This window comes from Saccopteryx leptura, chromosome 3 (assembly GCF_036850995.1).
Source record: "Saccopteryx leptura isolate mSacLep1 chromosome 3, mSacLep1_pri_phased_curated, whole genome shotgun sequence".
NCBI lineage: Eukaryota > Metazoa > Chordata > Mammalia > Chiroptera > Emballonuridae > Saccopteryx > Saccopteryx leptura.
In genome coordinates, this window is record NC_089505.1 from 370,488,544 (window position 1) to 370,558,749 (window position 70,206).

A 70,206-nucleotide genomic window follows, 5' to 3' on the forward strand; every position below is an offset into this window, starting at 1 on the left:
ACATCTGGTCCCTCAGTCCCCTGCAGCCCGGGGCAGCGGAGCAGCTGCGGCAAGCTTCCAGATGTGAGGGGACGCTCTTCCTCAGCGCCCAGCTGGGCCCTTGTCATTCTCTCTGATTGCTGGTGCAGCGCCTTCCACGCTTGGTGATTCCCAACACGTCGTATCCTTTGTCTGCTTACAGGGGGTGGGAGGCGGTGCGGTGCGTGTGTGCCTGCGAGGACGTGCCCACGTCCTCCTCTCGCTGTGGTCGTCCCAACTCAGGCTGCAGGACATCGTGGACTCCACCCGAGGTGCATCTGCATGAGACCCCTCAGCCTTCCAGGCGGCTGTTGAAAGGCTGGCGGGACCTTGGGGGCTGGAGTGAGGGAGGCAGGGTTTCCCCGCGTGGAACCGCACGAGCAGGGGCCCAGTAGGACTGCCCACGGTGCAGGAGGGAGCCGTGGGGGCCGCATTCAGGTAGCAGGGGCTTCTGGGGGGCAGACAGGAGGGGGCTGGAGGGGCAGGGAGAGGCGAGGGCTTGCCAGGCTGACCGGAGTTGGGGTCCACGTCTCTATGCCCGTGAAGCCCGAGGGCAGAGCTGGGACGACGACTCCGGACAGCTTTCCCAGAGTCCTTTGCAGCACCCCACCCTGCGGAGGACGGAGGTGGGCAGGACTGTTGGGACTGTGAACGGGGCTGGGGGAGCCTGTCCATAGAGCCGGCGCCGGACGTAGCAAAGGCCGGACCGGGTCACCTCTCTCTCTTCTGAATGAAAGCAGCTCCTTTAGGGAAGGATGTCCCGACACTTTCCATGTCACCACACCTTAGGACATTGTGACAGTTCGTCCAGCACTCAGAGATAACCAGACAAGGCTGCTCCCTCTGGGGTCTCCCAGGGAGGGAGGGAGGTCTCCCCACACCAGGGACCCCTGGACACCTGGGGGGAGCCCTGCTTTAGGACAAGGACTGTGTCCCAGCTCTGTCCCCAGGACCTGGCATGGAACCAGCATCCACTCAGTGCTGGTCAAGGAAAGAGGGTAGCTTATATTCCCAGTGGGTTTTTCAGGAGTGGGGGAAGGAGACGGAAGTAGTCTCGTGAATTTAGAGACCAGCTGCTGGAAACCGCTGGCACCGTCCTGGTGAGATCTGAAGCCGAGTTTGTTCGGGGGAAGCACAGGACGCTGCTTTAGTTATTCTCAGCAACACCGGCGTGGCGTTACAGGTTCAGAGGAAGAACAAAAGGGGTCGGGGACTAGACTTGTGGGCTCTAAGTCCCCGGGGAAGCAGTGTCCTGGGGCCCAAGCCTCATCAGGGTGACAGGCAGGGGGTGGAGAGGAAGGTATAGCAGGAGCCTACAATAATGAGAGAAGTGGTTTCTGGTGACTCTTAAGAGCTGGTCGTCTAGGGAAGTTTCCACACTCCTGGCTCCAGGATCGTGTCCATCTTATTCTCAGAGGGTCCGCATGTTGGAGGATGGTGTGCTGGCTGTCGGTCTTTGCTTGCCCAATGTAAGATAAATTTTGGGGACTGCACCCCATCTAGTCTCAAGACTTCTATGTAAGCTTAAGCCCAAGGTCGCTGGCTTGAGCAAGGGGTCATTCGCTCTGCTGTAGCCCCCCAGTCAAGGCACATATGAAAAAGCAATCAATGAACAACTAAGGCGCTGCAACAAAGAATTGATGCTTATCTCTCTCCCTTCCTGTCTGTCTGTCCCTATCTGTCCATCTCTCTGTCTCTCTCTGACTCAGTCACAAAAACAAACAAACAAACAAACAAACAAACAAACAAACCCCTTTGCAAGCATGGCTTCCTCTCACCTGCCTTTGACTTGGACTTTTCTCAGGGTGCTTCCTCCATCACAGCCCCTCCTCCAAAGGAGAGCCCACTGAAGTCCTAACACGCTCAATAGTTAACCTATTTCCTGCAAAGCAGCCCTGGGTCCATCAGGGGCACGGCCCTCCTTCCAGACCCGCAGCTTGGGAGTCTGCTGTCTCCACCCACAGCCACTCGCTCTCCCAGAGGGAATAAAATCTGGGGTGAGCCTGGGAGAGAAGAGCTTGGACGGGCGGGGCGGGGGGAGCACTTGGATTGAACGAGTAAGTGACAAAGATCCTTTGTCTGCCCTGCTCATCACCGTCATGAGACACCTGGGGACAAACCCCCCTTTGTTCTCCTGCCGATCACACTCGGTTTTGGTCAAAGGAGTTCTGAGCGAGTGTGGAGAGTGGGTCGGAGGCGGAGAGCTTGACCCAGACCGTGTAGGACAAGTGGAGCTGGCAGTGCCCCCGGCACCTCCGAGGCTGCCACGCGGGGTGCTGTGCACGCAGCCCTTTTGTGATACCAACTGGTAAATAATGCATGAGTCTGCTGGCTCTTGGCAGAGAGAGCCATCCCCGGGAATAAGACAAGAAAGACGTCTCAGAGGCAGGGCCCCCGCCTCTGCCGTCACTCACACCCTGCCTGGCTCGGAGGCTCCGGAAAACGGGCATCTTCCGGGCAAGGGAAAACAGAGACGGAACAGAGACCCAGTCGCAGCTCGGAGCAAACTGTCTGGGTGGTCCCAGCCCCTTCAACGTCCGCCTCTGTAAGAGGGAGACAGACGGGCGCCCTCTCCCCAGGGGGTTGTGAAGGTGACACCAAGGTCAGACGCTGCCTCAGTCCATTTGGGTGGTGACCCCAGGGTACCACAGGCCGAGCAGCTTGTCAGTGTAGGAAACGTTTCTCACAGATTTAGAGGCTGGAGGCCAAGATCGAGGTGCCTGCAGACTCGGTGTCTGGTGCGGGCCTGCTACCTTGCTCACGGGCAGTGTCCTCTCTGTGTCCTCACGTGGAGAGAGGGCCAGCGGAGCTCTCCAGGGTCTCTTTCATAAGGGCAGGAAGCCCGACAGGAGGGCTCCACCCTCGGGACATAATCATCTTCCAAAGGCCCCACCCCTAAACGCCACCGTGCTGGGGTTATCCCTTCAACACCTGGATTTGAGGGAGACACGCCGTTCAGCCTACAGCAAACGTGTCCTAGAAACTGTCCTGTCACAAAATGCACGGTATTATTCTAACAACGTTGCAAGGGAGTGGTGTGACCTTTAGATTTGAACTTTGGTTATGAGCTCCTTCCTTCCTTCCTTCCTTCCTTCCTTCCTTCCTTCCTTCCTTCCTTCCTTCCTCCCTCCCTCCCTCCCTCCCTCCCTCCCTCCTTCCTTCCTTCCTTCCCTCCCTCCTTCCCTCCTTCCCTCCTTCCCTCCCTCCCTCCCTCCTTCCTTCCTTCCTTCCCTCCCTCCTTCCCTCCTTCCCTCCCTCCTTCCTTCCTTCCTTCCTTCCTTCCTTCCTTCCTTCCTTCCTTCCTTCCTTCTTCCCTCCCTCCCTCCCTCCTTCCCTCCCTCCCTTCCTCCCTCCCTCCCTCTCTCCTTCCTTCCTTCCTTCCTTCCTTCCTTCCTTCCTTCCTTCCTTCCTTCTTCCCTCCCTCCCTCCCTCCCTCCCTCCCTCCCTCCCTCCTTCCCTCCCTCCCTCCTTCCTTCCTTCTTCCCTCCCTTCTTCCTCCCTCCCTCCCTCCCTCCCTCCCTCCCTCCCTCCCTCCTTCCTTCTTTCCTTCCCTCCCTCCCTCCCTCCCTCCCTCCCTCCTTCCCTCCTTCCCTCCCTCCCTCCTTCCTTCCTTCTTCCCTCCCTTCTTCCTCCCTCCCTCCCTCCCTCCTTCCCTCCCTCCCTCCTCCCTTCCTCTCTTTCTCTCTTCCTTTGCATTTTTATGTGGATGATCCATTTCACCAGGTCCGTCGCTGCTTTAAAGGAAACCCTCGCAGTGAAGCTTGATCAGACCTCCTCTGCCTGCGAATCTCTGCAGGGAAGATGTCACCATGGGCTGCCCAGCCTGGGACCACTTTCCTATGTTCCCACCGGGCGTGGGCACTGCTTTACAATAGCAAAGCCAAGACAACCCAAACGTGGCCTCTCCCTGCTCCCCTGGATGATGAGGCAGGAGCAGGTAGCCTCAGACGCCCCACAGCAAGAGCAGGACGAACCCTTCCCTGCTGTGGCCCCACCACGTGGGCGCTAGGGTGACTGAGGGCCACACGGGGTGTCTGGCTGGGAGTGGCAGAGGCAGCTGGTGGTGGTTTGGCCTGGGGTCCTGGCTACACAGCTCCCCTGACTCCTGCCTCTTTCATTGCCCTCCTGGTTCCTCTGCTGTCCCCAAATCCGCACAGTGAACTTAGGTGTACAAGTCAGTGAGGCCGGGCAGGGCAAACTCTCGCCAGCAAAGCTTTGGATGGCATCTCATTGGATGGCACAGGCATCTCATTGGATGGCGCAAGTTCTGAGACTGTCCTCCAGGGGGCAGTGTCTAGAGCAGGGTGTCCCAGTCAACAGGCTCAGGACTGTGACCTCCAGGGTCAGGGACTCAGAGGATCCACCCCTGTAGCCTGTGCGCTGCGGCCAGGGGGTGTTGTGTCCATGCAGGAGAGCTGGACACTGAGGAGGGCAGCCCAGTGCCCTGGTCTCTGAGTCCCTCACCTATTCCACATGGTATTTTCCCTGCTGTCTGGTGTTCTTTGAGCTTCCTGGGGCTACTGTTTTGTGTCAGAAAATTTCTAGTCATTGTTATTTCTTCCCTTCTGTTCTTTCTTCTCTTTCTGGTGTTTCAATGACATACATGTTACATCTTTTCATATTGTCCCACAGTTCTTGGATGTCTCCTTTTTTTTTTTTTTTTAATTATGTTTCTCTTTAATTTCAGTTTGGAAAGTTCTTAAAGACCTGTCTTCAGGATCATCAATTCTTTCCTCGGCTGTGTCCAGTCCTCTGATGAGCCCATCAAAGGCATCCTTTGTCTCTGTGGCAAGGGTTTTCATTTCTAGCATTTTCTTCTGGTGCTTTCTTATTTCCACCTCCCTGCCTGCATTACCCATCTGTTCTTTTATGCTGTCTACTTTTTCTATTAGAGCACTTAACACATTAATCATAGTTATTTTAGATTCCCTGCCTGATAATTCTAACATCTGTGTCACGTCTGAGCCTGGCTGTGATAACTTCTTTGTTTATTCAGACTGTGTGTTTTCTTGCTTGGCTTTTTTTTTGGGGGGGGGAGGAGGGACACGCTTTGTAATTCTCTGTGAGAAGCTGGCCCGTCGTGTTGGGCACCAGAACTGAGGGTTTATGTTGATCTGGCAAGGAGCTGGGCTGTGCTTAACATTCAACATAGCTTGAAGTGCCAGAGGCTGGAAGGGTATCGATTTCTTTCCTAAGCCCCTTCGCCTGCTAGACCTCAATAAGAAAACAATATTCACTCAGCAAACGTTGACTGAGGCCAGGGGGTCCCCCAGGCTGGGACTGAGTAATGATAAGCAGCCTGTGGTCCTTCTCCATCCAAAGGGCTCACAGGCAAATCAATGAGAGGATGGCTAATTGTGCTCCACTGAACACATGTAAGCTGCAGGGTGGGGTGGGGGGGGAAGATGGGATGAGAAAGCAATGCACCTTCTTGGACGGGAGGAGGAGGCAGACACAAGGCTTTCAGCGGCAGTGACCCTGGAGGGAGTCACTGGAGGTTGTGTGGAAACTGTTTCGAAAGGGAAGGGAAAGGAAGGGCCTCTCAAGCGTTATATTTAAAGCAGTGAAACTTGAAAGGAAACTGTGAGGCGGCCGTGAGAACTGGCCCGTGGTGGAGCTCCGTGGGGTACAGGGAGGTGCTCCTGTGGCATCACCCACAGCACACCTGTCCCCCGTTGACTCAGGAGAACAAGCCTGTCCAGGTCCCTGCAGCATCCTTGGAGCCTGGCACGGGGCCGAGGCTAAATAAACTCACAGAAGGCATCGAAGTTCGACGGCATCGAAACGAATCAAAGTTACGGAGGCAGAAGAGAGGCTGTCCAGCCCGCGTCCCGTCCCCAGTGTGGGCCTCGGGCTCCCCAGTCTGCGTCCCGTCCCCAGTGTGGGCCTCGGGCTCCCGAAGACTCTCCCGGGGCAGCAGGACAACCAGGGGGTCCTGGACCCTCTGAAGGTCCACTCACACCGGCCTCGCCTGCCCTCAGTCCTTCCTTCTGGTCCTGTCCCACAGACGTTCACACCGGCCTCGCCTGCCCTCAGTCCTTCCTTCTGGTCCTGTCCCACAGACGTTCCTCTGGAGGGGAGAGAAATGCATACTGCGTACGACCTTCCTGCCAGGCAGGCGGGCATCATTGCATGACTCCTGTTATCAGAGATGCAGACCGGGCCCAGAGCGGGGCTAGGACTGGCCCGTCAGCACAGCGATGGCCTCGGGCAGGGCGTCCCGGGCACCCGCCTGTCGACACCGTCCTGCACCCCAGGAGCCTACCAGCAGGGGTGTCGGAAGTGTCCTTGATGCGGTGACCTTGGCCTCTTGCTTCCATGGGGTCAGGAGGCTTCTCCTCCTCCCTGCCTTAGCCCTCAGACCTGCGCAAAGCGCTTCCCCTCTCTAGCAATCCCTCATGGACACAAAAGCCCTTGGTGGCCAGTTAACCATCCGGGGACACCACCACCACCCAGTCCCTTCCTCCAGGACCGTCCTCTTGGGCAGAAAGAGAGGAGCTCCAACACTCCAGCTGGACCCTTCTCCCAGCGACCACTGAATATTTACCAAATCCGCTGGGGCGCGCGAGGGATGCGATCCGCTTAGCTGGGACCCGCGGGCGGCTGCGTGTTGAACGGCTCCTCCGAGGCGCCCGCCCGGCCTGCGGTTAGGCGCTCGGCCCCATTACCGATTCACGGAGCGTCTGCCGGAATTAGTAAATCCCTTTCATTTACTCACGTAGGAGAAAATGTTTAATAGCTGCCACATGAAATTTGCAAATTGTGCTGCATCTGAGGCTGATTAATAAAACACCGTGGAAAATACATCAGTCATTTCGCAATTTAAATTAGTACCGCATTCGACGTGAATCATCCTCTTCTGCAGAATGGATAGGGCCTCGCCTCTCCCCGCCTGCTCCTTCCCCTTCATCCTTATTTCCTCTCTCCCTCCCCGTCTCCCCCCGTTCAGGTGCTGCGCGAGGGAAGCCAAGTGGCAGAGCGAGGAAGGAGGCTGCTGGCCGAGGCCCCTTATCTGCGGCTGCGGACTGTGACAGGCCTTCATCTCCTCCCTGTCGTCCCCCAGAGCGCCAGCTGGCAGCGGGTGACCGAGAGTTGAAAGGAGAAATCAGGGACGTCTCTGCCGCAGGCGGCGGCGTGCCCTCCCTGGCTGGTGGTTATAGGCCCAGACATGCTGCTAGAGACTGTGAAACAAGGAAGCGTCCGGAGCGGCGTGGAGCAATCTGTCTACGTGGTTCTTTGCTGTCCCTTGTGATGATCACAGTCACCCCGGGGGGGTCCTTTATCCAGATGGGGAAGCCCAGGATTAAGGCTGATAAGCAGCCTTGCCCAAGGGTCCAGTGGGGAAGCGGGAATCGAACATTCCCACACGGCAGGCGCCCCTGGGGTCTTCCCGTCTCTCATGTACTTTACGGATGGGGGGACCGAGACACTCGGGAATCGAGGCTGCGCTCAGCCACACGCTGGGCTGGGGGCTGTGGGGCTGGGATCTGGGTCTCCCAGAGGCGGTCCGCGTGCTCCAAGCCGTGTGCCGGGGGTGCTGAAGTAAATACGAGGCACAGTCCCTGCCCTCAGCACATAAGCCAGCACCCCGGGAGCGACTCTGTGAGGGGGCGTAAGTGTCCTGCTCGGGGACGCTCAGGTCCCCCTTCCCAGGAACATCTCGGTGCAGAGAACAGTGACAAACTGTCAGTGCGGAGAAAATGAATTTTCTCCAGACCCCCTTATTCTGGCCAAGCTGCTGTCAACATCGGAAACGTCTGAACCTGTAAGAATTTTTATGAGATTATTTGAGCCAAACTGTCGACAACCGCCGGGAAGCAAAGTCTCAGCGGGTTGAGAAAGTGCTCCTGAGAACGGCGGTTTCACCACTTCCTGCCTACGTCGGAATCAAAGGGGCAGACGCCAGGGGGGTCGCAGGAGTGCCTCCCTAGGACACGGCTACCCACCACGGGCTGCTTTCAGTCAGAGAGTTTTCATTTCGGACCGTCCTGTGTGGTGACCTCAGGTCCCCGCGTCTGCAAGGCCCCCGTGCAGGCCTCCCCGGGGCTTGTCAGGTGCAGCGTGTGGCCCCTCTTTGGCCCACATCACCTTCTCTTCCCAAGCCTCAGTTGCGTCGTCCATGAAGTGGACACAATAATGCATGGCCTACCCATTCGAGAGGACATTGCGAGGGTCGGAGCTGGAAGAACTGCACACGAGGGACCCAGAGGCGAGTCCCGCCCCACATGTGGGCCACGGGCAGCGTACTCAGCCCTGCAGATGCCGATGGTCACCACCGCCTTCGGGGCAGCGTACTCAGCCCTGCAGATGCTGATGGTCACCACCGCCTTCGGGGCAGCGTACTCAGCCCTGCAGATGCTGGTGGTCACCACCGCCTTCGGGGCAGCAGCGCTGCAGGTCCTCCAGGCAGCACAGAGCCCAGCGGCAGCCCACCCTTGCGGCTGGTAGCACACTTGAAGTCCTAATTGTTAACAGGTTTTGCATTATCCCCCAGATTACACACCCATTAGCAGCAGAATCTAGTCGTGATGGAGGTGTTAAGGTGTGATGTTTCTGAAGTGGTGGGAATTAGAATTGGGTCCCTGAGGCAGTGGGGGGGGCTAATGAGTTAGGACACTCAGTGCCCCCTCATCTTACCTCCACCCCCAGCCAAGGTTTCTCCTTAGAATGTCATCACAGTAAGTGTAGGCGACCCTGGCTGGGTTACAGCCCCGTTAGAGCCACCCGTCATGAGGACGTGTCCAAGGGGCGCCCAGAAGTTCTCAGAGGATGACGAGCGTCCTCACAGACCAGAAGCGTGTGAGCGCTGCCTCCCTCCCTACACTGCAGCCCATGTCCCCCTCCCGGGGGGCTTCCCCCGTAAACTAGACTCGAGCCTCCTTATGCTAAGTGTCCACTATGTCCTTCCTCTCTCACGGGTCATGAGGACTCGTCGTCTGCGCGTTGGGGGTATTCTCTGTGAAAAGATGCCTGTGACTTGTTTACTCACTATTCCTGACACGGGGTTCAGGTCTTAGCAAGTGTTCAGTAAAGCTGGGTTGAATTACTGGGCGAATCTTACCTATTACCTAGGCTTTGCTGACACCAGAAACCTTGACTGTGTTCATGGCAAGACAGGACCAGACAGCAGGATGAGCCCCTCAGTGAGCCCTGCCCCCCATGGATAGACAGGACCAGACAGCAGGATGAGCCCCTCAGTGAGCCCTGCCCCCCATGGCAAGACAGGACCAGACAGCAGGATGAGCCCCTCAGTGAGCCCTGCCCCCCGTGGATAGAAACATGACAGGACCAGACAGCAGGATGAGCCCCTCAGTGAGCCCTGCCCCCCATGGATAGAAACATGACAGGACCAGACAGCAGGATGAGCCCCTCAGTGAGCCCTGCCCCCCCCATGGCAAGACAGGACCAGACAGCAGAATGAGCCCCTCAGTGAGCCCTGCCCCCCCATGGATAGAAACATGACAGTAGGATGAGCCCCTCAGTGAGCCCTGCCCCCCCATGGCAAGACAGGACCAGACAGCAGGATGAGCCCCTCAGTGAGCCCTGCCCCCCCATGGATAGAAACATGACAGCAGGATGAGCCCCTCAGTGAGCCCTGCCCCCCATGGCAAGACAGGACCAGACAGCAGGATGAGCCCCTCAGTGAGCCCTGCCCCCCATGGCAAGACAGGACCAGACAGCAGGATGAGCCCCTCAGTGAGCCCTGCCCCCCATGGCAAGACAGGACCAGACAGCAGGATGAGCCCCTCAGTGAGCCCTGCCCCCCATGGCAAGACAGGACCAGACAGCAGGATGAGCCCCTCAGTGAGCCCTGCCCCCCCATGGATAGAAACATGACAGTAGGATGAGCCCCTCAGTGAGCCCTGCCCCCCCATGGATAGAAACATGACAGCAGGATGAGCCCCTCAGTGAGCCCTGCCCCCCCCCATGGATAGAAACATGACAGCAGGATGAGCCCCTCAGTGAGCCCTGCCCCCCATGGCAAGACAGGACCAGACAGCAGGATGAGCCCCTCAGTGAGCCCTGCCCCCCATGGCAAGACAGGACCAGACAGCAGGATGAGCCCCTCAGTGAGCCCTGCCCCCCCATGGATAGAAACATGACAGTAGGATGAGCCCCTCAGTGAGCCCTGCCCCCCCCCCCCGTGGATAGAAACATGACAGAGAGGACAGGACCCACCATGAGAGGCAGCAGCCTCCATCCCACAAAGAACAGTCCCAACCCCGGGGGCCAGAACACTGGGGTACGTTTGATGGTTCCAATAGCTAGCGGTGCCTCTGAGGTTTGGAGCTTCTCTGATCTGCCTCCCAGATTCCAGGTTGCTGCAAGCATTCCAGAGGCCCTCCATTAACGATCGCAGCCCTCCACCATCATTCCATCTCTGCGAGCTCGTCTTCCTGATCCCAGGCTCCCATTTCACAAGCATTATCCCGGGAAGGTCTGCATCTCAGCGCTGGCAGGGGAGAGAGCGGTGGGCCAGCCGTAGTCCCTGCTCTGGAGGTGCTCGCAGTTTAGTCTTGAAGAAAGCAATGCACCTCACTAATTAGAGGAGAGTGTGATAAATGTGATCATTGAGGCGCACACAGAGCTGTGTGGAAGCCCAGGGCGGAGAGTCAAACCCTGCCTGTGGAACTGGTGTGGGCTCCAAAGAGGAGGTAGCATTTGGTGGCACATTTGGTTATGAGTCGGAGTTCACACCGTCAACCCAAGGCAGGGGCGGGAGGGGAGAGCATTCTAGGTGAGAAGCACAAGGTGTGCAGAGGCTCAGAGCCACAGGAGAGATTTCTGTGGAGCTATAACTAATTTCCTGAGACCAGGCACTAAGCTGCTTGAGACAGAGTGTCAGGCACGGTAGCTAGAGTGGTGGTTGGTGGTGGTGGGGTCAGACTTTGAAGGGCTTTGAACATCTTGCTGAGGCGATTTGACTTTATCCTGCATGCCATGGGGAGCCCCTTTCAGGGCTTTCAACAGGAGGAGTGACATGACAGAAATCTGTGTCGTAGAAAGATACCTCTCCGGCAGCCTCCCATTGTTCATGCAAGACTCCTCGCCGTAACAGCTTAGAGGGCGGCGAGTTCTAAAAGCAGCTTCCCCGCCAGCCCCATCTCTGCCCTCCCCTCATGTCAGCAGAGTGAGCACAGCGCCGAAGAGCAGAATTCTGATGCTGGTCCTGTCTCTGATTCCCCGAGTGCTGTGGACAAAACAGCGTGGAGCTCAGGTTCCTGGCCTCTCAAATCGATCCCAACTCTGCTCGCCTCCCGGAGCCGTTGTGAGGGTCTGAGGACAAGAAGGATGTGAAGAGTCGTCTCGGTTGTAATTGGCTTTGTAGCTGTAAGAGGTTATCGTCTTTGTTTGATGGAAAATGGAGCTCTCTGTGGCTCAAAGGCAAGCGGATATGTGAGCAGGGCTTAGTATTTTGGACAGGGATGGAGCTTGACAGTCATTCACTCCAAGCTCCCTCCACCTGCAGGACAGACAACCAACGTCCAGAAGACATGCCCCTCCCCCTGCACACACCCCAAACTTCTACCACCGCACAGTCCGTTGCACGGGAAGGTTGCCCACGAGAAGGACTCCGGTGCTTAGGTGCCCTGCAGGAGTAAGGGTCTGTCCAAGGTGCTGACACACGGTCCATACCCAGAGCCGGCATCCTCGGGGCTCTGTCCGTGGTCCTGCCCTCCTAATCGTGTTCTTCCCCACACATTTAAAGGAGGGTTTGCAATGAGCTCAAATGGCAGGAATACTCCATTTACGAGCACATTAACGAGAGAGAGCATTACAACCGTCTGCTACTCTGAGCCCAATCTTCCCCAGTAGATTTACAACTCATAAACGCCGTCGTCAGAGCCAAGTGTACAGAGCGGGGGCACCCGGTGCACTCCAGCATTACCCGTGAACGAGCAGGAGGGCTTTGAGCCTCTTTATCCTCATTCCAACCCACTTATGAACTTGCCTTTCCGAGTGGCTCATTCATCAGACCCACCCCAGCGTCCCCCACGCTTTACTTCATTTTGGCTCTCACACAGGAAGGAAATGTGCACTAGTTCAGCGGCTGCAGCTGCTGCCCGGTATCTGTAAGCACCGCCCTCCATGGAAGAGGCCGGGCACTGGCTTTGGCTTTGACTATGTTATGGGGAGGTTTATGATCTTCATGGAGCAAGAACTGGGTGAAGACCAGAGAGTTCTTTCAATCGCTAAGATGCTCTGATTCTTCAACCCCCTCTTTTTTTTGCTGTACAGTAGTCACCCCCCCCCAAAAAAAAAAAACTGCTCCTGAACCCTGCCTACACCACACAAGACATCTGTGCTTCTGGAAACCGTTCTGGTTACACCTTCCTCTCACTAGGACTTTGCCTTCTTCTGTTCTGCATCTTAAGGACACATCCTTTCCTGAGATTTCTATCCCCAAACCATGCCTGGGATGAATTCCAACTTTGCAGATCAATAGTTTTGAAGTTGAGCAAGTCACTTTGACTTGCTGTGTGCCTCAGTCTCTCCTTTGGTCAGGTGAGGGCATTGCGACCCATCTCCTCGGTTATAGAGGAGATATTGTGCATCAACCATCTTCTCTTCTGCCGGGCTTGCCGTGGGTGCTCAAGAAATAGTCTCCTTTGTCGTCCTCTTCCAAGTCATTGAGTTCATTACACAGCTCCTGTTAATGTATTAACTTAGTAACACACAGTGGCGTGTTCCCCTTGGTCTTTTGTGTGTGTGGTTTTTTTTTTTCTTTAGAAAAATTAATTTCTTTAAAATAAAAGCCTGAATATGGGTGGCCTTTTCAAGTCCCAGAAATGACACAATGTGAGGGAGGAAATCACTGTTTGGCTGATGCGCAAAGCCATGGCAGGACACAGAGAACCTTGAAAATCATTCATTTTCTTCTGGCTCACGATTCCCTCCGTGCTGAGCGAATGTTTCTTCTAACTTCTCCAACTCTAGAGAGAATGTGAGGGTGAGAAAAGCCACCTTCTCCAGCTGGAATGGAACAGAACTGACTAATTTATAAGCCTGGGCTGTTGTCTGGGCTGGAGTTCCTGTCCTTTGAAGATGTCAAAAAGTAATGAAATAAGGCTTTCAGCACCCAACCAACACTAATCATCTCAGCGCGGCTGGGACACATTGAAATAGATAGTTGGTTCTTTGCCTAGCAATGAACAAATGAAAAGGTCTCTGATCAGCAGTCAGCTGGCAAAGGCTCATAATTTAGGTCTTGCTATCGTCCAAGGTTTGACCTTGAGCAAGTCACTTCTCTTTTGTGGACCACACTTTTCCTCTCCAGTCCCAACACCCCCATGATCTCTCCCACTGACACTCCAGATTGTACTCTCACCCGGTCCTGTGTCTTGCCTGGTACTTGTCTCTCAGTCTCTCCGGCCAACCTTTGTCTCTCACAACATGGCTACCGCCCAACCTCAGGCCTGGGCCATCACTTACCTGGACTGCTGAAAGTCTCCCGGCTGGCTTCCGTCTGTCTCCAATATCTCATCTCTGATTCCACGCCACACTACTTCCTGGGCAATCCTTTATACAACGCACTGCTTCAAATCTTCCCTGGCTCCTTGGCCTCTAAGAATAAACCACGGCTCTTGTTCTTGGGCTCGAGCGCCTTTACAGACTCTGCGTCTCCGGCTCATTTCCATGCTGTCCCCTGTGCCCTGTACTCTAGGGCCCTGTCACTTGTCTTTTTACACTAACCCTCCAAACCCTCTCTCAACACAACTCCTTCCCAGCATGGCCCCAAACTCATCCTCCCTCGTTGAGTCGAAGTGCTGCTACCTTCTCTTCAAAGCCTCTCTGGATATTTTTAGACCAGTCTTCACACTCGTTCCAGAGAAATTTTCCCAGAAATAGATGTCCCCGTACGGTCTCCAGAAGTCTGACCCAACGAACAAACCCTCCAGTGAGAACAGTCTGCTTGTGCCCTGCCACACCCACGGTGACCTGCCGTGCCCTGTACACCTGCGTCTTCTTGCACCTGGACCCACTATCACCGCTGAACAGGTAGGAAAGCCGTTCTTGTGAGTGCCAAAGCTGGAGGCAGAAATTAACTCCTTGGCAGCAAGTTGCCTTTAGCATATGGCGCTCAGGATGGTCAACTACATCCTGAAGTCTTCAGACACTTCTCCACAGCTGTGACCACTGACTAGTCTGCTGCTCTGAACAAATGGTCCTCTCTCACGAGGACGATTACCGCGTCCTCCTCGCCTGTCTCCCTGCCCTCTACCCCTGGACTTCCCATCCCCGGTTATCCTGGAAGAATAACACTTCCTAAAATCTAGACCCGTCCATGCCCCATTTCCCCGCACTCCCCGCAAATACCACCCGCACACACATTATGGAGAGAGAGGATAGAGTCCTAACTCCTCTGCTCATCCTGCAAACGTAGTGCGTCCTGTCCTGGTCGACCCTCCCTCCAGCCCCAGCCCGAGTCTCCTCTCCCCCTCCCGGGGACCTCCCAGTCCAGCCACGCCATCCTTCCCGGGTGCCCTCGCCAGCTAGCAGACCAGGCACGCCCACCACTCTGTGCCCCGACACGGGCTCTTTCGAGAGGAGGCAATACCTTTTTCTTGGTCTGAAAGACTGCTTATCCCTTGGACCAGGTGAAGTTTTATTCCATTTTAATGCTTTTCTCCAAGCCGAACTTTAATTTTATTCTTATCGAAAGCGTGCCTGCACACAGTTTTACAAAGCTTGAGATGAAAACAAGCGACTTACTCTAATCCTGACGACTCCCGGCCCTTGGTGGAGGGGATGTCTGCTCCCCCCTTGTCTGGTTTCCGAGAGAACGGTTCTCCCCAGGAACGCTCCTGGTCCTCACTCCACTCCGAGAAGATGAAATGAGATACCTGATTTGTGGCAAGAGCCATTGCTCTCTGTCTGCTGAACTGACTTAATCACTTCACTGAAGGTCTCAAGCATGAAGAATTCAGGCTTGCCCCTTCCTTCTCCTCCTGCCGAGTGGCTGGGGGTGGCCTGGAAAGGACTTTGTGGCCTCCAGCTCGCCTTTGACAGATTGTTCTGCAGCGTAGACTGTGGTCTGGGACGACGCCGCCGGCTCGCACGCCAAGCGACGCCCTCCTCCTTAGCCCGGGTTAGTAATGAAGGTGATTGATCCTCTGTCCGCCGGCTCCTTTGTCATCCTCTTCAGTTGGTTCAGAACTTGACCGAGGAAGGAGATTAGGGCGTCGTGGCCTCCCCTCGAAAGCCCCAACCGCGTCCATTATCCTCATGGATCCCTGTCTCTCTGGGACTGACCTCCACAGTTCTAAGTCACACACTACATCTTGCCCATTCTTTTATTTTAGAGCAAGTCTGCTGACCTCCAACAGCAGCAGGCAGGGGCGCCCCCTCTTGCCTCCTACCTCCCCGCACGGCCTCCCTTCTCCACCTTCCACAGCGGCCCATCGACGGTCCAGGCGTCAGCGGTCAGGACTGGGCAGCTGCTGAGCCCATGGATGGTCCAGGCTCCAGCGGTCAGGACTGGGCAGCTGCTGAGCCCATGGACGGTCCCAGCTCCAGCGGTCAGGACTGGGCAGCTGCTGAGCCCATGGACGGTCCCGGCTCCAGCGGTCAGGACTGGGCAGCTGCTGAGCCCATGGACGGTCCAGGCTCCAGCGGTCAGGACTGGGCAGCTGCTGAGCCCATGGACGGTCCCGGCTCCAGCGGTCAGGACTGGGCAGCTGCTGAGCCCATGGACGGTCCCGGCTCCAGCGGTCAGGACTGGGCAGCTGCTGAGCCCATGGACGGTCCAGGCTCCAGCGGTCAGGACTGGGCAGCTGCTGAGCCCATGGACGGTCCAGGCTCCAGCGGTCAGGACTGGGCAGCTGCTGAGCCCACCGACGGTCCCGGCTCCAGCGGTCAGGACTGGGCAGCTGCTGAGCCCACCGACGGTCCCGGCTCCAGCGGTCAGGACTGGGCAGCTGCTGAGCCCACGGACGGTCCCGGCTCCAGCGGTCAGGACTGGGCAGCTGCTGAGCCCACCGACGGTCCCGGCTCCAGCGGTCAGGACTGGGCAGCTGCTGAGCCCACGGACGGTCCCGGCTCCAGCGGTCAGGACTGGGCAGCTGCTGAGCCCACGGACGGTCCCGGCTCCAGCGGTCAGGACTGGGCAGCTGCTGAGCCCACGAATGGTCCCGGCTCCAGCGGTCAGGACTGGGCAGCTGCTGAGCCCACCGATGGTCCAGGCTCCAGCGGTCAGGACTGGGCAGCTGCTGAGCCCATGGACGGTCCAGGCTCCAGCGGTCAGGACTGGGCAGCTGCTGAGCCCATGGACGGTCCAGGCATCAGCGGTCAGGACTGGGCAGCTGCTGAGTCCATCGACAGCCCAGGCTCCAGCGGTCAGGACTGGGCAGCTGCTGAGCCCATCGACGGTCCAGGCTTCAGCAGTCAGGACTGGGCAGCTGCTGAGTCCATCGATGGTCCAGGTTCCAGCGGTCAGGACTGGGCAGCTGCTGAGTCCCCTCTGTTCTCACGCACTTTTGTTTCTCCTGGAGTTGATCATTACCACGTTATTCAATTTACCTGAGTGCCTATCCTCATTTAGCTAGACATTCTGGCAGCAGTGAGTTCTTCTCAACATGTTGGAACCAGCAGCTTATCTCTTTTGATGGAGCTGTTCTTCCTTCCCGCCCCCGACACCCCTGGGCGGAAGGACAGCTCCCTGAGGGTCCCCTACTCAGTCTCCCTGGGGGATTCCCTCATCTGTCGTCTACAGGGGACCCCCTCCTCCCAGGGTCCCATGACGTTCCCTGTCATTGTGCATATTCTCACCCACGTGGGACGTCTGCTCCAGGGCCTTCCTGAGACTGGGTGTAGGTGGGGAATTGAGACCTGAAAGAAAGTCTTGACTCCATCATCAACATGATCTGTGGTTTGGTGAGGCTTACAATTCTCATTTAAAAATTAATTTTTCTTTAGACTATTTAGAAATTCCTTGTCTTCTAGCTTCCTGAGAAGACCTGCCGTTTCCCCCCGTAAAGTCTTCTCTTTCTTCCTGATACTCTGAAACATCACCCCCCTGTGAACTCATTCCACTGAAGCCCGTGTTCTTGAATTATTTCTCGAGTAACTTTCTCTTCTCTTTACTTACTGTTCTCTTTTCTTGGAAGTGTTATGATTTGGACATTAAACCTCCTGAGCCGATCATGAACTTTCTCATCCTTTTCTTTTTCCTTCTTTTCTTTTTTTTTTTTTTTTACATTTAAATCATTTTTTATTTTTTAATGACAGTTGATATACGCTATTATATTAGTTTCAGGTGTTCACCCCAGTGACTAGACATTCTGTCACTCACGGAGTCATCATCCCGATAAGTCTCGCATCCCCATCTGACAACAGACATCGTTATTAAAATTCTTTTTTCTTAGTCTCTATTCTTTTGTTATTTTGTTTTACTTCCTGGAAATTTTCTTTAACTATAGCTTTAAAATATTCTACTGAACTAAATAATTTTTCATTCTCTGGTTGTTCATTAATAAGAGATTTATTTATTTATTTATTTATTTGCATTTCATTTTCACGTCACCCTGTGACGGACTGATGTGATTTTGGTGACTTTCCCCCCATTTATTACTCCCGCTGCTTTGTCCGAGTTCATTCCCTTCGGTTGCCTTCCAGTTACGACCTTCACATGAAAAGTTCTCCGCAAGGTTGAGCAGCCACGGAAGTGTGCTCATTTTTTGTGAGTAGATCATGAAAAGTTAATTGGCTACTCTGTGCGCGTGAGCTGGAGAGATCCAATGTATGGTGACAAGGAGGCACAATGGCTTTTTTATTCGGGGACCCTCAGTTGTCAGGGTCTGTGGGTCTTTCATCTTCAGCCAGTGAGGACACCAGAGAGATGCCTCTAATCTGCTTGGGCAGCGTGAGCCGGCCTTCCTGAATTCCGAGGGTTGCGTGTGGAAGGGGGGCTGAGGTCACGCCGATGGGTGGACATCTTGTTGGAGGGGCCCCTCCAGCGCAGCAGCTCCAGAGAGTGAATCTCAGATCTTCTGCTGGATACGGGGTGACGTTGCCTGAGCTTAGGGGTGGGTAGAGGAAGGGAGAAGTCTATCTCCCTTCTGCCAAGACTTTAAACAATTTCCTTCTTCTCAACCCCACCTACACTCTCACCGCTCTCTTAGAGATGTGATGGGAATCTCTGATTCTTGAGGTTCTAGAGCTCTGAGGAAGGGCTTCCCCTTTCCCCACTGGCAGACTCTTGAGTTCACCTGATGCCAGTGGTGACATCAGGTGACTCAGTGACTCCGTCCGTCTTGTCTCCATCTCTGGTGTTTGTGCTGTCAGTTGGCTCTTTTGTCCTCGACATGCTCTTTGTGTTTGTGGCTTTGTGCTCACTCACTCTCTTTCCTGCCATCTCAGCGTGGCTCTCTGAGATAGATGGCCGAGGCAGACGCTGGGGTTTATCCGCACTGCCATGTCGAATCTAAGTCCTCACATGCTCCACAGCCCCGTCCACGGCTGACTCATTACTGTAACTGTTTACCACAGCTCCCCAGTTCATCGAGAACTCTTTGAAGGCCAAGTTTACACCTCTCCTCCACCTCCTAGTCTCCCTTTGCACTTAGCGATGTGTCGTTAATGTCCATTAAATTGAATTGAACTCTAACTACACCTCAGGAGCCATAGAGCCAGAAGCTATGTGTGACGGACAACACCCTGTTCTCGGGCCCAGGTCATAGCATCCTTCTCTGCCTTTGGAAGACAACAGGGTATATGACAGGATCAGGACCTCGGAGTTTCATGCTGGCCTGGTTTGTACCCCAAGTCTTACAGATTCCCAGAACCTTGGTTGTCATGCCTGCGGAATGGGTCCAGCGTCTACTTGTGAATGCTTTCTGATACTTAGATAAGATAACATCAGTAAGAGGGCTTGGCACACACAGGGACACAATGAGTGTCACTTCTTTTCTTGTCATCCCCACTCTACAAGCGGTGAGAGACTCAGACATGTCAGGTGTCTCACCAGCAGTGACAATGGGAGTGGGGACAAGAGGAACGCCGGGCTCCCCACGCCTCCCACAGGCTCTCCCCGCATGCTCTCCCCAGAGTCAGCTCTCTGCACAGAAGCCAAGTTCAGCACCCTTCCTTGGCGGTGGCACACGGCCACTGGGGGGGAGGGGAGAGTGCAATCCTAAGGACAACCCCAATCGACAGCTTTATGGCTTTGCTGATAGCCGCGCTCTCAGGACACCACGATTTCCTTTCCTTCTTCCTGTTAAAGACTCGTTTTTCACAAGCTTTGCGCAGACTGTGCTGATATCTAAACCCCACCCCGCCCCCTGGAAACAGCCCCAAACCCCCATTTGCAAGTTCACTAACTTATATTTTTCTCATTAAGAGGAAGGGAGGGGAGTATTTATTCAAGCTGAGTGAACCAAAGAGAAATTCAAGAACTATGCTGAGGGCAGTGGAAGGCAGGACCTTCCTACAGGAGGGCAGCTCGCAAAGCAATGCCAACAACAATGGTAACACAATCAAGGATCGTGAGTGTTAAAACGCCGTCCCACGATGATCTCACTCAGTTCTCAGGAAGGTCCTGCAAAGATGACAGAGTGAGTAGGAGTGGAGAGGGGCTGGACTTGGAGCCCAAACCTCTGGGTTTGAGTCCTGGCTGCTCCACGGGAATGTGAACTTTCAGCTACACAGCATGACTTGGGTCCAAAGGTGAAGCCGATTCCTCTGTGACCTCTGCCCTGCCATGCTGGCGGCCACATGATAGGCAGTGTGGTCTGAGCCTTGCAGATCACAAAGCCTGCATGTCGGAAAGCACACACATCATCTAATTGTCTTCTTTAGAAGTAACCCCCATGGCCAGCCTCACAGAGGCGCCAGACTGGCTGGATCAGGGGCCTGTTGGATAGGGCTTACTGATGACATGAACTTGGGGAGGCACCCAGCCCAGAACTACCATGGCCGAGATGAAGAAGAGTAAGGATTTTTCCCAGGGACCCCCACCCCTGGATTTGCGGTTCAGTGCGATGTGTTCATCATCCCACTTCCTGTGCATGGGCATATGGAAGACTACATTTCCCATCCTCCCTTGCAATTGGGTTGGGCACCATGTGACAGAGGCCAGGTCAGTAGAATACAGGCAGAAGAGATGTAAACTACTCCTGGGCCTGGCTGCTAGGGTCTGTCGTGGTGATCCCACCCACAGCCCACGGTGATGGAAAGCCATGAGGGGCTGTGGTGGGCGGAGGGGCAGCTTAAAGGACAGCTGCTAAAAGGAAGCATGTGCCCACCGGTCTACACCAGAGTGAGGAAACATTTGTGTGCAAATCATTTAGAGGTGGAGGTGTATTTGTTACTGCAGCTCAGTCTAGCCTTGCTTGACTAATACGCGAGGACCTGGAGAAAGGCATGAAGAGACTGTGTGGGCAGAGGGTCCCCTGTGATCACTCTGCCCCCGTTCTGTGACCACCCTCCTCAGCATCTGACCCCTGTTCACCCTTCAGGTCATTATGTAAATGTCTTTCTTCTTCCTGAGGCTGCCTCACCACACACACATACGCACACGCGCACACACACACACACACACACACACACATGCACACACACACAGACTGACCATATTACAAGATTTAGAGGCAGACTTTCAATTTGCAGGCTCTTTTTCAATGCAATTACACAACTATTTATGTAAATATTGTTTCTATGTCGGCCCCACAATAAAAATGGATGCTTCGTGATGCCGGGAATCCGTCTCGTTCATGGTCTGTGCCTGGTGCTGACACCCAGCCCGGTACTGATCCGGCTACCCTAGCAGAGTGGAACTGGGTTGCAAACAAAAATCATGCAGAATCTTATTTGTAATAAAAGAAAATGTTAAATGCACATTTACTGCTTCTCAGGATAATTGTTAATAAACTGCATATATTTATTCCCATTTGAGGAAGTCTTGTCCTTTTTCAACAGTCAACTGTATTGAGGTATAGCCCGCATAAAACCAAATGCACCCGTTTAAAGCATTCAGTTAGATGCATAGTGATAGATTAATGTACCTGGGTGGCCACCACCACAATAATAATAAAAAACATTTCCATCAGCCCCAAAACTTCCCTGGTGCTCTGTTACCCCCAGTCCCTCTGCCCCAGCCCCAAGCAACCTCAGCTCTCTCTTCTGTCACAATAGATTAGATTTGTTTTCTGGAGATGCATAAAAATGCAATACCAAAGTGTATAATCTTTCGTGTCTGGATTCTTCTGCTGAGCCTGTTTTTGAGATTCATCCGTGTGTGTATACATTTCAGGGGTTGAAACGTTTTTATTGGTAAGCAGTGGTTCCAGAGCATGAATACACTAAAATTTATTTATCCGTTCTTTTTTCCCCCCATCTCAAGAACAGCTTTATTGAGATATAATTCACATACCCTAAAATTTACTATTTGGAAGTGTACAGTGGAGTGGTTTTTAGTAGAGTCACAGAATCGGACGAGCAGCACCGCTCCCTGGTTTTGGAAAACGCTGATCACTTGCGGGGAAGCCCGCACCCATGAGCAAACATCTCTCCTTCTCCGGCCCACCGCCAGCCTGACAGTCACCAATCTACTCGTGGTCTCTGTGGATCGGCCTGTTCTGGAGATTTTATATAAATGAGATCGTGCAACCTGCAGTCCTTTGTCCCTGTCTGATTCCACTAAGCCCAGTGCGTCAAGGTCCAGCCAGGCTGTAGTGAGTGTATCAGGACCTCATCCCTTCCCATGGCTGAATAACAGTCCTCTGTGTGCACGGACCACCTTGGCGTTATTCATTCACCAGCTGCCAACACTGGGTTCTTTCTGATTTTTTTTTCTTTTATAAATAATGTTGCTATGAGCATTTGTGGACAAGTTTTTGCAGTGACATGCTTTTTTCAATTCTCTTGAGGGGAGACCTAGGATTTGAATTGTTGAGTCAAATGGCAGCCCTCTCACGTTTTGAGGAACCATCACAAACTTTCCAGAGTCTTTGTCACTTCCCATGTCCACCAGCGCCATGTGAGGTTCACGGTGCCCCCCACCCACACCCAGGGGGGTATTTCTTGTTCACATTGTTGATCATGACCATCCTGGTGAGTGACACATGACATTTCACTGTGGGTTTGCCTTGCAATTTCCCCGAGCACCAGTGACACGAGCCATCTTTTCACGGGCTCAATGGCTAGTTGAATCTCATCATTGGAGAAATGTCTGTTCAGATCCTTTATCCATTTTTAAATTGGGTTGTTTGTCCTTTTATGGCTAAGTGGTTAGAGTTCTTTACATATCTGATGCTAGACCCTATCAAATTCATGATTTGAAAAAATGTTCTCACATTCTGAGGGGTGTTAACATCTCAATAGGTCCAGTTTAGATATTATTTTCTTTGGTTACTTGTGCTCTTATGTTCACCTCCTGATGGATAATTGGGTTGTTTCCAAGTTTTGGCTTGTGAAAATAAAGCTGCTATAAACACGAAGATATGGGTTTCCATGTGAATGTGTGTATTCACTTATTTTTGGTAAATATGTAGAAATGGAATTTCTAGATTGCTTCATAAGTGTATGTTTAACTTTCAAGAAACTGTCCAACTGCTTTTCAAATTGTTGTAGCAATGTGCATCTCACCAGTGATATTCTGCCTGCTCTGCGTCCCTGTCAACACTTTATACTGTCTGTCTCTCTAAATTTAGTCATTCCGATGGGCATACCGAGGTCTCCCATTGTAGTTTATTTCAACTTTCCGGATGTCTAGTAACATTGAGCATCTTCTCATGTGTTTTTTAGCCATTCATATGTCTTTCCTTGGCTGTGTGTCTGTTCAAACCTTGCCCATTTGTATTGACTTTCTTATCTTGTTATTGAGCTAAAGAAGATTTGTATGTCCTTATTACAAGACCTTTGTCAGCTATATGTACCGTAAATATTTTCTTTTACTCTGCATCTTGCCATTTTATTTTCTTAATGTTTTTCAAAGAGATGGTTTCAGTTTCAATGAAGTCCAATTTATCGATATTTTCTTTTACAGTTGGTGCTTATTCAGGCCCTACGTAAGAAATCTTTGCTTATCCCAGCATGGTAAATATTCTATACTGTGATTTTGTCTAGAAGTTTTGTAGTTTTTACATTTGTATTTAAGTTTATAATTCATTTCAAATAAATTTTTTGTTACTAGCCTATAGTTGAAGGTCAAATTGTATTTTTTTTCCTATATGTACACCTAGTTGTTTCAATGCCATTTGTTGAAAAGACTATTCTTTCTTCCATTGAATTACCTTGGTTGGCATCTTTGTAAAAAAAATCAATTGGATTTATATGTATGGGTCTATTTTTAGATTCTTCATTTTGTTCAATTTAAATACGTATTGTTACACTAACACCATACTCTCTTGATTAGTTTTGATTTGAAATGAAGGTGGAGGAGGTGGAGTGTGTGCCCAACTTTATTCTTCTTTTCCTTTTTTAAAAAATAAATATAGTTGACATACAATATTATATTAGTCTCAGGTGTACAACACAGTGATGTGACATGTTTATACCTTGTGAAGCAAACTTCTGTCACTATACAAACTTACTGCAACGTTTTGGCTCTATTCCCTATGCTGTGCGTTCATTCCATGACTTGTTCCGTGAGTCGAAGTTTATACTTATTCTCCTTTCCTCTGAGCAGTCTGAATTCCATACACATCTTAGAATCAGCTTCACGGTTTCTATTTTAAAAAGGGATTTTTTTGATCCAGATGGAATCTGTAGATTCGCTTTGAAATAACTAGCGGTGTAACAATATTGAGTGTTCTATTTCTTCAATACTGTATACCTAATTGTGTTTCCAGGCCATTTGCAAATAAAGTTTTGTTTCTTCCTTCTTGATATGTGGGCTTTTAGTCCTGTTTTGTTTGTTTGTTTGTTTGTTTGTTTTTTGCGTTCTCAGACTGGCGAGGACTTCTAGTACAATATTGACCAACACTGTGGGACTGGGCACCCATTATCAATTTTAGGAGAGGATGTTAGCTGTACAATTTTCATACACACCCTTTATCAAAATTGACAAATTTTATTTCTGTACCCAGTCTGTTGAAAGTTTTTATCATGAATTGCTGTAAAATTTCATCTAATGTTTTTTCTGCAGCTACTAAGAAAATCATATTTTTCTCCTTTATTCTTATAACGTGGTATATTAATCGATTTTCATGTGTTAACCTTTTTGTATATTCATTCGACCTTAGATTCCTGGAATAGACCCCATTCGGTCATGGTATATTCTTCTTTTCACGCATTGCAATTTGATTTGCTAATATTTTCTTAAAGATTAGCACTATCATTTGGTGCATAAACACTTAGGGTTATTTCTTTTTCTTGATGAATCTGGCCCTGTGTTGTCATGACATGTTTTCTTTTTTCCCAATAATAGATACTTCCAATAAAGTCTACGTTTCTGATATGAATAGAGTCGCTCTACTTTTCTTTAGCATTTGGAAGGAATGGGTGCTGCCATTTTGTAAATGATCTTTGTCTTTATATTTAAAGTTGGGTTCTTCTAAGTAACATACAAATTTTGTTTTTTTTAAAAAAAATTCAGTCTGACAATGTTGCCTTCAATTGCCCTGTTTCTACCCCTTACATTTAATGTAGTGATCCGTGCAGTTGGGTTTAAGTCTATTCTCTCGCTATTTGTTTCGTGTTTGTTCCATCTGTTCCTTGTTCCTCTCTCCTTTATCCCGGTCTTCTTCCATGCTGGGGTTCTTAGGATGCCATGTGATCGCCCCCATTCGCCTCTTACCTCTGTCTCTCTGTGTTTCTCTGTGATTGAGCTGGTGTGTACAACATGTGTCTTTATCACACCCCAACTTCACAAAATAATATACCAATTCATGTGAAATGTGAAGAGAAAAAAAAAACAACACCTGTACAGATTTTATTTCCCCATCTCATCCTTTGAGTCGTTATTGTCAGACATTTTACATTTTTAGTTTAAAAAAAGGACGTATTTTGGCCCTGGCCGGTTGGCTCAGTGGTAGAGTGTCGGCCTGGCGTGCAGAAGTCCCGGGTTCGATTCCCGGCCAGGGCACACAGGAGAAGCGCCCATCTGCTTCTCCACCCCTCCCCCTCTCCTTCCTCTCTGTCTCTCTCTTCCCCTCCCGCAGCCAAGGCTCCATTGGAGCAAAGATGGCCCGGGCGCTGGGGATGGCTCCTCGGCCTCTGCCCCAGGCGCTAGAGTGGCTCTGGTCGCTGCAGAGCGACGCCCCAGAGGGGCAGAGCATCGCCCCCTGGTGGGCAGAGCGTCGCCCCCTGGTGGGCGTGCCGGGTGGATCCTGGTCGGGCGCATGCGGGAGTCTGTCTGACTGTCTCTCCCTGTTTCTGGCTTCAGAAAAATACAGAAAATATATATATATATATTTTAAAAAGGACGTATTTTATGACCCCTCCGCATTGCACTGTTCCTACGTTTGTTTTGGTGCATCCTCTTTTAAACACACATCGGGAAAGAGATGTGTTCCCCACGGTGCAGCCGCCAGCACTGCCCCCGTCTGTGCAGGGCTGAGCTTCCACCTGCTGTTGTCTCCTCCCGCCTGAGGAGTTTCCCTCAGCAATTTGGCAACGAAGTTCTGCTGGCCACGTACGTTCTCGTCTTCCATTGGTCAGAAGGGGTTTATGCTGACTTTGTTTGTGAAGGATAGGTTCACTGCGTATAGAATTCTAGATTGGCAGGAGGTTTGTGTTTTCAACACTTGAAAGATACCATTTTTGCTGTTGTAATGCCAGGGGCCGCCATGGCCTCGCAGGTTCCCACTGGTTTCGGGCAGGAAGTAAAAGAACGGTGGAGCCAGAAAATGGTGGGCCATGGTTGGAGGAAAGCCAAAGCGCCGAGTGACTTTCTGCTCCCATCCTGAGGAAGTGCAGGTCGAGACCCAGCTTCCGTGACTGAAGGCAGTCGCGTCCAGGGAGAGCCCCAAGGATGTGGACGCTGGGCCCTGCTGGAGCTTTCTGCAGGTCAGGAATCAGAGAGCAGATGGTGTGGTGTTATGTCTCAGAAAGGGCAAGAGCAATCTAATCAGTTTTGCAAAACTAAGTAATAAAATTGCACACTGTATTCTGCTTGTTAGTTATGCAAGATGATATATTTCTGCTTAATAAATTGGATAGCTGATCTCTCCAAGGCACCTCAATCCTGGAGAGATTGGGGTCCTCCACTTGCAGTATTGTTGCTGCCTCATTCCTTTGTGGCTCCTCTTCATGAGACCCTGAATGACAACATCAGGCCATTCCATGTATGAAAGGCTTTTAATGGCAGATGAGCAAACAGGCAGAGAAGACCAGTTCCCTTTCTCTCAGGGCTCCCAAGCCCCGACTCACCTCTCTGGGTTTACCAGACTCATTCTTCGGACTTACAGGGACTCACAGGCCCCCCGCCAGCCTCTGCACTCTCCAGCAAAACAGGCTGGTGGTGGGAGGAATACCCCTTCTCCGGCAAACAATAGCAAACAATTGCCCCTCCCCATGGAGGCAGGCGATTGGCAATTTTCAATCTGTTACCCTGAGGGCAAGCACCCGCAGAGACTACACACACACACACACACACACACACACACACACACACACACACGGCAAGCACCCGCAGAGACTACACACACACACACACACACACACACACACACACACACACCAACAACAACTGCCTTCTAGCTGGCTTCCATCATGACAAGAAGTTGGTGGTGTTCTTATCTCTGCCCCTGGCTACATTGTGTCTTTTTCTCTAGCTGAGTTTTGGATTTCCCTTCCGTGGTGTGTCTTGGTGATGCTGCTGCTGCTGCTGCTGCTGGTGCTGCTGGTGGTGGTGGTGCGTGTGTTTACTCTGCTTGAGGTTTAATAAGATTCTTGGGTTTCTGATCATTTTTAAAAAATAAAATTTGGGGAAAAAAGTATTTGCCATTAGATTTTGCCACAATATCTTTCTGTCTTCTCTGCCACCCCACTTTACGTTCTAGGGCGGCAATTACCGGACATCAGACCCCTTGATGTGACCCCACAGGTCACTGAAGCTTTGCTTATGCATTTAGACCTTTTAGTCTTTGTTCCATTCCAATGCATTCCAGTGCCGTGTCTTCAGGTTCACTGACCTTTTTTTCCTTTGGTGCCTAATCTGTCATTAATTCTGTCTGGTGGAGACTATTGCTTCAGATATGGGTTCTCTTGTTCGGTTCAAGGGGTTCCACTCAATTTTTTAAAATAGTCTTCACTCCTGTCCGAATTACTTGCATGTTTTGTATTTCATACCCTTGAACATCTATCACATTTTATAATACCTCTCCTTGTCCTGCCCGGTCATCCCATCATCTCTGCTGCTTCTGGGCCCCTTTCACCGAATTGTTTTTCCTTCTGGTTAGGGGTCAGGACTATCTATATTATTTGAACCTTAACTTCTTAATAAAAAGAATCATAACCCCATGAATCTGATGTTCTTGAGCACCGGGTCTTGTTCTGTTCTTTTGAAGAGTTTTGGGCTTTCTAGGAAGCTGACGCTGTTACCCGTAGATTATTTTGAAACCTTTCAGTTCTTGTTTTTTGGGGGGTTCTTTGGGGATAGGAGGCTACTTTTACTTTGGAGTTAAGTTGGCCCCCACGGATTCTTCCAGGGTCTGTAGTGAATGTCCTCTGCATTCAGTGACGTCTTCCCATTGTGGCTGGAGGTATCTCTGAGATCCGTGCGCTCCGGGGTGATTCGTTTATACCTCCTTGTCCTATACACATGCATCCTGGCCTTTAGCAAGACTCCGGGGACCGCCAGGCAACCTCTAGAATGGTTTCTCTGGGAAGGTCCTCTCTCCGTAACTCTGCCCCACACAGTCCAGCTACTTTGGCCTCTTGGATTCTGATTGCTATCCATTCACCTCGATCAGATTTCCGGACTCTGGCTGAATTCTTTCCCCTTCTGGTCCTGCCATCCAGACGTCGTCTGCTAGCGGCAGTCCTGCTGAACGGCAGGTCTCACCTCGTCTGCTTCCCTTCCTCTGGGCTCACAGTTCTGCACTGTCCGGGGTTCAATACCTATAACGAGGTGTTTCATTGATCTGCAGGGTTTTCTGGTTCATTTTTTCATGACAGGAAGGTAGTTCCAGACCATATTATTCCCTCAGGACCAGAGGTGAAGAGGGGAGTTTGGTTCCTCATCACGGGTGAGTCATATTGTCCTCTGAAGACCTGTGTGACCATTCCCACTTGAGTTCCTGTCATTAGTGAGAGGTCCCTTTACCTGGTGGGCCAGTTAGTGCCGGTCAGACTCAGGTGTGAGGGCCGCAGTGTCCGTGTACACACAAACTACTGTTCTGTGAGGATCAGTCAGATTGCATCGTGGTGTCTGCCCAGAGCACTGGCTGTTGTAAAAGCGTGTGGCTCAGGATGAGGTTTCCACATCACCGCGGTCACCAGCAAACTGTCCGAGTTACAAACAGCCAGACACTGCACATAACAGGGTTTCAGTGTATATGGGTGACCCCGACCAGAGAGCATCCTGGGCTCCCGCTGAACCTTAGCACGTACCCACTCTAGGCAGCGTCTTCTGTCTTCACACTTAGGTTCAGAGAACCTTCTATTCTGGAAAACACTGCTTTCATGTTTACGGAGCCTGCCCCAACCCCGCCCCCTGCCCCAACCCCGCCCCCTGCCCCAACCCCGCCCCCTGCCCCAACCCCGCCCCCTGCCCCAACCCCGCCCCCTGCCCCAACCCCGCCCCCTGCCCCAACCCCACCCCCTGCCGCAACCCCACCCCCTGCCGCAACCCCACCCCCTGCCGCAACCCCACCCCCTGCCCCAACCCCACCCCCTGCCCCGGAGCCTTAGTTCAGAAGTGTCTATCAATTCTTGACCTTTGCTCTTCAGTTAAAAATCATCATATTCCTGTTTAGGAGTCTCAGAAAAATTTAATCTTTCCTCATTAAGATTACAATTCACAAACATCTGACTAAATTCCTACTATGTGCCTTTAAGCACACCAGACACACGCCCCTTTGATGGGTCACAGGATTTTCACAAAAGCTCTGGGAAGTAGGTTTTGCTCCAGGCATTCAGCCAATAAAGATAAAAGACTCAGAGGCCAAGTGACTTGTCTTATTTAAATAGCTTTGATACTTATCGGTTTCTTCCTGATTTATGGTTAGTCAAATTCAGTCCATGGGGAGACAGTCCTTTGCTGTGTGACCTTTGGGAAAATTCCTTATGTTCATTGAACTTCAATTTCTTCTTCCACAACACATGGCTAACTTTACACACACTGACGGGTTGCAGTGAGGACAGAAACAAGGTGTTGTGTGTCAGAACGCTGGCAAGCGTCCCGACAGGGGTCGGTGGGTCCCTGTGCCCTAGCCCTCCCCTTCCCACTACTCCCCTTCAGCCCAGTGCCATCAGCCCCTCCAAGACTGGGCCGAAGAGGGTGATGTCTCAAGTATCTGCTTTCCTTGCAAAGCTCCTGTGACGGCTGTAAGGTCAGTGGGCAGAGGGGGAAGGTCACGTGAGGAACCAGACCCGGGAACTTGGGAACTTCCGCTGGAGCCGCCCGCACCCATGTGCGCCACAAGAAGCTTCCCAGGAGTCCTTTCGAAAAGAGCGCCTGTCTGCCAGCCACTGAGATTTCGCCTCGTCATATCCACCTTCACCCTGCAGACCCTATGAATTTCCCCCACGCGGATTTCTCCGTGAGACTTCTCTGGCCCCCCGTCTCGCGGACCAGAGGACGTCGTCCGGGAAGCGCCCTGAATAATGTTTTATTATTCCACACTTGGTGGCTACGGCCTTCCTTATTCCTCGGTGGGGAAAAATACCTTACATTTGGTGCCGAAACCCGGGATTTTTCCCTGCCGAGGAAGAAGGAAGGGCGTAGCCACCAAGTGTGGATAAGCAAAGGCTTTATTTAGTACAGAGCATCCCACCCTACAAGGTTCTCTGGTCCGGGGTACAGGGGCCAGAGAAGTCGCATGGAGAAATCCAAGTGGGGGAAATTTATAGGGTCTGCAGGGTGAAGGTGGATATGACGGGGCGAAATCTCAGTGGCTGACGGACCGTTGCTCTTTTCCAAAGGACTCCTGGGAAGCTTCTTGTGGTGCGCTGGGTGTGGGCGGTTCCAGCCGAAGTTCCCGGGTCTGGTTCCTCACGTGACCTTACCCCATGGCCCACCGACCTTACAACGGCCTGAAGCATCATAAGAGCACAGAACAATCTGGTGGCATGAATTGCCAGGACAACTCCATTTAACAGAATAAGAAGGCAGTGCTAGGGTCACTGGGGGCCACTGGAGGTCCAGGCGCCCTCCCTGGGAAGTGGAGGTTTAAGTGAGTGGCAGCTGCCCCTGGAAATGACCTTCCCTGGGGGGCCGGGTCTTGCTGTGGGCCCCAGAAACTGTCTTATACGAGCGATCTTAGCAACCACATGCAGTAGGTGGTAGTGTTTCCGTTTCGGGGGTGAATCAGTGGGAGCTCAGGGTTGGAGTGACTTCCCCAAGGTCACGGAGCCATTGGGCATCAGACCAGGTCTGTGCGACTCTAACCTGCCTCTTTATTTTTAGCTGTGCTCTCATGCTTCAAGCTCCCCTGGAGGAGGCAGCTGCCACCATCTGGGGGCGCTGGGGGCAGTCCACGCGCTACAGCTCCAGCAGAGGGGGCGCTGAGAGTCAGGTTCACACGGACTCGTTGCCTGCCGGGCGCCATCTTTATTTGCATCGCAATGGATTGAGATGGGTATTATTAGTGGAGAAGGAGATGGAGGCTCACAGTGTCCAGCAGCACACTCAACGCTGCCCAGCCAGTGTGGACCCAGCTCTGGGTGACTCCCACCCGGCGAGAGGCTGCAGGGTCCAGGGGCTAAGCGTCCAGGCTCTGAAGCCCGGGCCGCGAGCCTGGCACCCCGCCTCTGCCCTGGGTGACCTTGAGCAAGTGACTAGACTCTCCGGTGCTTTTGCTCACCTCCCAGGAGGCTGGGGCTGCTGAGTCCTCCCTCGTAAGGTTACTGTGACATGGAAACAGGTTCACAGTACATGGGGTTTCCGGCGGCCAGCCTGTGGCAGGAGCCTTCATAAATACCAGCCTCTGCAGTCACGCCCACCAGGCCGGGCTGGGTGATCAGCGGGAACCAGAGCCTGTCGTGTGGGCCCCGGGGAGCGAGAGAGCGGAACAGAATCGTTTATCTCCGAGCTCAGCTGCGTCAGCTCCAGTGGCTCTGGGCCCTTTTCCACCTGGGTGGAAAATGGGGTCCTCCTGGGAGCACGGTCCCCTGATGATGTCTTTCTTTATAGCTGCTCAAGCAGGACAGAAAGGAGCCGCTCGGAAGGGCAGGGCAGGGCGGGGCCGTCCTCTCTCCTGGGCCTTCTGCCTGGGCTGTTACCAGCCAGACCCGGTGACTGTGACTTCTGGTGGGTGAGCGGGGCCAGCAAACCAGCCTGCAGAGAGCGCTGAGCCCCGTGGTGGAGGCAGCCCCCCGCCGGGCCTGTCCTGCCTGACCGCCCAGTGTGTCCAGTCTCCTGGATACATGCCGCTACCCCGGGGCCAGGGGCTCGCAGTGGGCACTGCAGCGTTCTGGGCGGGCAGTTCCCCACTGGAGGGCGTGTCCAGCACATTGCAGGGCGCATGGTGAGCTCGTTGTCCATGGCAGGTGAGAACAGGACACTCACATCACTCCGATGTCTGGGGGTCAGCAAGGACACAGTTTAGCCTGTCCCTCCGTGGAGGATTCACAGGCTGCGGTCAGGGGGTCAGCGGGCGTGTGTGCTGCTCGGCCACTCAGCTGGGGAGATGCCACGTCCTCCTCACTCAGGATGTCGGCAGGGTGCACCCCTGCCACTTCCTGAAAGTCACCTTTAGACGATGCTGACAGCTCCTTGCCATGTGCCCTTTGCCCAATGCCTGCTTACGTCATCAAGCCAGCGGGGGGCTGGCTGAACAGTCTGGTTATGTAACCTAATCACAGGCGTCACAGCCTGTCACTTTTACTGTCCTGTGTCTGTTAGAAGCAAGTCACCTTTCTGCCCACACTCAGGGACGACAGTCCAGAAAGCCACGAGCACCGCAGTTCAGAAATCCGGGGCCGCCTGAGACTCTGCCCAGCCCTCCGAGGACAGGCGGGCCCCCAGCTTTGCAGCAACCCACTGCGGGGCTCTCAACAGAGCGGCATTCCACGTGGGGTCCTGGCCCTGAGCACCTGGCCCGTCCAAAGCCTGTCCTTCCGGAATCTCACCACCTCCAGGAATCCATCTGTGAGCCTCTTGAAGGGAAACAGTCTTTCTCCAGGAATGCTTGGCAGGCAGTGTGCTGGCTTCCCTGCGACCCGCCCTGAAGTCAAGGTCGCGTCTCAGTGGCAGCCGTGGGATGGGAGGGGAAATCTGAGTTCTCCACTTTCCAGGGAGGTCTGGGAAGGAGCAAGCCAACCTGCAAACGTACCTATTACCAGCGGCACTTGTGTCTTTCTCTGCCTTCACCGCCGTCTCCTTCAAAGGCAAGGTCTTACCATCTTGGGAAAATCACTTAGCCCACTGTGATAACCATTGCTACCATTTATCCAGCCCTCCTTGTGTGCCAGGTACTGGACGATGTGCCCGGCATGCTTGATTGCATCTTAATCCTCACAACAATGACTAAGAGGTTTTAACACATTCCAGGAGCTGGGAAGCAGAGGGGTGTGAGCTGACCTATAAAACAGGAGGACGCTGGAGTGCGGACGCTGGCAGCGGGCTGCAGCCGGGACCCCACCCACCGCAGTGGTGGTGGGGAGGGGAGGGGGGAGGTTCCGAGGCAGCTGGGGTGAGGAGCCAGGCTGGAAGTGAGGTGGTGGCATTTGCAGGTAAGACAAGGCCACTTGGCAGACCCTCCCACACCACCACCACCCACCCACCCATGGGGTCTGAACACAGGCGTAGGCGCCCACCCCAGACACAAGCTAACCCCTCCTGGGACCAGCCCCACAGGGAAAGCCAGAGCTGGGCAGACCCCAGAAGGAAACCCTTTCCCTTCCAATGTGAGGGGAGTCCAAGCCCCCTGCTCTGTGTTCCTCCCCGCTCCACACAAAGCCCAGGATCAGAGCTCATCCAGGCAGAGCGCACCAGAGGTGGGGGCTCGCAGCCCCGCACTCCCCTCCCGTCTGCACTGCTCCGGGGGAAGCCAGCAGCACGAGAGACCCCCAAGAAGACGGACACCCTGAGAAACACTCCCCCCCCCCCCCAGAGGAGACGGCAAATTCCCTGAGCACGCCTGGAAATACTCCAATCAGCACACTCAGAGATGCTCAGGGGGACATCGGGCCCATAACATTGAAGGACAGCATGCTTTGAAAGGGAACAGCCTAGAGGCACAGAGAGGGTCTGAAATTGGGTCCCACCTTTTAGGAAAAACGAGGGAGGATGAGAAAGCAGGGACAAGAGCGTCTCCGGGAACACAGCGCGAAGGACAAAGCGATGGGAATTAGGGGCAGAGAGGTGAAGGACAGAGAAGACCACCTCGTGGAGGCCGGCGGCCAGAGACAAAGCGGAGGAACCAGCCGGGGGCAGAGGGCGGAGCCGGTCGGCACAGCCAGAGACCCTCTGAGCGGCAGGGACGGCCACGCCTCACCTGAAGGGGCCTCCTGCCAGCGCCAGGCGGGGAGACTGCGAGGAGATTTATAGCAAGGCGAGTCATCGTAAAATTGCATAACACCCGAGATTAAAAAAAAAAAATCTTAAAACCTTTCAGAGAAGGGAAAAAGGTTACGGACAAAGAAACAAAACATAAGTGGACCGGTCACCAGCAGTCGCTCACACAAATGTGGCCACGCCCCGACCACCCTGTCGGAGTCTCAGTCTCAGACCAGTGGTCGACCTCACACACCCAAGGTTACCTTCTCGATCCACTTCTCTGAAGAAGTGACTTGAGGATACATGCTAGGAAAATGAGAAAGATATTATTATTATTATTATTTTTAAAGAGGGCATGAAACCTGAAAAAGGAGAAAATAAACCCAAGGACGAAAGCCAACGGCATGAGGACGGCAGTTTGGAAAGATGGGGAGAGTCGGGTCACCTGTCTGACGCACTGACTTAATTAACTCTCGGGAGATTCTATCGCCATACGCAAGATAAAACCCTTTGAAAAAAAATTTTTTCATTAAAATCCATCGGGCGACATTGATTAGGAGAACTGTGTACGTCTCCTGGGTTCGAGCCCGTGCCACATCGGGTGCCCATGCCGCCGTGCCTGCCCGCCCCAGGCGGGTCTCCTGGCACCACTGAGTGGTATTGTCCCCCTCACCCTCTCCCGCCCCTCCCTCTGGTCAGCACCGTGTTGTTGTCTGTGTCTGGGAGGCTCTGTTTTGTGTGTTTGCTCTTCTGCTCATCTGCTGCTCCCGTGTGCACATCCACGTAGGAGTGAAATCCTACGGTCTTCTTCCACATTAGCTGTTGTGGGATGGATGATCGCTGACCCGTCGTTGACACAAGCATTCTGAAGCCATTATTATTATTATTTATTATTATTACTACATGGCACAGAGTACATTGCCAATGTGGAAAGACAGGAACACGAAGTGAATAAAGACGACCGAGCAGCGTGTGCCGTGAAATTCCACCCCGCGCGTGGTCAGGGTCAGCTACCCGTAGTAACAGAGCCCCCAGGTCTCGGTGGCTTGGCTCATTAAGGTTTATTTCTCACTAACAGGAGTCACTCGGTGTCATTTTTTCACACGGTGAGGCTGCAGTTGCTGGTCCCAGGCTCCTCCCTGTTGGTGGCTCCTTCCTCCTCTCGGTCCCTGCCCTGAGCTCTTGTCATTCCACGAAAGAACAGTGGGCACCTGATGACAGGGCGTGGCCTCCATGGGAGGGGTGATGGGCCAGGACCGGAGCACCCACACGTCACCCCCAATTGATCTGGGATTTCCAGCCTCCAGATTTCGTGAGGAAATGAATTTCCATGGGTAAGCTGCCCCGACTTGACTACGACAGCCAGCCAGCCGGCCGGACTACGGCTTGAAGAATTCATCGACCTCAGGGAAGTCCAGACTTGGGGGAGTTGACGACCCTGGGAAGCTGGAGGGAGCTGTGGGCAGGAGAGGGCACTTTGAGGAATGAGTGCTCTGATGCTGTGTGCAGTCTGTTGGACTTTACCTGGAAAATGAAGTTTAAACACATGTAGGAGGATTTGTGAATTGGAACGTCCGCCTCTCGGCTTTTTCGGAAAGGGGGGTGGGTGGGTGAAATCAGCTAAATCAAGGAAGAAAACGTGTTTGCCCTATTTGGGAAACATAAGGATATATGTCGAGTCTGGGTCCCCCCGAGGTTAACCCAGCTGCGGCAGATGGATGTGGCCCTGTTTCTGTTCAGCTGGCCAGCTCCGTCTGGCCCATCATCTCAGCGTCCACCTCCTCTCAGGGCTCGTGTCCAACAAGAACACGATGCTCACACTCATCGGGAAAATCACAAATTAATAGCGGATGCGATGACATTAAAATTCAAACTTCGTGCCACAAAATGACAGCTTAAGCACAATTAAGAGCAAACAACAAGCTGGGAGAGGATTTCCCGGCCGTGTCTAGACCAAAGGGTTAACAAGCTAACGACACGAAACATTGTCAGAAGCGCAGACAAAACCATCACCCACGCAGAGCCAGACACAGGGCACCGACCCGAAACTCACGAGTGGATTTAAACAAATGCTCAGGACACAAATTAAAAAAATAAAATGTTTACATTCATCAATAATGGAACACCTGCTGATCTGAGCAAGAAGACACGAGCTTCTACCCAAAAGTTTGCAAAGATAAAAAGACAAGACACTGCCCAGTCTTCGGGGCAGAGGGGTCAACCTGCCCGGCCGGCCCAGGGGGCCGTAGAGATCAGCATGCCCAGGGGAAATGGGCGCTCTGAGAACAGGCTTGCTTTTTCATCCCAGGAGTCCACTGGAGGAGCTCATCCTGAAGAAATAGCCAAAATGAGTGTTCAAATGCACATCACAGCGGTTTCATTCATTCATTCACAAAATACAGAGAGAGGTCCCGCGTGCCTCAAGACCTGGGCAGACAGGAGAAGCGGGGGCGGGGCGGAGAGCCCTGGCCCAGGGTCCGAGGCCAGTGGACACAGGGTAAGGAGTGTGTGGGGTGGGCGGGACGCGGTCCAGGTGAGATGTCAGGGCCACTGCAGGAACTGGCCCGGGGCCTGAGAGCAGGCCTTGTGCACAGGGACCCGCGGAAGGGAGGCTGCGCTGCGGGCTGCCCTCGGGCACCGGTCCTCTTTGTGGGAGCAGCCGGACAGGAGGCCGCGGAAGGATCTCACTCCTTCCGGGCAGAGAAGGGGCGTAAGAGGAGCCCCGTGGAGGCGGGGGCAGCGAGGAGCCTTTGGGGGCCGGGTGCAGGAGCTGAGGACAGCCTGGACCCCGTGGGGGTGGACACCGAGAGGAAAGAACAGGGCAGAAGCCGGGGCAGCGTGGACACACCGTGGGCAATGTGTCCATTCCCAGGCGAGTGCCGCAGACACGGCTAACGGAGCTGAGGACAAACAACCGCGTGTGTGAGCGCATGTGCGTGCAGGGGTGCCTGTGTGTGCAGGTGCGGGCGTGCATGCACACGTGTGTGTGTGTGTGTGTGTGTGCGTGCAGGGGTGCCTGTGTGTGCAGGTGAGGGCGTGCATGCACACGTGTGTGTGTGTGTGTGTGTGTGCGTGCAGGGGTGCCTGTGTGTGCAGGTGCAGGCGTGCATGCACACGTGTGTGTGTGTGTGTGTGTGTGTGTGCAGGTGCGGGCGTGCATGCACACGTGTGTGTGTGTGTGTGTGCGTGCAGGTGCGCCTGTGTGTGCAGGTGCGGGCGTGCATGCACACGTGTGTGTGTGTGTGTGTGTGTGCATGCAGGTGTGCCTGTGTGTGCAGGTGCGGGCGTGCATGCACACGTGTGTGTGTGTGTGTGCAGGTGCGGGCGTGCATGCACACGTGTGTGTGTGTGTGTGCAGGTGCGCCTGTGTGTGCAGGTGCGGGCGTGCATGCACACGTGTGTGTGTGTGTGTGCAGGTGCGCCTGTGTGTGCAGGTGTGGGCGTGCATGCACACGTGTGTGTGTGTGTGTGTGTGTGCATGCAGGTGCGCCTGTGTGTGCAGGTGCGGGCGTGCATGCACACGTGTGTGTGTGTGTGTGTGTGCAGGTGCGGGCGTGCATGCACATGTGTGTGTGTGTGTGTGCGTGCAGGTGCGCCTGTGTGTGCAGGTGCGGGCGTGCATGCACACGTGTGTGTGTGTGTGTGTGTGTGTGTGTGCGCGCGCGCGCGCATGCACAGAGGGTCCCGGTATTGATTTGTGTGAGAGGAGGGCGAGCTAGGGAGGCGAGAGGGACCCCCGCTCCAAAGCCACGGGGTTGGTCTTGGCGCTCTGCAATTAAGGGTGATTTTCCCTCCATTGTTTGTTCCCCGGGGTTTCTGCACTGAACAAATATTGACTGAGTATTTTTCTAGATGTGTTATGAAAAGATAAAAGCAACGTACAAAGGCTTACCGTTCCCTACTTTGCCGGGTCCAGACGTCCGGCTGTCTGGCCTCCCTCCTCACGAGTGGGTAGGCGGCTCTCCACCTGTCCACCAAGTGTGCCAGCCCGGCAGGACGTAACCTGGCGGGACTGCGTGGCCGTGGGCCCTCCCAGGGGCGCGTGGGAGCCACCGAGGGTGAAGAGGGGCCGTGTCCTCTGGGCGCTCAGGCCAGCGCGGCCCCTGCAGGCCCCGAGCAGGAGTGCGGGGCTGTCGACCGGACACTGCAGAGGAGCCCTGGGTTGGACGTGGAGGAAAGCCGTGTGTCCTGGCTGGGGGAGGCCTCAGCAGGGCCAGGTGGCCTCAACAAGGAGGCACGGTCGGGGCCCAGGAGCAGGAGACTGGAGCAAGGATGAGGAATTAGGACCCAGTAGTGACAGTGACTGCAGTGAGGGGGGTGAGGGGGCAGAGACCACTCCCGGTAAATACTGAAGATACTCTGAATGAGGTGGGGCAAGAGGTGGGACCAGGAGAGGACAGACCTCGGTGCCCAGTGCCATGACCTCTGGCCAGTGAGAGGACAGTGACAGGGGCCCTGTGCAGTCCCAGGGGAGGGTGAATTATTATGCTCGGTGGAGGAGGGGGCGTTGGCCAGGCCGGCACCTCCTGTCCCCGTGATTTTCGGGTTGGGTGGATGAGCAGGGCCCACTCAGGAGGGCTCTCACCAGGAACAGGAGGTCAGGGGTTGAAGATGCGGGTGACTTCTTTACCACGTGGGAGTTCCAGGGCCAGGCAGGGCGGGAGGAAGGCTGCAGGTGTGGGCTGCACCTGAGCCCTGGCCTCCCTTGGGGAAGTGCCTTAGCTCCTGCACCCGGCCCCCACAAGGCTCCTGGCTGCTCCCGCCTCACCTCCACGGGGCCCCTCCTCCGCCCATTCTCTGCCCAGAAGGAATGAGACCCTCCCGCAGCCTCCCGCCCGCTGCTGCTCCCACAAGGAGGACCGGCGCTCGAGTGCTGCTGGGGGTGGAGCGGGCAGATGAGACGAGGGTCCTGGAGAGGAAGGGCTGATGACATCTCAGGGAGTGACCTGCGGGGACAGCGACAACAGAGGAGGGCAGGGAGCCCTGGGTGTGGGAGCTTCTGCCTGGGCCTGACCCGGGACCCCCCCCCCCAGGGTAGGATTCTCGCAGACAAGCTGCTGGCCTTGCAGAGGATGAGGCCCGTGCTGACCGGAATCCCACTGGGGCCAGCCTGCTGGGAGAGGGCTGGGAACGCCAGCCCAGGAGCCCCGCTGACGGCAGGTAAGTAGACCCCACAGAAAGACGGAGCCGCTTCCTGCGGGGCAGTGACATGAGCAGACGGTTTCAAGATTCCCCGCAGTGCTGGGCGGGGAGGAAGGGCTGGCCCAGTGAGCTGGCATGGGGCGCTGAGGGCTTAGCCGGGGGGAACATCGGGGACGGTGGGCTCCAAGGCCGAGACCCTGGCTGGCCCGTTGACTGTGAACCCAGAGGGGCCGTGCGCAGCAATTCAAGAGAGGACAAACCCACGAAGGGGGTGGATTTGCTTGACGGTAGGTGCAGACAGTATTTAACCGGCAAGTGAGACAATGAAACATGTAATTAGCAGATGTACGGCACGGGCTGCCGGGGACTGCGATGAGAGGCACTAAAACACGGCCAGGATTAGCAGCCAGCCCGTCCGGGAGCTGGGTGGAGGGCTGGCCGGCTCGGATGGGGACGGGGGGCTGGGAGGAAGCTGGGGCTCCACGGTTAGACAGAGAGGTGTAAATCCCAGCTTCGGCTTATGACCGAGGGCCGTGTGGCTCAGTGTCTCATGCCTTCATTTCTAAAATGAGGCCATTCATCGTGCACACCTCGGCGGGTGGTTCTGAGCAGTAAAGGAGAGGGAGAGTGTTATTTAGCCTACTGCCGAGCTGTGCTTGATTAATGCGGCCGTGGTTGATACTACCATCACGGACGCCATCACCGCCGTCATCATTGCCATTGTTACCATCAGTATCATTGTCCTATTGTTCTTTTTCTTTTGTTTTCCTCTCTTGTTCTTGAAGCATAACGGACGTAGAACCTTCTCTCTGTGGCTAGGGTGCTCCACCGTGGTTTCACGTCTGCACGTGTTGAGAAGTGATCATCACAGTAAGTCTAGTCAATGTCAGGACGTCGGCTAGACTAGGGTCACAACTCAGACACAGCAACGTGGGGAGGACTGGCTGGACAGAGACTGTGGCCACATTGGAAACAGTCGTGACCTTGCTGTCACCTACGACCTCTTAGGCTTGTAGGAAAGGTATTGGCCACCTGACTGCTTCTCCTCTCTGCCGGACAGACCTCACCCCTCGACCTGATCACTCGGTCTTCGTGGAGGGTCTGCTCCCAAGCACAGAGGTGTGGGTTTCTGAGGAGCACCCGACTGCCTCCTCTGGGAAGCCTTCCATGATCTCCACTGCCCAGCTCAAGCCGTCTCTCCGTGCTCTCTCCGGCACGGAGCGTGGGGCTGTGCTTCTGCGTCACTGTTATTCATGGACTGTTCCCACCTCTCCAAGGACAGGATCCACCAGGAATCCCCCTTCGTCCCATTTGCTGCCTCTCGCTCTGGGTCTTGCGATTTCAACAGACATCTACTGAGCCCGCGCCCTTCCCTGGGTCCTTGCTGGGCTCTCAGAGTCTGGGATCCACTCGCTCTCTTAAACAGCTCTCTCCATGGAGGTGCCAGTACCCTGTACATGGGAATGCAGACGCAGGAGGTTGGGCAGCTGACCCAGGTCACGCAGCATAGACGTACGGTGAGGACAGCGGGGTGGGGCTGGTCACCGACGCGGTGACATTCCGTGCTCTTTCAGGGAACACACGCTGACCTTCAGGGAGAGGAGCACCATACACAAGCAGCCACGTTGTCTGAAATGACACGAGGTATGTTCCGCCCAGAACGCTTAGAACCCTCCGTGCAGCGTGTTCACGGGGGCAATTGCTGCGCTGGGCGTGGGCCTCCTGCAGCTGCTGAGAGCGTGGCTGGGCTGTGGAGTTACGAGCAGGAGCCAGGAGCCAGGTGCCCCGCCAGGGCACTGGCTGGGTGACCCTGAGCACTTCCCCTCCTCGGGGCCTCCACACCCCCACTCTGCACAGAGTCTGCACAGAGCAATGTCCTTCACATGCCGGCAGCCGTCCCTCAGCCCCAGGATGTCTTTCTGCTTCTGGACCCTCTGCTCATGCTCTGCACAAACCAGTGCAGGCCACATGTCAGTGTCCCCAGAGCCCTGCTGACCCCCACAGATCCCTCCTGGCTGAGCCACCGGGGCTGCAGGGCACCGACCCCCACAGATCCCTCCTGGGTGAACCACCGGGGCTGCAGGGCACCGACCCCCACAGATCCCTCCTGGGTGAACCACCGGGGCTGCAGGGCACCGACCCCCACAGATCCCTCCTGGGTGAGCCACCAAGGCTGCAGGGCACCGAACCCCACAGATCCCTCCTGGGTGAACCACCAAGGCTGCAGGGCACTGACCCCCACAGATCCCTCCTGGGTGAACCACCGGGGCTGCAGGGCACCGACCCCCACAGATCCCTCCTGGGTGATCCACCAAGGCTGCAGGGCACCGAACCCCACAGATCCCTCCTGGGTGAACCACCAGGGCTTCAGGGCACCGACCCCCACAGATCCCTCCTGGGTGATCCACCGGGGCTGCAGGGCACCGACCCCCACAGATCTCTCCTGGGTGAACCACCAGGGCTGCAGGGCACCGACCCCCACAGATCCCTCCTGGGTGATCCACCAGGGCTGCAGGGCACTGACCCCAACAGATCTCTCCTGGGTGAGCCACCAGGGCTGCAGGGCACCGACCCCCACAGAACCCTCCTGGGTGATCCACCAGGGCTGCAGGGCACCGACCCCCGCAGATCCCTCCTGGGTGAACCACCAGGGCTGCAGGGCACTGACCCCCACAGATCCCTCCTGGCTGAGCCACCGGGGCTGCAGGGCACTGACCCCCACAGATCCCTCCTGGCTGAGCCACCAGGGCTGCAGGGCACTGACCCCCACAGATCCCTCCTGGGTAAACCACCAGGGCTGCAGGGCACCGACCTCCACAGATCCCTCCTGGGTGAACCACCAGGGCTGCAGGGCACCCACCCCCACAGATCCCTCCTGGGTGAGCCACCGGGGCTGCAGGACACCGACCCCCACAGATCCCTCCTGGGTGATCCACTGGGGCTGCAGGGCACCGACCCCCACAGATCCCTCCTGGGTGAGCCACCGGGGCACCGACCCCCACAGATCCCTCCTGGGTGAACCACCAGGGCTGCAGGGCACTGACCCCCACAGATCCCTCCTGGGTGATCCACCAGGGCACCGACCCCCACAGATCCCTCCTGGGTGATCCACTGGGGCTGCAGGGCACCGACCCCCACAGATCCCTCCTGGGTGAACCACCAGGGCTGCAGGGCACCGACCCCCACAGATCCCTCCTGGGTGAGCCACCGGGGCTGCAGGGCACCGACCCCCACAGATCCCTCCTGGGTGAACCACCGGGGCTGCAGGGCACTGGGCACCCCCTCCTCTGCCCTCCGCGGCCCTGGGCAGCCCCTGTGACCCCGAGCTGCCGTCTTCTCCCCACCGCCCCCATTAATTCGTGATTAGATATACATCTTCGCTTCCCATCAAGCAGCTATGAGCAGGCCATTATGTGGAGGGAAAAGTGTTTCTCCATGATCACCGGGGAGAGGAAGCGGCCAGCGCGAGTGAAGAATCGTTCTGCGCCCGGGCAGGTCTGGCCATCCATCTCCGTTTGCCGGGTAATTTAGGCCTCGCAGCCGCTGAAGCAGACAGCAGCCTCAGCGCCCTCGTGCGCCCCGGTCATCACCTCGGGGGAGGGGAAGGGAGAGAAAGGCCGGCTGGACCCAAGGAAGAGCAGTATTTCCACTCCAGGAACGCATAGGAGACAGTCTGCCCCCCCACAGTGACCTCCATCTCCACCTCCTCCTCCTCCTTCTCCACCTCCTCCACCTCCTCCTCCTCCACCTTCTTCTCCTCCTCCTCCTCCATCTCCACCTCCTCCACCTCCTCCTCCATCTCCACCTCCTCCTCCTCCTCCTCCATCTCCACCTCCTCCTCCATCTCCACCTCCTCCTCCATCTCCACCTCCTCCTCCATCTCCACCTCCTCCTCCATCTCCACCTCCACCTCCATATCCTCCTCCTCCTTCTTCATCTCCATCTCCATCTCCACCTCCTCCTCCTCCTCCTCCATCTCCACCTCCTCCTCCATCTCCACCTCCTCCTCCATCTCCACCTCCTCCTCCATCTCCACCTCCTCCTCCATCTCCACCTCCTCCTCCATCTCCACCTCCACCTCCATATCCTCCTCCTCCTTCTTCATCTCCATCTCCATCTCCTCCTCCTCCTTCATCTCCTCCTCCATCTCCATCTCCACCTCCTCCTCCATCTCCATCTCCACCTCCTCCTCCTCCTCCTTCTTCATCTCCTCCTCCTCCTCCTCCTCCTCCTCCATCTCCATCTCCACCTCCTCCTCCTCCTCCATCTCCATCTCCTCCTCCTCCTCCTCCTCTTCCTCCTCCTCCTCCTCCTCCTCCTCCTCCTCCACCTCCACCTCCTCCTCCTCCTCCCCCATCTCCACCTCCAATTCCTCCTCCTCCACCTCCACCTTCTCCTCATCCTCATCCTCTTCCTCCTTCACCTCCTCCTCCTCCTCCTTCATCTCCTCCTCCTCCTCCTTCATCTCCTCCTCCTCCTCCTCCATCTCCTCTTCCTCCTCCTCCTCCTCCTCCTCCTCCACATGGTCGTTTTCATCTCTCCGTCACACCCTCTGAGACAGTGAACAAGTTCGACACAGCTCCTGTGCACGTGTGCGTGTTTCTCCCGTGTTTATCCGGGCATGGGGTTGTAGGGTTTCCCATGTTACCCCATTTCTTACCCTTTTTTTCCTGTCAGCTGGGGCTGCTTGGACCAACGTCATAGGCTGTGCTGGACCAGCAGCCGTTACTCCTCCGGTTCCGGGAGACAGGGGCTTCCCTGGTCAACACAGCCTTGGGATAGTTGGTCTTTTCCTGGAATCGTGGGAATTCTCTGTCTGTGGTGAGCACGAACATTTCATGGACTCTCTGCCTTCAGATGCCTCCTCCCGGGAGACGGCGGATCGTTTCTTATTTGCACATGGTTTTTCGGTTTTGTTCCTATGAAATGCCTCACTCCGTGGGAACTTTCAGTTCCGTCCGGGTGTAAGGCGGCTGGAAGCCCGTCCCCTCAGGTGTGTCCTCTCCCCCTCCCTTCCTCGCACCTGCCGGACTGCATCCCACCTCGTTATTCCTTACTAAGGAAACAACAAACCCAGCTCTGATTTGGTTTCTGTTTTAAACATCTGCTTTTATCTTTATTATTCTCTTCCTTCTCCCTCTCTTTTCTTTGTTTTGCCATTGTTCTTTATTATTTTTTAACATCTTGAGCTGGAACCAGAATTTGCATTTCCTATTTTCCATTGTTTGCTAAATGCATGTACAGCTAAGACTTACCACCAAATATCGGTCTGCTTCTGTGACCGTTAACTTCTACATATTTTTAACCTTTTCAGTAGGAGTTTCTCTTTGACTCGTGATAGTTTCACCCAGTTTTGGAAGTGCCCCATCATTATGTCTTCAAATTCTTATTTCTGCCCCTCTGCGTCAGACTGTGTCTCCCGTGCACCCTGGAGGCTCCGATTGTTTCCCTTCAGTCTTTCCTGAGCTCTTTGTTCTGCAGATCGGGCCGGTTCTTACTGTCCACTGCAGGAAAGACTACCTTTTTGCATATTGACGGGTGTTATGGTTGCTGGTGGCGAGAAGAATGATCTTGTACCACCTGGGGTATCAGGGTCAGATGAGCAAGTTCCTCCAACCCCTGAGACTTCCAGGACAACGTGTATTCGTTTTATTATCATGGACGTAGAAGACCGAGCAAGGAAAATGCAAACACCTCAGGGTCCAGTTTGCTGAGGGTTGCTGAGCTCTGACACACCCACGGGCATTGCCTGCCCCCCACCCACTCTCAGAAGCAGCCCCTGCTGTGGTTTCTGCGGCCACTTGCTAGTTGCAACTCTTGTGCAACTTCAGGAAAGTGGAATTCATACAGTGTGCACTGTTTTGCATGGACTCTTCCATGAACATGTTGTGAGCAGTTAGTCATCCTTGTTGTTGCAAATATCAATAGTTTGTTTCTTTTTCTTGTTGAGTAGCATTCCATTGTACAAGTATACCACAACTTCGATGACTTATCCTTTCGTTAGTGGCCATGACAAACCAATATGCTATTCTCAAGGTCATACCCACGTTATGGGGGGTGCAGTGGGCCGGTGAGGGGCGTGGTGGTCGTGGTGCCGACCAGCCTGGTGGAGGCACCGTGAGTTTGACAGCGGTCATGAGCCAAGTGGCCCCGGCCGTTCTGAGCTTGCTCCGCGGTCACAGCGGGTGGACACGGCTGTCCCTCCTGTGGCCAGGCCCTGTGTGGGGCCTGAACTTGAACCCTATGAAAGAGGAGGGAAGGGGACAGGGAATGTTGTTTGGCTCCCACTTATCCAATAAGCGCGATGCTGAAGGCACGGTTCGATAAAAGCTTGGGGTTGTGCAGGGGCTGAAACATTGATTTCCAGAGCAGACACCTCCGTCAGGACCGAGGCATCATCCCGGGCGGACAGAAAACAGGGTTTGCATCGGATTTGGCCCGAAGACATCCCACGTGGCCAGGTGGCCGGTTCTCCACGAGCCCGCATGCTGAGACCCCCGGGGGGAGACGAGGGAGACCTCTCCCGGCCGGCCTTCCTCCCAGCCGCCCGCAGGACCGTGCCGTGCCCCAAACGTCCCCCGGGAGCACGGAGAGGCCGTGCGCTCTGTCTGCCACAGGGACACTGCTGCCCTGGTCGTCACCCAAACGTCCCCCGGGAGCACGGAGAGGCCACGCGCTCTGTCTGCCACAGGGACACTGCTGCCCTGGTCGTCACCCAAACGTCCCCCGGGAGCACGGAGAGGCCACGCGCTCTGTCTGCCGCAGGGACACCGCTGCCCCGGTCGTCACTCTCAGGCCCCACTCCCTGCTGGAGCCCGCGTGGACAGGCGCCCTGCCGTGACTCAGGACACGTTCCAGACCCGCTGGCACTGGGCCCCCCGTGTTCAAAGACAGCGCTGCAGACAGACTGGCCCAGGACCCAATGGATTCCACGGACAGACAGGAGGACACCAGGCCGGGGGCAGTCTCGGCCCTTTCGTCAGAGTCCCTGACGACACCCCCCGCTCTGGGCCTCATTCCCACCGAGGTGGGTGGTTCTGAGCCCCTGAGCCTCCCTTGCACGTCTCTCTAAACAGAACGGTGCTGGGCTCTGCTCGCTGGACCGGGGCAAGGCGAGGTGCTGCCCAGCCACCCGGGGCCTCGACCTGCTGCGAGCCGGCAACGCTGTTTCCTGGTTAGGAGCCACGTCGGAGTGAGACGGGTGTGACTCTGAGTCTGCTGTTTCCCCCTGGGACCCTGGACAAGCCACCTAACTGCTGTAAGACTCAGTTTCCTCACCTGTAAAATAGGAGTCATCAAATAAAACTGACCTGCAGCTACCCCGGGACCTGAGGAGGCTGGCGTGGACCTGCAGGAGGACTGGGTCTGAGCTGTGGGGTCTGCAGACTTCCCCACTGCGGGGACGTCGGTGTCCCGGCCCCAGTGCTGTGACTCACGACCTGTGACCTAGGACGAGCGGTCTGCAGTCTCTCAGCCCCAGCTAGGAAATCAGAAGTGAGGTCCAACCACACAGTCGTTCTTTCCTGCACGAATCCATCCCGAGTGGGCACTGCCCACCATCTACGAGTCCCTGTGCAGGCTCTGCAGATGGTTCTGGCGCAGAGTGGAGCTCTGTGCTCCGATGGGGCACACAGGTGGCGCTGACATGGGGCCGAGTGACCCCAGAGGTCGGCTCACCTGACCGGAGACGCACATCGTCATCGTCTCCCTGCCACTCTCGACCTGGGCAGCAAAGCTGTGTAGCAAGATAGCAAAGTCGACCCCGAAGAGGCCGCGTGGGGACACGTGACCCTGGAGGAGGAGAGGAGAAACCTGGGGTCCAGGCGGTGCCCCTGACCCTGGAGGAGGAGAGGAGAAACCTGGGGTCCAGGCGGTGCCCCTGACCCTGGAGAAGGAAAGAGAAACCTGGGGTCCAGGCGGTGCCCTTGATCATGGAGAAGGAGAGGGAAACCTGGGGTCCAGGCGGTGCCCCTGACCCTGGAGAAAGAGAGGGAAACCTGGGGTCCAGGCGGTGCCCCTGACCCTGGAGAAGGAAAGAGAAACCTGGGGTCCAGGCGGTGCCCCTGATCATGGAGAAGGAGAGGGAAACCTGGGGTCCAGGCGGTGCCCCTGACCCTGGAGAAGGAGAGGGAAACCTGGGGTCCAGGCGGTGCCCCTGATCCTGGAGGAGGAAAGAGAAACCTGGGGTCCAGGCGGTGCCCCTGATCATGGAGAAGGAGAGGGAAACCTGGGGTCCAGCGGTGCCCCTGATCATGGAGAAGGAGAGGGAAACCTGGGGTCCAGGTGGTGCCCTGATCATGGAGAAGGAGAGGGAAACCTGGGGTCCAGGCGGTGCCCCTGATCATGGAGAAGGAGTGGGAAACCTGGGGTCCAGGCGGTACCCCTGATCATGGAGAAGGAGAGGGAAACCTGGGGTCCAGGTGGTGCCCCTGATCATGGAGAAGGAGAGGGAAACCTGGGGTCCAGGCGGTACCCCTGACCCTGGAGAAGGAGAGGAGAAACCTGGGGTCCAGGCGGTGCCCCTGACCCTGGAGAAGGAGAGGAGAAACCTGGGGTCCAGGCGGTGCCCCTGATCCTGGAGGAGGAAAGAGAAACCTGGGGTCCAGGTGGTGCCCCTGACCCTGGAGAAGGAGATGGAAACCTGGGGTCCAGGCGGTGCCCCTGATCCTGGAGGAGGAAAGAGAAACCTGGGGTCCAGGCGGTGCCCCTGACCCTGGAGGAGGAGAGGAGAAACCTGGGGTCCAGGCGGTGCCCCTGATCCTGGAGAAGGAAAGGGGAAACCTGGGGTCCAGGCGGTGCCCCTGATTATGGAGAAGGAGAGGGAAACCTGGGGTCCAGGCGGTGCCCTTGATCCTGGAGAAGGAGAGGGAAACCTGGGGTCCAGGCGGTGCCCCTGATCATGGAGAAGGAGAGGGAAACCTGGGGTCCAGGCGGTGCCCCTGATCATGGAGAAGGAGAGGAGAAACCTGGGGTCCAGACGGTGCCCCTGATCATGGAGGAGGAGAGGAGAAACCTGGGGTCCAGGCGGTGCCCCTGATCATGGAGAAGGAGAGGGAAACCTGGGGTCCAGGCAGTGCCCTCCCCACTCCCCACGGAGCCGCGCCAGGTCCCCACGGCCGGGCCCGCCTGACCTTCAGACGCTGGCGCTTGAGTCCGGCAGCCCTCGCCATTGCCCGGAGTGACAGGAAGGGAAGCGCCCCATCAGCCTTGTCTGTGCCGTGACAGTGACAGCTGCAGGCTCTAATAAGCCACATGAGGCTCGAGGGGAAATCAGATCTGATGTCTCGTCCCCACGTGAGTGACAAGAGGAATGTCATGTCGAGGCTCCGGGAAGCGAAACCCCATGGTCCTGGGAGGCGGCTCCCCCACACGCAGGGCACGGATAGAAACGGTGTCTCCTCCAGGCAGCCCGTTTTCAGATGCATCACCGCAGAGCCTCGGGCGCTGGCCGGGAGGGAGCCCTCTGCTCTGGCTCAGGGCTCCCGGAAGAACCGCTCAAGGCTACAGCTTAGCAGGCTGTCTGAAGTCTCCTGTACCTAACAGTGCGACATGCAGCCAGGGCCCCAGGTGCAGGCGTGGCTGGGCAGGAAGAAAGCCGGCAGCAGACCCCGGGGGCAGACCGACCGGCTGCCTTGGTCTTAACCGGTCCCTCGACCTGGGACCCGCCTGGAGAGGGGGCTGCGGGCCCCGGCCACTGCCTGCAGCTGGGAAAGGCAGGTGCTGACGGGTGGGGTGGGGTGTCCAGGACAGGTGCTCAGTCTGTGGACGCAGGGCTGCCAGCCCTCGGGCGGGGCCGTGGTTCACAAGGCTGAGTGTGGCGGGCCGTCTGCGTGAGGCCAGGGCGCCCGTTGGCAGGACGCCGTCTGCGTGAGGCCGGGGCGCCCGTTGGCAGGACGGCCGTCTGTACAGTCGTGTGAAGCAGACCTGGGGCTCACAGCCCTCTGGGGGGGGGAGTGGCTGTCACTCACCTGCCTGCAGATGAGGGGACTGACTCTGGCAGGCAATGTGACCCTCGCTGTCACCCTGCTGGTGAAGAACAGAGCTGGGAACGGAGCCTAGGTCTGGGGAGAGCCCCTGCTCCTTAAAGTAGTGCCAGCAGCCGCTGAGGGCCCTCACAACATCGTCCACAACAGCCTGTCCCCCCCTCTCTCCCACTGCCCCCCGTGCTTGAGGCCGGGCCGCACCCTTCTCTAAACCCCACGGGCTGCCTGGTGGGGAGGGGTGGACGGGGTGGAAACGGCTGGCAGGTTTTAGAGGCTTCCTTCAAACAGGGTGCTTCCCACACACCGTACGACGCAACCTCTCAAACCTTCAGATTGTCCCGTTTAGTAAATTGTGGCCTCTGAGGCCCAGGGAGCAAAGGTGACTGGCCCCCCTGAGGGATGGACCACTCCAGAGTTCCGGCCTCTGCCATGCGGGCACCCTGCTCTCCTCCCGTCTGCCGTCTGGCCCCACAGCCACCTGACCTCGTCCCGGACGATGGTCTTAATGCAGCCCCAGGCTGGGTGGCGGGACATCCCTTCCCTGTGGCCGGGGACAGGGCCCTCCTCTCTGGGTGTGTCCGGTTCCTGCCTGCACCCTGCACCTGGCCCCTCCCGGCCTCACAGGGGCACGCCTTGGACAGGATGGTTGGAAGGGGCAGTGCCCACCTTGGCCTCCCAGCTTCCAGGGCTGGTGCCAAGTCTCCACAGCTGCAAAGCTGCCCGCTGGCCAGATAGAGGGCTCATGACCACTGTTATCAGAGCCGAGGGTGGGAGAGGGAGGGAGCCCAGGGGGGAGCGTGAGAACCCGGCCTGGCCGAGGGCCCCCCCAGGAGAGAGCGTGAGAACCCAGCCTGGCAGAGGGCCCCCCAGGAGAGAGCGTGAGAACCCGGCCTGGCAGAGGGCCCCCCCAGGAGAGAGCGTGAGAACCCGGCCTGGCAGAGGGCCCCCCAGGAGAGAGCGTGAGAACCCGGCCTGGCCGAGGGCCCCCCCAGGAGAGAGCGTGAGAACCCGGCCTGGCAGAGGGCCCGACCCCTGGAGCCAGAGCTGGGGCCGGGCGGGCCAAGCCCTCCGCGACCCTTCTCACCTGCTTCCTTTGTCGCTGCGTCTCCACCAGCCCGAGATGCACCAACTGGCCAGGAGGGAAAGTAGGGAAGAAGGACATCTGAGTCCGGCAAGGGAACAAAAGGAACGCTACGTCCACCCTCACCCCTCCCAACCCCCTCCCTGGGAGGAAAGCTGTTTGGCCGGTCAAGCTCCCCAGCCCGGCGGGTGCCCCCTGAGCAGCCCCACCCTGCACCCCCTCCACACGCGCGCCGACCAGGTGTCCACCCCTGCTACTCTTCCCGCTCAGCGCCCATCCATTCACCCCACCCACTGAGCTCCTGCACGTCTCACACTGGGCTGCTCTCTGTCCTGCCTGGCAGAGGCACGGTCCCCGTTCGTCCCTGTGTCCTCCTGGATCCACCCCAGTGACAACTAGGGGCTTGCTGCTGTGCGGGGTGGGGGTGGGGGCCAGTGAGTAATTCTCTTAAGTGGCTTGAGAGAAGACGAAGGCAGTGGCGGTGGTGGTGGTGGTGGTGTGTGTGTGTGTGTGTGTGTGTGTTCCAGTGACCACGCCGTAGGATGTCTGGGGTGACCCAGGACTCTGGATTCAGGGCCTGGGTGAGGTGTGAAGACAGCTTCTCCTCATCTCTCAGCTCTGTCCCCAGCCACACAGGCTTTATTCTCCAGGGATCCCTGGCGGTGCCTGCCCCGTCCCTCATGGTCACAACATGGCAGCCTCCCACCCGTCAGGAAAGAGCGTTCTAGCCCAAGGCCCCACCTCAGGGCCAACAGCCACGCTGCTGGTCACAGAGCTGGAGTCCCCACTCATTCCTGAGCCAGTCATCTGACCGGGAAGATGTGGATCTGTGATGGGCCAGGCCTGCATCCCATGCTTCTATCTCCGACCTCAGAGGGCCGCCCTTGCCATGTGGGCAGAATGAGGGGGACGTGGCTTCTTCAGCTAGACTGGGCCGAGGAGGGAGTGGCAGCCACCGATGTCCCCTTCAGGGTTCCATGGTCTCTGTGAGCCACCCACAGAGCCTTCCTGCCTGGTCTGGTCCTAGGCCTGGGAGAGGCCCCTCCAGGGTCTGATCTCTCTCCTGTAATCTCTGATTCTCCCCCCCCCCGCCAGGAAATTCAAATGGGGCCGGCATAGTCTTTTTGAGAAGTGAGTGTTCACTACACGGGAGTGAGTCTGGAGATGGGAAGGAGAGAAACTGGCCACCAGGACAAGGGCCTCGTGGGCACACAGCAGATGCCCGCAGGGCCGGCGCCAACTCTGCCGGCGAGCCCGGTGGTAGACGGGGCGTGGGGGAGGGGTGATCGGCCGCTGCCCAGGCCGTGGGAGGACCTGGTGGAGGACGCAGCAGACCCGGCGCTGTCTGAAGGGACGCAGCCCTGGCCCCTGATGTGTTCTGCTGTTTGGAGCCCCCGGGCTGGGCAAGGAAGAAGGGGGGGTGCCGGCCCTGGAGTGCGCTCGCCCTGGTGGGGGGGGTGCCGGCCCTGGAGTGCGCTCGCCCTGGTCGGGGGGGTGGGGGTGCCGGCCCTGGAGTGCGCTCGCCCTGGTCGGGGGGGTGGGGGTGCCGGCCCTGGAGTGCGCTCGCCCTGGTGGGGGGGGGGGTGCCGGCCCTGGAGTGCGCTCGCCCTGGTGGGGGGGGGGCCGGCCCTGGAGTGCACTCGCCCTGGTGGGGGGGGGGCCGGCCCTGGAGTGCGCTCGCCCGGGTGGGGGGGGGGCCGGCCCTGGAGTGCGCTCGCCCTGGTGGGGGGGGGGTGCCGGCCCTGGAGTGCACTCGCCCTGGTGGGGGGGGGGAGTGCCGGCCCTGGAGTGCGCTCGCCCTGGTGGGGGGGGGGAGTGCCGGCCCTGGAGTGCGCTCGCCCTGGTCGGGGGGGTGGGGGTGCCGGCCCTGGAGTGCGCTCGCCCTGGTGGGGGGGGGGGGTGCCGGCCCTGGAGTGTGCTCGCCCTGGTGGGGGGGAGGTGCCGGCCCTGGAGTGCCCTCGCCCTGGTGGGGGGGTGTGTGCTGGCCCTGGAGTGCCCTCGCCCTGGTGGGGGGGGTGTGTGCTGGCCCTGGAGTGCCCTCGCCCTGGTGGGGGGGTGTGTGCTGGCCCTGGAGTGCGCTCGCCCTGGTGGGGGGGGGGGGGGATGCCGGCCCTGGAGTGCGCTCGCCCTGGTCGGGCCATGATGAGTGGGGTGCAGGCTGTCAGGCTGACATCTTCCATTAACGCTGCAATATATTTTTAATATATTCCATTTTTCTTTAATTTCGGATTATATTGGGTCCGTTAGACTCTGCCTTCATTATTGAGTTGTGCATCGCTGAGCCGTCAGAATGGTTCTGAAGTGTGCCGGCCCCCTCAGCTCCTCCAGAGACCCCTCCCTGGGGACCCAGGCTGTACGGTTCGGCTTCAAGGCACAGAGATGCGGAACGGCCCCCTTCGGACCCGCAGCAACTGCTGATGGCGGCCCTCTGACTGACTCTCCCCTCCCAGGCTGCTCCAGCCTCGCTCCAGGACCCACACTCCCTCAGCCTCCGGGGGGCCTGGGCTGGGACACAGGAGCCCTCGTCTCATGTCATGTCACACGCCTGCCTGGTCCGGACGCTCTCCACCCATCTGACGGGCCCCCCCGTATCCTGGACAGGCTGCCCACCGCCCCAAACCCTGCCTCCCACATCCGAAGGTCCGAAGTTTCTGTGGGGACCCGACCCTGAGCTGAGCCACGTGGGAGAAAGGGGGTTTCTACTGACAGGGAACCTTAGGACCCGGGTGGAAACACGTGTGGGCCCTCTGTGCTAAGTGTAGATAGACTGAGAGGGGGGTGTGCTGTGGGCCGAGCAGTCAGGGCTGGCTTCCTGGAGGAGCAGGACCGCTGCCCTACTCGCTTTCCTGACGGATGTGCACCCACAGTGGACATGGTACTCCTGACCATGTACTTTCTTCCCAATGTTCCCTCTGAATGAAGGAAGGAGTGAGAATTAAATGAACACAGGAAGGAGCAGGAGGGAAGGAGGTAACAGCAGCGCCACACCCGTCCCTCCTCTGGGGGCTGTGGGCCCAGACGGGAGGAGGGGCCTTGATGTCCCGAAGCACACGCCCCGCCCACCCTGGAGGCTGTGGGTCCAGACGGGAGGAGGGGCCTTGATGTCCCGAAGCACACGCCCCGCCCACCCCGGAGGCTGTGGGCCCAGATGGGAGGAGGGGCCTTGATGTCCGGAAGCACACGCCCCGCCCACCCCGGAGGCTGTGGGCCCAGACGGGAGGAGGGGCCTTGATGTCCCGACGCACACGCCCCGCCCATCCTGGAGGCTGTGGGCCCAATCGAGAGGAGGGGCCTTGATGTCCCGAAGCACACGCCCCGCCCACCCTGGAGGCTGTGGGCCCAATCGAGAGGAGGGGCCTTGATGTCCCGAAGCACACGCCCCGCCCACCCTGGAGGCTGTGGGCCCAATCGAGAGGAGGGGCCTTGATGTCCCGAAGCACAAGCCCCGCCCACCCCGGAGGCTGTGTCCTCCCTCCAGACGGGCTGCAGGATAGTTCTGTCTACACTTCCCGCTCCCGGAGCAGCGCGTCGGCCTCTCCTGGGAGCTAGGTGGACATGCCCAGTCCCAGGCCACACCCAGGCCTGCAGAGCGGGAGCCTGCAGACAGAGGACTGGTGCGCAGGCGACCCTGGACACGTTCTGCTAGAAGACGCCAACATCTTTGAGTCTTGAGAGTCAACCTCCTTGACTTCTTGTCACCTCTCGAACGACGGCCGCGGGCTACCTGTCTGACTCCGTCCAGCCCAGGCGTGAGAAAGAGCCCCTGGGTTCAACCTTGCACGTGGCTGCCTCTGCCCTGATCTCCCTCGTGCCCCAGCCTTACAACCCTCAAGGCCCTCCCCAAGCGTGCCACTGGAATTGTCACCCCCTCTGTCCCACCGCCTGTGTCCCCTCAGTGCACCGGTGGGGCCGTGTCAGCTTCAGCTTGGTCCCCTGCCCGTGCTTGGCATGCTGAGGAGCTATGGGATGAGGGGGTGGATATGCTCCATCTCAAGGGGCCCCTGATCAGATGGGGAGATGCCGCCCCCACCCCGGGAACTTCGGTCCTACAGCAAGGGCGCAGCCCCAGCCTCCGGCAGCCGTAATCTAGTTAGAGATCAACAACGTTATGCATGAAGGTGACTTGAAAACACCGGCTGAGACCCACGGGCGCCCGTGCGGGGAATGCAGAGCACCCGAGGTTGAAATTAGGAGGAAAATGCATTAACTTGGTGGCTCATATGAAATCACTGCCACGTCTCTTCTCAAATGAGGTCCCTCATTCATATTGCTCCTCGTCACGTTGGAGGACCTGTTGCTCCTGGTGTACCCTCCCCCCGCCCGCACACCCCCGTGAATTGGTTGTGGCCGAAAATATGGAGAGGGACCCGGCCTGCCTCCTCGGGACGTGCTGTGGACACTGCCAAGAACTGGTGCCTCAGAGAGGGTGCCTTTCTCCTCAACTCAGGGTCCCCGTGCACCGGTTACTAAAATCAGAAACTTCACGCATGCAGGATGTTTGTGAGGGTTAGAAACGGTCCTTTCTGAACTGAAAGCCGTGTTTTCAGGGTGCTCAGTGACCCAGACATTTGCGAATGTGACTCCCCGGTTGTCAGCTAGGTGAGGAGGTCCCTGTGTTCTGGATACCCTGCGAATGTGACTCCCGGTTGTCAGCTGGGTGAGGAGGTCCCTGTGTTCTGGATATCCTGCGAGTGTGACTCCCCGGCTGTCAGCTGGGTGAGGAGGTCCCCGTGTTCTGGATATCCTGTGAATGTGACTCCCGGTTGTCAGCTGGGTGAGGAGGTCCCTGTGTTCTGGATATCCTGCGAGTGTGACTCCCGGTTGTCAGCTGGGTGAGGAGGTCTCTGCGTTCTGATACCCTGCGAATGTGACTCCCGGTTGTCAGCTGGGTGAGGAGGTCCCTGTGTTCTGGATATCCTGCGAATGTGACTCCCGGTTGTCAGCTGGGTGAGGAGGTCCCTGTGTTCTGGATATCCTGCGAGTGTGACTCCCCGGTTGTCAGCTGGGTGAGGAGGTCCCTGTGTTCTGGATATCCTGCGAGTGTGACTCCCCGGTTGTCAGCTGGGTGAGGAGGTCCCTGTGTTCTGGATATCCTGCGAGTGTGACTCCCCGGTTGTCAGCTGGGTGAGGAGGTCCCTGTGTTCTGGATATCCTGTGAATGTGACTCCCGGTTGTCAGCTGGGTGAGGAGGTCCCTGTGTTCTGGATATCCTGCGAGTGTGACTCCCTGTTGTCAGCTGGGTGAGGAGGTCCCTGTGTTCTGGATATCCTGTGAATGTGACTCCCGGTTGTCAGCTGGGTGAGGAGGTCCCTGTGTTCTGGATATCCTGCGAGTGTGACTCCCTGTTGTCAGCTGGGTGAGGAGGTCCCTGTGTTCTGGATATCCTGCGAGTGTGACTCCCGGCTGTCAGCTGGGTGAGGAGGTCCCTGTGTTCTGGATATCCTGTGAATGTGACTCCCGGTTGTCAGCTGGGTGAGGAGGTCCCTGTGTTCTGGATATCCTGCGAGTGTGACTCCCCGGTTGTCAGCTGGGTGAGGAGGTCCCTGTGTTCTGGATATCCTGCGAGTGTGACTCCCGGTTGTCAGCTGGGTGAGGAGGTCCCTGTGTTCTGGATATCCTGTGAATGTGACTCCCGGTTGTCAGCTGGGTGAGGAGGTCCCTGTGTTCTGGATATCCTGCGAGTGTGACTCCCTGTTGTCAGCTGGGTGAGGAGGTCCCTGTGTTCTGGATATCCTGCGAGTGTGACTCCCTGTTGTCAGCTGGGTGAGGAGGTCCCTGTGTTCTGGATATCCTGCGAATGTGTCTCCCTGGCTGTCAGCTGGGTGAGGAGGTCCCTGTGTTCTGGATATCCTGCGAATGTGACTCCCGGTTGTCAGCTGGGTGAGGAGGTCCCTGTGTTCTGGATATCCTGTGAATGTGACTCCCGGTTGTCAGCTGGGTGAGGAGGTCCCTGTGTTCTGGATATCCTGCGAGTGTGACTCCCGGTTGTCAGCTGGGTGAGGAGGTGTCTGTGTTCTGGATACCCTGTGAATGTGACTCCCCGGTTGTCAGCTGGGTGAGGAGGTCCCTGTGTTCTGGATATCCTGCGAGTGTGACTCCCCGGTTGTCAGCTGGGTGAGGAGGTCCCTGTGTTCTGGATATCCTGCGAGTGTGACTCCCGGTTGTCAGCTGGGTGAGGAGGTCCCTGTGTTCTGGATATCCTGCGAGTGTGACTCCCCGGTTGTCAGCTGGGTGAGGAGGTCCCTGTGTTCTGGATATCCTGTGAATGTGACTCCCGGTTGTCAGCTGGGTGAGGAGGTCCCTGTGTTCTGGATATCCTGTGAATGTGACTCCCTGTTGTCAGCTGGGTGAGGAGGTCCCTGTGTTCTGGATACCCTGTGAATGGGACTCCCCGGTTGTCAGCTGGGTGAGGAGGTCCCTGTGTTCTGGATATCCTGCGAGTGTGACTCCCGGCTGTCAGCTGGGTGAGGAGGTCCCTGTGTTCTGGATATCCTGTGAATGTGACTCCCGGTTGTCAGCTGGGTGAGGAGGTCTCTGTGTTCTGGATACCCTGTGAATGTGACTCCCCGGTTGTCAGCTGGGTGAGGAGGTCCCTGTGTTCTGGATACCCTGCGAGTGTGACTCCCGGTTGTCAGCTGGGTGAGGAGGTCCCTGTGTTCTGGATATCCTGCGAGTGTGACTCCCCGGTTGTCAGCTGGGTGAGGAGGTCCCTGTGTTCTGGATATCCTGCGAGTGTGACTCCCGGTTGTCAGCTGGGTGAGGAGGTCCCTGTGTTCTGGATATCCTGTGAATGTGACTCCCGGTTGTCAGCTGGGTGAGGAGGTCCCTGTGTTCTGGATATCCTGTGAATGTGACTCCCGGTTGTCAGCTGGGTGAGGAGGTCCCTGTGTTCTGGATATCCTGTGAATGTGACTCCCGGTTGTCAGCTGGGTGAGGAGGTCCCTGTGTTCTGGATACCCTGTGAATGTGACTCCCGGTTGTCAGCTGGGTGAGGAGGTCCCTGTGTTCTGATACCCTGTGAGTGTGACTCCCGGTTGTCAGCTGGGTGAGGAGGTCTCTACGTTCTGGATACCCTGTGAGTGTGACTCCCGGTTGTCAGCTGGGTGAGGAGGTCCCTGTGTTCTGGATATCCTGTGAATGTGACTCCCGGTTGTCAGCTGGGTGAGGAGGTCCCTGTGTTCTGGATATCCTGTGAATGTGACTCCCGGTTGTCAGCTGGGTGAGGAGGTCCCTGTGTTCTGGATATCCTGTGAATGTGACTCCCGGTTGTCAGCTGGGTGAGGAGGTCCCTGTGTTCTGATACCCTGTGAATGTGACTCCAGGTTGTCAGCTGGGTGAGGAGGTCCCTGTGTTCTGGATACCCTGTGAATGTGACTCCCCGGTTGTCAGCTGGGTGAGGAGGTCCCTGTGTTCTGGATATCCTGCGAGTGTGTCTCCCGGTTGTCAGCTGGGTGAGGAGGTCCCTGTGTTCTGGATATCCTGTGAATGTGACTCCCGGTTGTCAGCTGGGTGAGGAGGTCCCTGTGTTCTGGATACCCTGCGAGTGTGACTCCCGGTTGTCAGCTGGGTGAGGAGGTCTTTGTGTTCTGGATACCCTGTGAATGTGACTCCCGGTTGTCAGCTGGGTGAGGAGGTCCCTGTGTTCTGGATACCCTGTGAATGTGACTCCCGGTTGTCAGCTGGGTGAGGAGGTCTCTACGTTCTGGATATCCTGCGAGTGTGACTCCCGGTTGTCAGCTGGGTGAGGAGGTCTCTGCGTTCTGATACCCTGCGAATGTGACTCCCGGTTGTCAGCTGGGTGAGGAGGTCCCTGTGTTCTGGATATCCTGCGAATGTGACTCCCGGTTGTCAGCTGGGTGAGGAGGTCCCTGTGTTCTGGATATCCTGCGAGTGTGACTCCCCGGTTGTCAGCTGGGTGAGGAGGTCCCTGTGTTCTGGATATCCTGCGAGTGTGACTCCCCGGTTGTCAGCTGGGTGAGGAGGTCCCTGTGTTCTGGATATCCTGCGAGTGTGACTCCCCGGTTGTCAGCTGGGTGAGGAGGTCCCTGTGTTCTGGATATCCTGTGAATGTGACTCCCGGTTGTCAGCTGGGTGAGGAGGTCCCTGTGTTCTGGATATCCTGCGAGTGTGACTCCCTGTTGTCAGCTGGGTGAGGAGGTCCCTGTGTTCTGGATATCCTGTGAATGTGACTCCCGGTTGTCAGCTGGGTGAGGAGATCCCTGTGTTCTGGATATCCTGCGAGTGTGACTCCCTGTTGTCAGCTGGGTGAGGAGGTCCCTGTGTTCTGGATATCCTGCGAGTGTGACTCCCGGCTGTCAGCTGGGTGAGGAGGTCCCTGTGTTCTGGATATCCTGTGAATGTGACTCCCGGTTGTCAGCTGGGTGAGGAGGTCCCTGTGTTCTGGATATCCTGCGAGTGTGACTCCCCGGTTGTCAGCTGGGTGAGGAGGTCCCTGTGTTCTGGATATCCTGCGAGTGTGACTCCCGGTTGTCAGCTGGGTGAGGAGGTCCCTGTGTTCTGGATATCCTGTGAATGTGACTCCCGGTTGTCAGCTGGGTGAGGAGGTCCCTGTGTTCTGGATATCCTGCGAGTGTGACTCCCTGTTGTCAGCTGGGTGAGGAGGTCCCTGTGTTCTGGATATCCTGCGAGTGTGACTCCCGGTTGTCAGCTGGGTGAGGAGGTCCCTGTGTTCTGGATATCCTGCGAATGTGTCTCCCTGGCTGTCAGCTGGGTGAGGAGGTCCCTGTGTTCTGGATATCCTGCGAATGTGACTCCCGGTTGTCAGCTGGGTGAGGAGGTCCCTGTGTTCTGGATATCCTGTGAATGTGACTCCCGGTTGTCAGCTGGGTGAGGAGGTCCCTGTGTTCTGGATACCCTGCGAGTGTGACTCCCGGTTGTCAGCTGGGTGAGGAGGTGTCTGTGTTCTGGATACCCTGTGAATGTGACTCCCCGGTTGTCAGCTGGGTGAGGAGGTCCCTGTGTTCTGGATATCCTGCGAGTGTGACTCCCCGGTTGTCAGCTGGGTGAGGAGGTCCCTGTGTTCTGGATATCCTGCGAGTGTGACTCCCGGTTGTCAGCTGGGTGAGGAGGTCCCTGTGTTCTGGATATCCTGCGAGTGTGACTCCCCGGTTGTCAGCTGGGTGAGGAGGTCCCTGTGTTCTGGATATCCTGTGAATGTGACTCCCGGTTGTCAGCTGGGTGAGGAGGTCCCTGTGTTCTGGATATCCTGTGAATGTGACTCCCTGTTGTCAGCTGGGTGAGGAGGTCCCTGTGTTCTGGATACCCTGTGAATGGGACTCCCCGGTTGTCAGCTGGGTGAGGAGGTCCCTGTGTTCTGGATATCCTGCGAGTGTGACTCCCGGCTGTCAGCTGGGTGAGGAGGTCCCTGTGTTCTGGATATCCTGTGAATGTGACTCCCGGTTGTCAGCTGGGTGAGGAGGTCTTTGTGTTCTGGATACCCTGTGAATGTGACTCCCCGGTTGTCAGCTGGGTGAGGAGGTCCCTGTGTTCTGGATACCCTGCGAGTGTGACTCCCGGTTGTCAGCTGGGTGAGGAGGTCCCTGTGTTCTGGATATCCTGCGAGTGTGACTCCCGGTTGTCAGCTGGGTGAGGAGGTCCCTGTGTTCTGGATACCCTGCGAGTGTGACTCCCGGTTGTCAGCTGGGTGAGGAGGTCCCTGTGTTCTGGATATCCTGTGAATGTGACTCCCGGTTGTCAGCTGGGTGAGGAGGTCCCTGTGTTCTGGATATCCTGTGAATGTGACTCCCGGTTGTCAGCTGGGTGAGGAGGTCCCTGTGTTCTGGATATCCTGTGAATGTGACTCCCGGTTGTCAGCTGGGTGAGGAGGTCCCTGTGTTCTGGATACCCTGTGAATGTGACTCCCGGTTGTCAGCTGGGTGAGGAGGTCCCTGTGTTCTGATACCCTGTGAGTGTGACTCCCGGTTGTCAGCTGGGTGAGGAGGTCTCTACGTTCTGGATACCCTGTGAGTGTGACTCCCGGTTGTCAGCTGGGTGAGGAGGTCCCTGTGTTCTGGATATCCTGTGAATGTGACTCCCGGTTGTCAGCTGGGTGAGGAGGTCCCTGTGTTCTGGATATCCTGTGAATGTGACTCCCGGTTGTCAGCTGGGTGAGGAGGTCCCTGTGTTCTGGATATCCTGTGAATGTGACTCCCGGTTGTCAGCTGGGTGAGGAGGTCCCTGTGTTCTGATACCCTGTGAATGTGACTCCAGGTTGTCAGCTGGGTGAGGAGGTCCCTGTGTTCTGGATACCCTGTGAATGTGACTCCCCGGTTGTCAGCTGGGTGAGGAGGTCCCTGTGTTCTGGATATCCTGCGAGTGTGTCTCCCGGTTGTCAGCTGGGTGAGGAGGTCCCTGTGTTCTGGATATCCTGTGAATGTGACTCCCGGTTGTCAGCTGGGTGAGGAGGTCCCTGTGTTCTGGATACCCTGCGAGTGTGACTCCCGGTTGTCAGCTGGGTGAGGAGGTCTTTGTGTTCTGGATACCCTGTGAATGTGACTCCCGGTTGTCAGCTGGGTGAGGAGGTCCCTGTGTTCTGGATACCCTGTGAATGTGACTCCCGGTTGTCAGCTGGGTGAGGAGGTCTCTACGTTCTGGATATCCTGCGAGTGTGACTCCCGGTTGTCAGCTGGGTGAGGAGGTCTTTGTGTTCTGGATACCCTGTGAATGTGACTCCCGGTTGTCAGCTGGGTGAGGAGGTCTCTACGTTCTGGATACCCTGTGAGTGTGACTCCCGGTTGTCAGCTGGGTGAGGAGGTCTCTGTGTTCTGGATACCCTGTGAATGTGACTCCCGGTTGTCAGCTGGGTGAGGAGGTCTCTGTGTTCTGGATACCCTGTGAGTGTGACTCCCGGTTGTCAGCTGGGTGAGGAGGTCTCTGTGTTCTGGATACCCTGTGAATGTGACTCCCGGCTGTCAGCTGGGTGAGGAGGTCTCTACGTTCTGGATATCCTGCGAGTGTGACTCCCGGTTGTCAGCTGGGTGAGGAGGTCTCTGTGTTCTGGATACCTGCCCCTGCAGCATTCCCTACCTTTTCAACAGGGTTCTGTCCTTGAGGTGACTGGAAAGGTTCCTCCGCCCACCTACCCACCTGGACTGCCCTCACTCTTTGTCTTTCCACATCACCGGCTCTTTGCAGTGATTCCTGCCCACGGGTGCTGCTTCCCCACTGCCCCCCCAATGCTGGCCTCTGCCCGGAGCCTCCGCCTTGCTCCCTTCACCTGGGTGATTCTCCTGTCTCCATGTCGCAGCGTCAGCATCACAAGCTTCGGGAAGTTCTCTGCTCTGATGTGCTCTACAAAAAGTCTCCGTATGATTTCCTCTCCGAATGAGGACCTCTCAAGGGCAGGTTCCTGTCCACCATGCTGCATTATCAGCACGTGAAAAAGAGGCGTTTAGTGAATAATACAGGCATAAGCCTGGAGGTCAGGTTTTCTTGTTTTCTGGTCCTTTCTGGAGATATGTCGGAGGCATCGTGGTCCAGTGCTTCAGTCCTGGGGTCTGAGGCTGTAGCTTCAGATCCTGGCTGGGCCATTTGCTGTCCGTGTGGGCTTGGTCACTCTCATTGTCTCTCTGCACTCAGTTTTTCATCCGTAGGAGAGGATAAACGACCTTGTGGTTCCCAGATCGCTGGGGGAACTAAAGGAGATGACACATAGAAAGGGCTGTGTATGGTGACGGACAGGTGCTTATGTACTGACCAAATGTTGACTGAGGTGGACCAGCTGCGTTCTGAGGCATACAGTCAGAACTCTTACTGTGACCACTCGTAGGAGCATCATACCCCAGGTAGAAGGAGCAGTAATTTCTAGCACCACTGGGATAGAGTAGTGTGACTAGAGAAAAAGAGAAGGGATGCTCATGGTTGCAGTGTCTGAGCCTATCTCATCAGGAGCTAAAGATGATGGAGAGGACCTGGTCTGCCTGGGCTTCAAGGCTCAAAGGAAGGGGACTCGGGATTCAATGTAGACGTCAGAACTAATGTAGGAAGCCGCCCCTCCGATTTCACCCACATACAGTGTTGATTAAAATGGAAGCCCTCTCTGTATTTATAAAAGTATGGTAAAGCTTAAAACCAAGAGATCATTTTAATATATATATATCTCAGAGGTTTAGGCTTGGAAGATGGATTGAGAAGGTCCGGTATGGTATTGCATGAGTTTCCAAAGGAGACAGAGTGAACTGGAGACAGGAGTTATTTGAGGAGATCACGGCTATGAATATTCTAGGACCAAAGAAAGATACAAATCCTTAGCTAAGAGAAGCACAGTTTATTCTAAGCAGGATAAATGCAAACAAACCCACAATAAGACATATCTTAATGGAATCACAAAACATCAATGAGAAAACTTTAAAAGCAATGAGAGGGAAGAGATGAAGGCATATTTATTGTCAACTATAGGGCTGTGGGGAGAAAAATTTATTGCTACATTCAAATTGCTGAGGAAAAATTATGTCTGAGCTAGAATTCTATACCCAGCCAGGCTATCATTCAAGGAGGAGAAAATCAAATTGTTCAGCTACACAAAGATTGAGAGAGATTACTGATTCCCAACCTCACTGAAAGAACCAGCCAATAATATCATTCAGCAGAGGTTTTTTATTGTTTTGTTTTTTGAAAAACAGGGAAAATGGGTTAAAATTCAAAAAACAAAAGGAATGCATTGAGTAATACAATCAATATGTTTGTAAATATATTAACTATTAACTATTTAAAAATCCCACTAACATTCTATGTTTGCAAAAATAAAGTAAAATAAAGCTCTCCATAGTAATTAATGATAAGAAGATGTGTTCAATGATTAAAGTATGGAATGGTCCTGGTCATGCACAGCAAGAAGAGGGAAATCTGGATGTTTCTAATTCATGAAATTTTAAAAATTAATTCTGTTATATTTTAAGTAACCACTAAAATATTAGAAATATAATTCATTATTGCCAAACCTGCTGACACCCAAAAGGGAAAGGGATAAATCCAACAGAAGGCAGAGAAGGATGAAAAAAAAAATGAAGAAAAACAAAAATAGTAACATCAAAATAAGATGATAGAAATAAGTCTAAGATAACACTAACAAATTCTAATAAATACAAATGCATTCAAAAATGATATAAAATTGGAAAGTAAATGGGATTTATATATCTGCATATAGAAAGGTTAAAATAAAAGAATAGAATACTAATCATAATAAGACTATTCTAATAATTAGTATGTGAAATTGAATTTAAGGAAATTGATGGTTGAACTGGAGAAGCATTTCCATTTAAATTAGGAATAAGACATGACTGACTGCAATTCAGAGCCAACATTCAGCATTTTACTGAAAGGCTGTAATCGCTGCAACAAGAAGGAGGGGAGGCAATAGACAATGGGAAGAGCCAAAATGGTGGCTATTTGCAAATTACATGATCGTCCAGGGAAATTTGGACAAATTATTGGAGCTGAGAAGTGAAATCAGCCAAGTTCCAGGATTCAGTGATCAAAACAAAACAGAGTAGTTGAATATAGAGCCAGCATTCTTTAAAAAAATCAACAGCATTCCCATGTACCGCAAAAGAGCAATAAGAAACACAGTAGAAAAAAACCCCGCTCACAAAAGCAATGAAATCTATGTAACCTAGGAATAAATGTAATAAGAGCTGCACAAGAAATTCTGTGGAAAAAATTACAAGATGTGTGGAAGGATATAATAAAAGACCTAAATGGCCCTGACCGGTTGGCTCGGTGGTAGAGTGTTGGCCTGGCATGCAGGAGTCCTGGGTTCGATTCCCAGTCAGGGCACACAGGAGAAGCACCCATCTGCTTCTCCACCCCTCCCCCTCTCCTTCCTCTCTGTCTCTCTCTTCCCCTCCTGCAGCCAAGGCTCCATTGGAGCAAGGTTGACCCGGGCGCTGAGGATGGCCCATGGCTTCTGCCTCAGGTGCTAGAATGGCCCTGGTTGCAAGAGAGCAATGTCCCAGATGGGCAGAGCATCAACCCCTGGTGGGCATGCCGGGTGGATCCTGGTCAGGCGCATGCAGGAGTCTGTCTGACTGCCTCCCCATTTCCAACTTCAGAAAAATACAACAACAAAAAACGACCTAAATGAATGAAGAGATTTTTATAGTTGAGTAGACAATATCACAAGAACTATAAGTCTCTCTAATTTAATGAATAAATCTGATGGTGTCCCAATCAAAATCCCAACAGTCTTGTTAGTGAAAATGGACAAATTAATTCCAATATTCATGGGGAGGAGCATAAAGTCCAGGAATAATTTGGAAGGAAAAGGAAATAAGTTTATGGAGGGGAAGAGTTGCATACCAGAGGTCAAGAATTATTATGAAAACATAGCAAATAAAACTGGACTGTATTGAAACAAGGAATTATTGTACAAGTAGATTGGTGAAACAAAAAAAAAACAGAAGAAACAGCATGAGGTGTCTTGATGAATTCGATGAATTCTAGAGGTCATATTACAAATCATTGAAGAGTAAATGAGTGACTTACATGGGAACTTTGCATCAGAAGAAACATTAATTAGATCCCCCCCCCATCCCATTCAGTATAATGAATTCCACATAATTCAAGACATCAATGAGAATTTTTTAAAAGTCTTGAAAAATTCTTAAAAGAATCATAGGCTATTACCATTATAACCAAGAATAAGAAATAATAATGTCTTAGGCCAAACTCAAAGAGAACACACCGGAAGGAAAAGATGGGTGACTGTAACTACAATACAGGAAATATTTCAGCACAAAGAAAGAAAGAAACACAAACACAAAAGAAAAGCAACAACAGAGGAGAAACGATTTGCGGTATGAACCGCGAAGCACCGGTTTCCAGAATATGTAGATAACTTTCACCGATCAATCAGAATAGAGTAAATAATACAGTAGAGAAGTGGACAAAAGAGATGAACTGCACCAAGCGGCAACAACCCGGGAAGAGGTCATTGTTTCAGCACCCTGGACAGCAGCTCAGCGCGCCCAGCGGTGTTTCAGCACCTTGGACAGTTTCAGCACCGTGGCGTGTCCAGAGAAGGTGACATGTGGGCACCTACGCTCCAGAAGGTCCATTCTGTCTCTTAGACCCAGCCAGCTCTTCTCATTACAAATCCTGTAAAAACAAAACAAAACAAAAAACACCCCATCTACACTACGCAGTAGAAATAAATCAAAGGAGAGCAATTTCTAGTAAAAAGAATATGCTAGTCAATGTGTAAACGCTCAGACACCACTGAGTGGAAGACTCAATGGAGGTGTCAGATGCTTTTATTTTCTTATAACGAGCAAGTGTGTGTCTGAAATGTTTAGCTGAGGAGCGCCTACACCTCCCTTTTTACAGGTAGCGTTTTGAAATAAGAGGCAGTAAAAAATGCTCGCCTGGGCGTGTGTGTGTGTGCAATCACTGCTAATCGCGAATGTCACGCAGACAAGCAGGGATGCCCTGTGTGGGTGTCTGGAAGGGACTGGTGGCACTGCCCAGACACCACCGGTGGTGTGATTACCTGAGAGGGCGGATGAGTCTTGCTGCAGGTCTGAGTGAAACACACTCCAGTCTGACCCCTATGGAGCGGGCAGTGGCATCTTTTGAAACGACACAGTCACAGAGATGGAAAGCAGGTTAGTGGTCACTAGGGGGTCAGGGCAATGGTGGGAGTGGGCCTCTGAGGGCAGCATCTCAGAGGTGTGCACGGCGATGACAGTGGGCTCATACGGTGTACACGTGTGATAGGTGGGAGTGGCCTCTGAGGGCAGCATCTCAGAGGTCTGCACGGTGATGACAGTGGGGGTCATACGGTGTACACGTGTGATAGGTGGGAGTGGCCTCTGAGGGCAGCATCTGAGAGGTCTGCACGGTGATGACAGTGGGGGTCATACGGTGTACACGTGTGATAGGTGGGAGTGGCCTCTGAGGGCAGCATCTGAGAGGTCTGCATGGTGATGACAGTGGGCTCATACGGTGTACACATGTGATAGGTGTCAGAGTTCTTCACTTCTCGCTTGGATGTCAAGTTCCTGTGTTGGCCGTGTCCTGTCATCTTTATTACACACTCTGTGTGCCAGTGTGAGATGCAGCCAACGTGGGACGCAGAACGCAGGGCACAGGGGGCCTCTCTGCACCATCTGAGTCACCAAAGGTCCAGTGTTACCACAGCCTGGGGCCTTTTCCCACTAGGCCAGGAGCTCGCCTGAGTCAGGGGCTGTGCTGTGGCCCGCTGGGATACTCCGGGAAATTCGGGGACAAGTGTCTGGGACATAGGGCAGGGCAGGGGTCAGGGAGAAGGCACATGAAGAAGGTCACCTCGCTTCCCGCCAGCTGGAGGGGGCCCTGCAGTACTGATGTGAGGTGTCCTAGACTCTGTTTTCCAAGCCCAGGAAAGGCAGTCACGGTTGGGGTGTGTGACAGCCACAGCCTTTCAGAGCTGGAAAGGGTGGGCAGGACAACCTGAGACCCTCCTGCTGAGAGGAGCAAAATCAAAGGACACCCTGTCCAGAGATGGCTTCAGAAGGGGCTGTTTTCAAATCAGCCAGCGTCAGGGCTTGTCGGGTGGGGTGCTGATTAGAAAGAAAGGGGTGTGTCTGTGTGTGCAGTGTGTGCATGGTGTGGTGTGTGTGTCCTGTGTGTGTGTTTGTGGTGTCCCAGGAGGAGATGATGATAACAGTGGCTCACCCTTCACACTCACTCCAATGTGAACCCCTTAGTCAAATCTGCAGCTGGGTCAGGGCAGACAGTGCCCCCTGGGGCAGTTCAGGTTCTAGGTTCGCTCGGGGGAACAGGGAGCTCCTTTCGGAAGGCAGGGGCCTGTCAGGGGAGGGCTCAGTCTCAGGAGACGGACTCTGGGCTGCCTGGGAGTGGGGAACGAGGCCCCAGCGCAGAGTGGGATGTAGGGAGACCCTCAGTCTCCTCGTGAGTGACAAGGACGAAGCAGAGAAGCCCTTCAGGGTGGTGAGGGCTCTCTTCCTCTCCTACACACCTGCCACTCCAGGTGGGCATTCCTGGGCCAAGCTGGGCATTGCCCGCCACGAAACGGTGCTCCGTCCTGTGAAGTGGCTCTGTTCATTGTGTGGAGCCCCCTGCCCACAGCCCCGGGGGCTCAAACCTGGTGCCTGCTAACCCTCACCTGCCACCCCCCCTGATGGCCCGGCAGTGTGGACACCAAGACAGCCCGTGATGGGCCAGATCTCACCTTTCCAGGCAGCAAACCACCAGGTCCTGTCACAGCTTGGAACTTGCTGGAAGTGAGGTAAGCACAGATGGGTTTTCCAGGCCGAGGGACCGGGAGCCCGTGAGTCTCTGCAGGGCTGGGGAGATGGGCTGGACCCACCAGAGCCTCCGCCCGCCCTCCTGAAGCTGAGCACTCGACGCCCTGTCTGCCAGCAATGTCAGCATCCCCAGGAGTGAAGCAGGGAGCCGGTGAGAAGAAAGGGCCTGAGAGGCGTCTGATGGGCCCCCTGCCGAGACCCGTCAATTGTCCCAGTATGATTTCTTCATCATTTTGCAAGTAATTAGCTGGCATCCTCATTAGCAGGCAGGCGCTCCTGAAAGTTTCAGGGAGCAGGCAGCTGCATTGGGCACAACTCAAATTGGGTGATTTTTAATTACAGACGGAGCCGCCAGGGACAGATGCCTTGTCAGTTTTGCCGCCTGCTCATTCATTTGTTTTTTTCTTTTTTTTTTTCCCCACTTCTTGGAAATGAAGAGCAAAAATGCTTGTCGCCGCTCACCTTCACATCGTTCATCCCGAGAAACAGACGAGGATAAAGGAAAGAGAGAGCGGCGGGTGGGACAGATTGAGTGACCGTTCACACAGGTTGGTGGGTGGTGGGGTCATGAGGAGTCAGCAGGTGTGGCCATGGGAGAGTGGGCAGTGGCCTGGAGAGAGAGCGGGTGTGTCACTCAGCTGTGTGTGTGCATGTGCGTGTGTGCGTGTGCATGTGCGTGTGCGTATGTATGCATGTGCGTGTGCATGTGCACGTGTGTTCACGTGTGCGTGTGCGCATGTATGCATGTGTGTGCGTTTGCATGTGTGCATGTGTGTGCGCGCGGGCACACGTGTGGACATGCCGTCTTCCTTGACAGCAGGCCACCGGTAACAAGTTAGAGGACATCACAAAGCCACACAGAGAAACAGAGCGTTCTCCTCCCAGGGTGAGGAAAGCTGAGAAATGCATGTTCCTTCAACTGCGTGTTCCCGGAGCACGTTGACCGCTCACGAGTCGAAGGTCATCGGATGTGCTGCAGCCCAGAGACGGGCTGAGCGTTACTTTACCCGTCGTTTCTCCAGCACGATTAAAACCACTTCTACGACAACATACACAGGTACCCCACCAGGCTTGATCACAAGGGGCAGCCTAGGGACCCCTGATTAATTACAAACCTAACACATGGGTGCGACTGTCCGCTGAAGCGTTCCTCACAAAACTAGGCAGTGGACAGGATGGGATCGCCACGCTGTCAGCTGACCCCGCTCCGCACTGAAGTCACTCACACGTATGGAAAAGTGGAGAAGAGAGATGGTTGCACCGCTCTGATTCTAAACCAACTGCATTTTTCTAGAATATTCGAATGATTGAAACCTCTGACAGCATACCCACCAGGCAGCCCGGCTTGTACTTTTGAGGGTGTTCCCCAGCAAACAAAGAGTCAGCTGGGACAGAGAGGGTCACGGGGAAGCTGAGACAAGGGGTCACGCCAGGAGGGCGGGTGCCCAGACAGCAGCCCTCGGCGGACGTCCAGGTCGGCAGGAGAGTGGAGGCCACAGAGGCGGGTCCCGTCCCTGGGGACTGTCGATGGGGCGGGGAGATTCAAGAGAATCTTCTCCTGGGTAAAGGTTTTGGAAAAAAATGAAGATGCGTTAAAGTGAAGAAAAAGACAGATAGAAATTTTTGGAATCGCTAAAACTGCTCTCCATGAAAGAAAGTGCAGTTTAGATGCCCCGTGTGAATGGTATTGAACTTGTCGTCATGGCGGGAATGTTATTGATGATCAAATTTGAGAATCAGCCCGCAGACAAAGCATGCAGGACTGCGCTCTGGTTCTGTAACTACGTGTCACAAGGGGGGAGTGCCCTGAAAAGGAGATTTGATTTGCATTAGTCTTTTTATTTGTAAAGTGAGGAGTCCACCCACATCTTCTTTATTTGGTGGGGAAATACACTTAGAGCCTAAGTATATTATGTCGAGTTACAGGAATTAAGTAGGATAACTTGGCCGGAGAATGAGAGGGTGAAGAAGCAAAAATCTCATTTGTTACTGGGGGAGGGGAGGCAGTCAATCAAAGATGCCTCAAACTAAACACACAACTTATAAATCACCTCTAAGCTGAGAGGGTTAGCAGAGGTTGGCGCAGGTGAGGAGGGGCACAGAGGGATGGGTAGAGGGGGCAGCTCTTTTCATTAGAAACTAACCTCTCCTATTATCTGTTTTACAAATGAAGGTGCTGCCTTGATTAAATTCTAGCTACTTTGTATAACGAAATGAGATTTCCGTGGCTCGCAGGAGGCGGCGGGGAAATTGAAAGACCCGGTCTGTGCCCTGCCCCTGCAGGTGGATTTGTAACGAGGTTAGGATGGCACGTGACTGCGTTGTCCGGGAGTCTCCGCTCAAGCCTGTGCTCCTGGTGAATCTGTCAGTTGTTCCCTGTTATCTTTTGGAAGTGTCCTAGTTTGGACAATAACCCAGACAGTTGTCCTATAAAATATATGGTTGTGAGACCGGGTGGCAACAAACACGAAGAGTAGCCCAAAATCAGGAGAAAATAACCTGTTGGTTTTTGACAGGCTGAGTTTGAGCTGCCCAGCACCATCATTTGGAGACATCGAGTTATTGCAAATAATATTTGTTAAATGCTTACAGCGCACCAGACCTTTCTCTAAGTGGTTGACACGCGGCATCTGAAGTAACTGTCACAGCCGCCCTCTAGGGCCACACTCTCGATTTACAGGTGAGTATAGAGAGGAACAGAGAAGTTAAGTAACACAACCCAAGGTCACACAGCGAACGAGAGGTGAAATTTGAAGTTGAGTCGGCAATGTCCATGGTTATCCTCAGGGGCTCCTTGTGCTGTTTATTCTCTGTCCTCCCCTCAACTCCCGGTCTAACTCATCCCCTCTGCACCCCTCTGTGTGACCTCAGAGGCTGTCTCTGGGACAAGCATCAGCTAGACAGCTGGGCCCCTCAGCTCCGGGCTGTGCTTGGTGGCTGGGATAGTGAGGAGGGACAGGAGCGAGGCCGGGGCGCGTGGCCTCCTTCTCCCTCCCTGCCGGCCATGGCCAGGTGGGTCACTCCCCTCTCCCAACGCCTCCCTTTTCTTAGCACCTCCAGTCCTGGGGTCACCAGCACCCCGGGCTCTGCTAATTCTACTGTTCCCCTTGTGAAACCCACACACGAATAAACAGTCCTGCAGGGAATCACGTGTGAATGTGCTCTCTGTCTCCC

The 70,206-nt window shown here is 55.2% G+C and overlaps 1 protein-coding gene across 1 annotated transcript; it reads left to right on the forward strand.

The window, feature by feature from the left end:
- Nucleotides 1-13,869: 13,869 nt before the first annotated feature.
- LOC136398604 (collagen alpha-2(IV) chain-like) lies at nucleotides 13,870-41,723 on the forward strand. The gene is made up of 9 exons (XM_066372775.1): nucleotides 13,870-14,019; nucleotides 15,416-16,451; nucleotides 26,733-26,812; nucleotides 31,967-32,212; nucleotides 37,599-37,796; nucleotides 38,596-38,722; nucleotides 39,765-39,926; nucleotides 40,364-40,484; nucleotides 40,709-41,723. The coding sequence occupies exons 1-9, from the start codon at nucleotides 13,870-13,872 to the stop codon at nucleotides 41,721-41,723; spliced, it is 3,135 nt and encodes a 1,044-aa protein (XP_066228872.1).
- The last annotated feature ends 28,483 nt before the right edge of the window (nucleotides 41,724-70,206 follow it).

Excerpts from the sequence above, each read along its gene's own strand:
- LOC136398604 (XM_066372775.1), top strand. The coding sequence starts at position 13,870 with ATGTCCCCGTACGGTCTCCAGAAGTCTGACCCAACGAACAAACCCTCC. Across the intron at positions 39,927-40,363 it reads TGCTCTCTCCGGCACGGAGC|AACGCTTAGAACCCTCCGTG; the intron begins GTGGGGCTGTGC and ends TGTTCCGCCCAG. Across the intron at positions 40,485-40,708 it reads GAGCAGGAGCCAGGAGCCAG|ATCCCTCCTGGCTGAGCCAC; the intron begins GTGCCCCGCCAG and ends TGACCCCCACAG.